Source organism: Mus musculus, chromosome 8 (genome assembly GCF_000001635.26).
Source record: "Mus musculus strain C57BL/6J chromosome 8, GRCm38.p6 C57BL/6J".
Lineage (NCBI taxonomy): Eukaryota > Metazoa > Chordata > Mammalia > Rodentia > Muridae > Mus > Mus musculus.
The window spans coordinates 6,616,606-6,688,694 of record NC_000074.6 but is presented as its reverse complement, the minus strand read 5'-3'; positions in this window follow the sequence as shown (position 1 = coordinate 6,688,694).

Here is a 72,089-nt window from a genome sequence, read left to right as displayed (position 1 = left end):
ATAAAATTTATAGTAGAGGAATGCACACTGGGTTTCCTGCCTTTTAAATGAGTCCAACCCACATTGCTCTACTACAGGAAATACTTGTAAAATGAATAGTAATTGTAATCTTGTTGTATTTGTGTCCCTTACTGTGTAAAACAATGCACTATGCTTAAAAGCAAATGAGCTCCTTTCTTTAGGAAAAGCAACTATTATATATCAAAAAGCTTTTCAGAGCCCTCACAGCAAAATTTCTGCTAATTCAGAAAACAACAATTTTCTGCCTCTTCACTTTACAATCAAATCACAAGGGGGAAAAAGGTGCCAGAAATGTGGGAAATCACCCATCCTCGGCAGAGCCTCTCTTTAATTCTCTTTATGTATTTAGAAGAAAATAAATAAAGCTGTAGCTTTTAGAAACTATCTTCTCTTTTACTCTCCCTTCTCTTTGGCAATGAATGGATGCTGATGGCCACTTGACCTTGGTGCTCCTGTGACTTTCATTAGACCTTGCAATAATTTTAAGCTTGTTCTTAGACATCTGTTAGATCTCTAGTCTAAGAACATTCTTCACTGTGCTAGATATAGTGGTATGTTATTTTGAGAATCTTGTCCTGTATAGATTTATGCAAGCAATGCTACAGACAAAATGTATTGCAATCATTCTTTAGCCAGCTTCTTTTTTCAAAGGTTCTCAGCTTCTAACTGATGTTACAGTAGTAGTTTTAGTCACCTCTGGTCAGCAGTTTTCATCTCTGTCTCTTGCATGTTAACCAAGCACATGCAGTATAGAAATGGCTCCAGTTGGTTTTGCCAACATGCCTTTTCCATCTTTTTTTTTTCCATTTCCACTGCACCCATAGGCATTTTGAAGATCTGTACCATTTTGTGAGAATATATGAAACTGTTTACAACAGTTCCTGCTGATTTCATGAGTGCAATTACCAAATTAATTTTCAAAGTTGATCTCTAGAATGCTGTTCCAAGGTAAAATAGCAAAGCATTTATAAATACTCAACATTCACAGATTTGCTAAAATGTTCTGGATTCTTCACACAGGTGTCTTATAGATAAAACTTTTACTAGTTGGCAATTAAGATTTCTGTGTCAGGCTTTGCCTTTTGAATTGATGGATGCCTTCCTGTATACTGTACAATGTGTTGAAAACCTATCCTATCTCGTTTATTCAAATAACAAGAATCTTTGAAGTAAACATATAAAAGTAGTTTCCCCTGAATAAAACTAATTTCTCATGAATAATTCTCTAGTTTATCAGACTCCCTATGACTTCTTTCTCCTTTCACATGCCTGTTTACTTCTCTTCCATTTTACACTGTGGATGGCTATACAAATAGGTGCTCTTCTCAAAGAGATTTTAAACATAATCTGTTTGAGATATAGCTTTGCTTTCTGCTCTCTCTTATGTGTACAATGCCTTTAGGATGTATTCAGTGTGCTGCGAGGGAAGGTATAGTGTTACATGAGGTTGGATTCTCAGATCATTTGTAACTCTCCACACAAAACTTAGGAACTATACATCTAGCATATTTGAGCTATATCTCACAATCCTCATTTTATATTTTGTGTTTCCATACTGACATAATTGTCATCTTTCTACTTTTAGAATTCTATAATTATTAGACTTTGTGACATGTGACTCTCCATATTAGCTCTTACCTCAGAATTAATGTATGTAGTCCTCCCTAGTTTGGGTTGCAAACTAATACATGTTCATCTAAGATCTCATATCTTTAGGTAATCTGAATATAGAGACAAACACCTGCTATAATGAAATCATTGTATTGAGAAATAGAAAGGATGCATGCAGAATTCCATTTCCGGTCTAATTGCTAGTCCTCAGGAGAACACAGCGGCTAATGTAATTTAAGTTGTTTTATTTCCCCGAACTTTAACATTTACAAGATCAAGTCCACAAATCATAATGAAGGAACAAAACCAAATTAAAGTCAATGAAGTTTCTGCTCAGTGTCTTCACCTGAAGATAGGATTATCATTATACTATTGTCCTTACACCTCCCCCAACAATCAATATACTTACATCTAACACTGCAAGTTTGTTGATTGTTTTTCATATGGAATCTTTCTTGGTAACTCAGGATGGCCAGGAACTCATCATGTAATACATTCATAGCCATTCTCCTGTTTAAGCATCAGAAATTCTGAGATTTTTTTTCCATTTGTTTCTATTTAATCAGGTTAACTTTTTCTTGGTTTCTCACTTGTAGATTTTATCATTTGAGATTTGGGAGCAGAGATCATTTCTATAAATGTGAGTCCGTTCTATTTCAACCTCTATCTGATTACATTAATATTTTAATATCAGATACTAAAATAAATAATAACCATATATATGTATATATGCTTCATCTAAATTTTTAGCAAATATGAATATTAATTCTATGAGTATTTTAGGTACTCCAACACAAACATACCCTTCTTCTAGGCATATGACTAGATGTGGAATCCTGTGGTATACATATCAGTTATTATCAGTACCTACAGCATAACAAAGGGATAAACTCGATTTAATTGGTATTTTATAGCATAATTTCTTTTTTTTCCATTTTTTATTAGGTATTTGGCTCATTTACATTTCCAATGCTATACCAAAAGTCCCCCATACCCACCCCCCCACACTCCCCTACCCACCCACTCCCCCTTTTTGACCCTGGCATTCCCCTGTACTGGGGCATATAAAGTTTGCAAGTCCAGTGGGCCTCTCTTTTCAGGGATGGCCAACTACGCCATCTTTTGATACATATGCAGCTAGAGACAAGAGCTCCAGGGTACTGCTTAGTTCATATTGTTGTTCCACCTATAGGGTTGCAGTTCCCTTTAGTTCCTTGGGTGCTTTCTCTAGTTCCTCCATTGGGGGCCCTGTGGTCCATTCAATAGCTGACTGTGAGCATCCACTTCTGTGTTTGCTAGGCCCTGGCATAGTCTCACAAGAGACAGCTATATCTGGGTCCTTTCAGCAAAATCTTGCTAGTGTATGCAATGGTATCAGCGTTTGGAAGCTGATCATGGGATGGATTTCTGGATATGTCAATCACTAGATGGTCCATCCTTTCGTCACACTTCCAAATTTTGTCTCTGTAACTCCTTTCATGGGTGTTTTGTTTCCTATTCTAAGAAGGGGCAAAGTGTCCACACTTTGGTCTTCATTCTCTTGAGTTTAATGTGTTTAGCAAATTGTATCTTATATCTTGGGTATCCTAAGTTTCTGGGCTAATATCCACTTATCAGTGAGTACATATTGTGCGAGTTTTTTTGTGATTGGATTACCTCACTCAGGATGATGCCCTCCAGGTCCATCCATTTGCCTAGGAATTTCATAAATTCATTGTTTTTAATAGCTGAGTAGTAATCCATTGTGTAAATTTACCACATTTTCTGTATCCATTCCTCTGTTGAGGGGCATCTGGGTTCTTTCCAGCTTCTGGCTATTATAAATGAGGCTGCTATGAACATAGTGGAGCATGTGCCCTTCTTACCGGTTGGGGCATCTTCTGGATATATGCCCAGAAGAGGTATTGCTTGATATTCCGGTAGTACTATGTCCAAATATCTGAGGAACCGCCAGACTGATTTCCAGACTGGTTGTACAAGCTTGCAATCCCACCAACAATGGAGGAGCGTTCCTCTTTCTCCACATCCTCACCAGCATCTGCTGTCACCTGAATTTTTCAACTTAGCCATTCTGACTGGTGTGAGGTGGAATCTCAGGGTTGTTTTGATTTGCATTTTCCTGATGATTAAGGATGTTGAACATCTTTTCAGGTGCTTCTCTGCCATTCGGTATTCCTCAGGTGAGAAATCTTTGTTCAATTCTGAGCCCCATTATTTAATGGGGTTATTTGATTTTATGGAGTCTACCTTCTTGACTTCTTTATACATATTGGATATTAGTCCCCTGTCCGATTTGGGATAGGTAAAGATCCTTTCCCAATCTGTTGGTGGTCTTTTTGTCTTATTGACTATGTCTTTTGCCTTGCAGAAGCTTTGCAATTTTATGAGGTCCCATTTATCGAATCTCGATCTTACAGCACAAGCCATTGCTGTCCTGTTCAGGAATTTTTCCCCTGTGCCCATATCTTCAAGGCTTTTCCCCACTTTCTCCTCTATAAGTTTCAGTATCTCTGGTTTAAATGTGAAGTACCTTGATCCACTTAGATTTGAGCTTAGTACAAGGAGATAGTAATGGATCAATTCGCAATCTTCTACATGAGAACAGCCAGTTGTGCCAGCACCATTTGTTGAAAATGCTGTCTTTTTTCTACTGGATGCTTTTAGCTCCCTTGTCAAAGATCAAGTGACCATAGGTGTGTGGTTTCATCTCTGGGTCTTCAATTCTGTTCCATTGTTCTACTTTTCTGTTGCTATACCAGTACCATGCAGTTTTTATCACAATTGCTCTATAGTACAGCTTTAGGTCAGGCATGGTGATTCCACCAGAGGTTCTTTTATCCTTGAGAAGAGTTTTTGCTACCCTAGGTTTTTTGTTATTCCAGATGAATCTGCCGATTGCCCTTTCTAATTCGTTGAAGAATTGAGTTGGAATTTTGATGGGGATTACATTGAATCTGTAGATTGCTTTTGGCAAGATAGCCATTTTTACAATGTTGATCCTGCCAATCCATGAGCATGGGAGATCTTTCCATCTTCTGAGATCTTCTTTAATTTCTTTCTTCAGAGACTTGAAGTTCTTGTCATAGAGATCTTTCACTTCCTTAGTTAGAGTCACGCCTAGGTATTTTATATTATTTGTGGCTATTGAGAAGGGTGTTGTTTCCCTAATTTCTTTCTCAGCCTGTTTGTCCTTTGTGTAGAGAAAGGCCATTGACTTGTTTGAGTTAATTTTATATCCAGCTACTTCACTGAAGCTGTTTATCAGGTTTTGGAGTTCTCTGGTGGAATTTTTAGGGTCACTTATATATACTATCATATCATCTGCAAAAAGTGATAATTTGACTTCTTCCTTTCCAATTTATAACCCCTTGATCTCCTTTTGTTGTCTAATTGCTCTGGCTAGGACTTCAAGTACAATGTTGAATAGGTAGGGAGAGAGTAGACAGCCTTGTCTAGTCCCTGATTTTAGTGGGATTGCTTCCAGCTTCTCTCCATTTACTTTGATGTTGGCTATTAGTTTGATGTAGATTGCTTTTATCATGTTTAGGTATGGGCCTTGAATTCCTGATCTTTCCAAGACTTTTATCAAGAATGGGTGTTGGATTTTGTCAAATGCTTTCCCAGCATCTAACGAGATGATCATGTGGTTTTTGTCTTTGAGTTTGTTTATATACTGGATTACGTTGATGGATTTCCGTATATTGAACCATCCCTGCATCCCTGGGATGAAACCTACTTGGTCAGGATGGATGATTGTTTTGATGTGTTCTTGGATTCAGTTAGCAAGAACTTTATTGAGGATTTTTGCATCAATATTCATAAGGGATATTGGTCTGAAGTTCTCTATCTTTGTAGGGTCTTTTTGTGGTTTAGGTATCAGAGTAATTGTGGCTTTATAGAATGAGTTAGGTAGAGTACCTTCCATTTCTAATTTGTGGAATAGTTTGTGAAGAACTGGGATTAGATCTTCTTTGAAGGTCTGATAGAACTCTGCACTAAACCCATCTGGTCCTGGGCATTTTTTGGTTGGGAGACTATTAATGACTCCTTCTATTTCTTTGGGGGATATCGGGCTGTTTAGATCATTAACCTGATCTTGATACAACTTTGGAACCTGGTATCTGTCTAGAAACTTCTCCATTTCATCTAGGTTCTCCAGTTTTGTTGAGTATAGCCTTTTGTAGAAGGATCTGATGGTGTTTTTGATTTCTTCAGGATCTGTTGTTATGTCTCCCTTTTCATTTCTGATTTTGTTAACTAGAATGCTTTCCCTGTGCCCTCTAGTGAGTCTGGCTAATGGTTTGTCTATCTTGTTGATTTTCTCAAAGAACCAGCTCCTCAATTGGTTGATTCTCTGAATAGTTCTTCTTGTTTCCACTTGGTTGATTTCGCCCCTTAGTTTGATTATTTCCTGCCATCTACTCCTCTTGGGTGAATTTGCTTCCTTTTCTTCTAGAGCTTTTAGGTGTGTTGTCAAGCTGCTAATTTATGCTTTCTCTAATTTCGTTTTGGAGGCATTCAGAGCTATGAGTTTTCCTCTTAGAAATGCTTTCATTGTGTCCCATAAGTTTGGGTATGTTGTAGATTCATTTTCATTGAACTCTAAGAAGTCCTTAATTTCTTTCTTTATTCCTTCCTTGACCAAGGTATCATTGAGAAGAGTATTGTTCAGTTTCCACGTGAATGTTGGCTTTCTATTATTTATTTTGTTATTGAAGATCAGCCTTAGTGCATGGTGTTCTGATAGGATGCATGGGACAATTTCAATATTTTTGTATCTATTGAGGCCTGTTTTGTGACCTATTATGTGGTCAATTTTGGAGAAGGTCCCATGAGGTGCTGAGAAGAAGGTATATCCTTTTGTTTTAGGATAAAATGTTCTGTAGATATCTATCAGATCCATTTGTTTCATAACTTCTGTTAGTTTCACTGTGTCCCTGTTTAGTTACTGTTTCCATGATCTGTCCATTGGTGAAAGTGGTGTGTTGAAGTCTCCCACTATTATTGTGTGAGGTGCAATATGTGCTTTGAGTTTACTAAAGTTTCTTTAATGAATGTGGCTGCCCTTGTATTTGGAGCATAGATATTCAGAATTGAGAGTTCCTCTTGGAGGATTTTACATTTGATGAGAATGAAGTGCCCCTCCTTGTCTTTTTTGATGACTTTGGGTTGGAAGTCAATCTTATCAGATATTAGGATGGCTACTCCAGCTTGTTTCTTCATACCATTTGCTTGGAAAATTGTTTTCCAGCCTTTCATTCTGAGGTAGTGTCTACCTTTTTCTCTGAGATGTGTTTCCTGTAAGCAGCAAAATGTTGGGTCTTGCTTGTGTAGCCAGTTTGTTAGTCTATGTCTTTTTATTGGGCAGTTGAGACCATTGATATTAAGAGATATTAAGGAAAAGTAATTGTTGGTTCCTCTTATTTTTGTTGTTAAAGTTGGCATTCTGTTCTTGTGGCTGTCTTCTTTTAGGTTTGTTGAGGGATTACCTTCCTGTTTTTTCTAGGGCGTTGTTCCCGTTCTTGTATTGGTTTTTTTTCTGTTATTATCCTTTGAAGGGCTGGATTCGTGGAAAGGTAATGTGTGAATTTGGTTTTGTCGTGGAATACTTTGGTTTCTCCATCTATGGTAATCGAGAGTTTGGGTGGGTATAGTAGCCTTGGCTGGAATTTGTGTTCTCTTAGTGTCTGTATAACATCTGTCTAGGCTCTTCTGGCTTTCATAGTCTCTGGTGAAAAGTCTGGTGTAATTCTGATTGCCTTGCCTTTATAAGTTTCTTGACCTTTTTCCCTTACTGCTTTTAATATTCTATCTTTATTTAGTGCATTTGTTGTTCTGATAATTATGTGTCGGGAGGAATTTCTTTTCAGGTCCAGTCTATTTGGAGTTCTGTATGCTTCTTGTATGTTCATGGGCATCTCTTTCTTTAGATTTGGGAAGTTTTCTTCTATAATTTTGTTGAAGATATTTGCTGGTCCTTTGAGTTGAAAATCTTCATTCTCATCCACCCCTATTATCCGTAGGTTTGGTCTTCTCATTGTGTCCTGGATTTCCTGGATATTTTGAGTTAGGATCTTTTTCCATTTTCTTTGATTGTTGTGCTGACGTTCTCTATGGAATCTTCTGCACCTGAGATTCTCTCTTCCATCTCTTGTATTCTGTTGCTGATTCTTGAATCTATGGTTCCAGATTTCTTTCCTAGGGTTTATATCTCCAGTGTTGCCTCACTTTGAGTTTTCTTTATTGTGTCTACTTCCCTTTTTAGGTCTAGTATGGTTTTGTTCATTTCCATCACCTGTTTGGATGTGTTTTCCTCTTTTTCTGTAAGGACTTTTACCTGTTTGATTGTGTTTTCCTGTTTTTCTTTAAGGACTTGTAACTCTTTAGCAGTGTTCTCCTGTATTTCTTTAAGTGAGTTATTAAAGTCCTTCTTGATGTCCTCTACCATCATCATGAGGTATGCTTTCAAATCTGGGTCTAGGTTTTTGGGTGTGGTGGGTTGCCCTGGACTGGGCGAAGTGGGAGTGCTGGGTTCTGATGATGGTGAGTGGTCTTGGTTCCTGTTAGTAAGATTCCTACGTTTACCTTTCGCCATCTGGTAATCTCTGGAGTTAGTTGTTATAGTTGACTCTGTTTAGAGATTGTTCTTCTGGTGATTCTGTTACTGTCTATCAGCAGACCTAGGAGACAGACTCTCTCCTCTGATTTTCAGTGCTCAGAGCACTCTCTGCTGGCAAGCTCTCCTCTTACCGGGAACGTGCGCAGATATCTTGTGTTTGGACCTCCTCCTGGCTGAAGAAGTAGGCCCAAAACAGGACCTTTCCCAGAAGCTGTGTTGCTTTGGCAGGCCCCAGAAGCTGTCAGCTTCTTTGGTGCATACTCTCACCTGTGCAGACTAAGTTCCTAAGTTCTGTGGAGTCCTGGAACCAAGGTGGAGCCCGCTGCTTCTGAGGCTGAGTCCTTCTGAGCCAGGCGGACACCTGTCCTCTGGTCGGGACGGTGATGTGAGGGCGGCTCCTCACACTAGACCTTTTTTCTTCTCGCATAATTTCTTTATCAGAGACTTAAAATACTTCAAGAAAGAAAATACTGAACCCATAATTCATCTTTACTCTTTTCTTTATTCATGGACATGACAGCCTATGAATTTCTGAAAGACTTTATACATTCATAAAACAGGTCCCTACTTTCTAGTCATCTTCAATGATTAAAAACTCTATTTACATCTCTGAATTTTTGTTTCAACCTCACATCCAATATCTAGCTACTCATCCAGAGAAAAGAATCTTGAAAACTGTTACCCTCACAAGAGATGTTTCGCCTGGCTGAACTATAGGATGGAATAGGTGTTCTGGAAGATACTTCTGTCAGAAGGGTTGTATATGCTGAGCTTCTGCTGCTGTGTGAGTATAGCAACTGTGTTGTCTGTTCATCTAAGCATTTGAGACAAGCTGATTGTCAAGCTCCTCCATTTCCCTGTCATTCCTGATGGCTTCTGAATCACTTCTATTCCCATGGCTGACAACTCTCACAGTTTTGGAATTAGACCTAAGCATTGATGTAAAATATTGTGGACAAAAATCTTCACCTTAACTTCCAAGTTTGTGTTGTTGCTTCATCATTTACAATGTGAGCTTACAAATATAAGTGTTTACTCAATTCCCATATAGCTATTAAATCCTAGCAAGATGGTATAAGACCATCAAGCATAAATAAAGGAAGTTGAATAAAGGAAAGCATATTTTTTTAACTAAAAAAAAATACTTACAAAATATTTTCTTTCCCACATATCAGCATAGAGTTTATTTACAATAGGGGACTGCTTCTAATTACAGAGTACATATATTTAAACCTTCATTTATCTATTAGAAAAATAAATAGTGAGCAAAAGTCTGTATGCAATGTCTTTAAAATCATCAAGTAGATTTGATGACAAATGAAGTTTGCTAAATCCATATTTTGTTAAGATATATATTGCATTGATTTCTTTTATGTTAATGAATCTATTTTGTGAATATTAATTGAAAAATGTAGGACTTTCATTATGATATTTGAATACAAAAAATTATCCTAGATTTAATTGTGTAGCATCCAAAAGAACAGTTAAAGGCATGATCCAATTATCAACATGCAAAATATCCAAGTGTGTGAGGTTGAATGAGTCTTATGCCTCCAGCTGCGTGAGTTTACCATTTGGCTAGCAGTTATGATAAGTGATCCCCAACACTGTTGTTGAGAAAAGAAGCTGCTGCAGCCACCACTTCCATGGTGAATGTTGCTATTTTATCCAATCTACTCCTGTAAATAAAAAACCTTAAATACCCATTTCATAAAGCACTTCTCAAAAGCGAAGTACCCACTCATCCTGCCTTCTCAGAATTTGATGTTTCAGCTGTCGAAATTTCCCAAAGATAAAACAAACCTGCAGAGAAAATAGAAAATACAAAAAACCAAGCCTAGCATTCAGACATATTCAAATAGGATTGTTTATGTTCTTGCTGAATGCTGGTGGCATACATTTTTAATTAATAGACACTTGAATGACATAAATGTGCTAAGAGAATGCAAATAATTAAGCATAAATAAATAACATATGTATCTATGATTACAATAATTTATGATAATGGTGTTGACCAATAGTATTTTAACTTTTGAAGTCTACGCAGAATCATATCACTTTTGCTTGCTGTTTTGGAGAACATGTTATATATCAGGAGCAGGATTAAGCTGAGTACATTTTAAATCATTCTACTTCCACTGAAAACATGGGAATTATCTAGGCCTAAACATCCACATCCCTATTACTTCAGCTCTGACACTAATTGCTGTTCCCTGATTGGGCCCTATCATAATTTCCAGCAGTAAGAAATGGCATGGGAAACTATGATGGACTAAAACGCCTTTCGGAACTAACATTCATCTACCTATAAACAGCCAACTTTACAGTGACTCTTCCCAAGCACTGCCAACTGGACCTTTAACATTAGAATTCCAGAGCACCTATCATTCTTCATATAATTTTACACATTCTTAACTCTCCACTACCCTCCCAAGTCCTATAAAGCTACTCAAATCATTGACCACCAAACATTAGCTTCTGTATCTATGTCACCCATCTCATAAAGCCACACTGATTGGTTTGACTATATGTAATGTAATTCAAGCCTGCAATGATGCTGTCTTCCATGGTACCCATGTTTCAGGCTTTCATTGCTTTCCTCTGCTTTTCTTCCTCTTTCTCACTATCCTTACTTTAATCCTGTCTATACGTTTATTTTTGAATCTATTTGTAAATAAGGTACATAATCCTGTTCCTCCATTTACCACCAGTTTAAGAATGTGATCTTTCTGTGTCTACACAAATCACTTTGTGTCATGTTTTAATTTTTAATTCCTATATAATATAGCAATTTTCATCTGAATTTGTCTTTGCAAGCACTTTGAAATCTGAAATCGTGTACTGTGTGTGTGTGTGTGTGTGTGTGTGTGGCCACACTGGAATCTGAATGCCTTTTGAACCCCCTAAGACATATGCATAAAAGCAGATATCCTACTTAGGAATAAGAAAATATAATTCTTTTTTTTTTCTGTTTTTTTAAAAAATTAGGTATTTTCTTCATTTACATTTCAAATGCTATCCCAAATGTCCCCCATACACTCCCCCCTCCACTCCCCTACCTACCCACTCCCACCTCATGGCCCTAGCGTTCCCCTGTACTGGGGCATATAAAGTTTGCAAGACCAAGGGGCCTCTCTTCCCAATGATGGCTGACTAGGTCATCTTCTGCTACATATGCAGCTAGAGACATGAGCTCCGGGGGTACTGGTTAGTTCATATTGTTGTTCCACCTATAGGGTTGCAGATCCCTCCAGCTCCTTGGGTACTTTCTCTAGCTCCTCCATTACGGGCCCTTTGTTCCATCCAATAGCTGACTGTGAGCATCCACTTCTGTGTTTGCCAGGCCCCAGCATAGCCTCACAAGAGACAGTAATATCAGGGTCCTTTCAGCAAAATCTTGCTGGTGTATGCAATGGTGTCAGCGTTTGGAGGTTTATTATGGGATGGATCCCCAGGTATGGCAATCTCTTGATAGTCCATCCAGTAGCTGGTTTTCCACCCAGGTAAAATTCCCAGCACGCATGTGACTACTCACTCCTGTTTGTAAGTCCAATTCCAGGGTAACTGACACCATCTCTCTCTCTCCCTCTCTCTCTCTCTCTCTCTCTCTCTCTCTCTCTCTCACACACACACACACACACACACACACACACACACAGAGGGAAAACTGATAAATACCAATGCATATTAAATAAAAGCAAATAGATTTACTTTTTTGATATGCTATAAGGTACAGTTGTTTTTATTAGATATTTTCTTTATTTGCATTTCAAATGCTATCCCGAAAGTTCCCTATACCCTTCCCCTGCCCTGCTCCCCTACCCACCCACTCCCACTTCTTGGCCCTGGTGTTCCCATGTACTCCCATGTACATATAAAGTTTGCAAGACCTAGGGAACTCTCTTCCCAATGATGGCCGACTAGGCGATCTTCTGCTACATATGCAGCTAGAGACACACGCTCTGGGGGTACTCTTTTTTTCTTAAGTGTGGCTTTTAATTTAGCATTTGTCACTGATACCTCTCAGACACAACCAGAAGGAAACTTCAAGCTATGTACAGGGTCTATTTCTGTATACATTGCAAACAAGTTATGAATTGTCTTCAGCCATAAGGACTTGTGATCTAGTTCTGGCAAGCAAGTAGGAATGGCAGGCACCTGTATTGTTTTCAGTCTCTGGAACCTCTTTGACCAACAACTCATATGAAGGTATCTACTTTTGGCAACAGTTTATTGCTTAGCATTACATATGTTTTGGGCGCATTACTGTCTGGCCATGCCAGTATCTCATATCAGTATAGAGTATCTCATCTATATACAAGATGGTAAGTGCCCATGTGACTTTTTCATACCTTTAGTTTCCTTTGACTTTATCATCCAATGATTAATCACATGTACAAAATGAGTTCACCAGTCCTCACAATAGTCTTACTGACTAGCCAGTTACTACTGCTTAGAAAGGATGGAGCCTCAAACTCACTGATGGCGGAGCTGTCTGTAGGTTAAGGAAATGAGGATTAAGGAATTGTCTGTGGTGACTCCCAGCATCACAACATACAGAAGGGATGGATGTAGTTCACCTCATATTGCTCCAGCCCACCACAGTTTACTAGTATGTAGATAAGTTGCTCTGGTCTATAGGAAACAAGACCAGAATTTGTTCATTTTAAATTTTACCTCTGTTCTGATGTCAGAGTTATAGATGGGGCTATAGAACCTCTGGAGACAGAAAATGGTGAAAATAACCAGCCCAGGATTCATCAGACTCCCTTAATGCAGTCTTGGGGATGAGAGTAAGATTGTCAGAATACTTCCAAATGTTGCTTTAGAAGAGGGATCTATGTTCATTGTCTGCTAAGATAGAATTAAATATCAATATACAATAGTTTATTTCCTAAGGTAAGATTTGCTTCCCCATATGTGTTCTTTCCTAATATTATGTAAATTGTAAGTAATTAAAATAAAGTCCAGAAGGGCCTAAGAGATGGCTCAGTGGTTAGAAGCATTTGTTTTTGCAGAAGGCCTAGAATAATTTCCCAGTATACATAGGATGGCACACAGTTATCTATTACTCCAGTTGCAAGGGACCTGACCCACTCTTCTGACATCCACTAGTACTAAGCTCACATGTGGTACACAAATAAACATGCAGGCAAAACACACACATAAAACAAAATAAATACGAGTAAAGCTCAGTCAGTGAGAGAGGCGGAGAACGCATGTGATGAAGGAAAATCTTCCTCCCCTCCAGACTGTGGCTCAGCCAGTAGAGCTGTAGAACACCCTTACCTTTGGAAATAAAACTATCACCACTATTTTAAGAGAATTGACAATGAAGGAACATTTTTAAATTTTCTTAATGTGATTAAAGTACATTAAGGCATTTTTTAACAAATTCTCATCCAGGGGCATAAGAACTTTCCACAATAAGTTTCAAAAGAACAATGAAAGACAGACTTGGCTTTTTTTTTTTTTTTCTTTTGTGACTCAACCTTGTTTAAAATGTCTATTGAAATATTCTAGGGGTGATATGTTAGAACATGTGGTATCAGAAATATGTCATGCAGAATGTTACACGTAAGCACTTCAGATATTAGGGATTGAATTGATTGAAACATTTATTTCTTTACATAAGAGGGAAACAACCAGTAAGTAAGCATGGAATGCTGGAAGACTGGGGAAAGGACCGTGCCAGGAGCACAGATTTCTAAAGTAAGGTCAGTAGATTGGAGATTCGAACTGATAGCAAGTGTACTTTAAATTCACAAGCAAACAAAAAGCTTCATTTAATTGAAAGGCATACTATTATGGGTTAGCCTTTGCTGGACTTGAAGATCCCTGAGGTAATTAAACACACACACACACACACACACACATGAACACACATGCACATAAATGTCTACAAACATCTCTCTATGCTACCCACAATACTGATATACATGTGCATTTAATATTTGGTGCTTTCCTAGTACTTAATGTAAATTAGGCATCCTATATATTTTCAGCTTCATATTTTAAGTCATCTTGCAAATTACAAGCACTTTGCTTCCTTCCCTTAAAGGGAAAACACTGTGAAGAGAACAATTCCTTTCAATGTAGATTGACATTTCCCCGATCACATCCTTCACAGCAGAAACACATGCACACAATCCCAATAGAAGAATATAGATGCATTCAGAAAATGCTAATGCAGTAAATGAAAGAAAAACAAAGACATTTATAGGACGGATGGAGCCATGACAACTTCTGAATGTATTGGATATCTACTTCACATTTTAGTCTGTTGAGAAAGAACTACTGCACACAGAGGCAATAAACACTTCAAGGATACATACGTATTCTATTTGTTCCATTCATAGTACTCTCCTGCTCCTCTTTCTTGTTGTTACAAAACTTTTCTCTCTTCCAAGCTGAACATCGCTTATGTGCTCTCTCCTGTTGGCTGTGAGTCACACATTTCTCTCAATTTCTTCATAGTTACACTGATGATTTTGAAATTGCAAACAAAGCACTGAGCATATGATTTCTTTCTTAAATTTCCTTTGGCCATACATATCAGCACATGGGAGTACAACACCATAGCAGTCCAAAGTATAATCAGATCATTAATATCACTGCTTTTGTTGAAGCCAACTAAAAGAATAAAAAGACAGACATATTAACAGGCTGATAACTGAAAGTACACTTCTATATATTACCTTGAATTTGATTAAAGTATTTTATTTCCTGGTTTTTACAAATAAGCCTCATTCTAGTTATTTTTTCCTGGTCTTTTTCTTTTATTTGGGTATTTATTTCATTTACATTTCCAATGCTATCCCAAAAGTCCCCCACACGCTCCCCCACCCACTGCCCCACCTATCCACTCCCAATTCTTGGCCCTGTCTTTCCCCTGTACTGGGGCATATAAAGTTTGCACAACCACTAGGCCATCTTCTGATTCATATGCAGCTAGAGACACGAGCTCCGGTTTACTGGTTAGTTCATATTGTTGTTCCACCTATAGGATTGCAGATCCCTTTAACTCCTTGGGTACTTTCTCTAGCTCCTCCATTGGGAGCCCTGTGATCCATCCAATAGCTGACTGTGAGCATTCACTTCTGTGTTTTCTAGCCCCCGGCATAGTCTCACAAGAGACAGCTGTATCTGGGTCCTTTCACCAAAATCTTGCTAGTATATGCAGCGGTGTCAGCGTTTGGAAGCTGATTATGGGATGGATCCCGGATATGGCAGTCTCTAGATGGTCCATCCTTTTGTCAAAGCTCCAAACTTGGTCTCTGTAACTCTTCCATAGGTGTTTTGTTCCCAATTCTAAGAAGGGGCAAAGTGTCCACACTTGGTCTTCATTCTTCTTAAATTTCATGCATTTAGCAAATTGTATCCTATATCTTGGGTCTCCTAAGTTTTTGGGATAATATCCACATATCAGTGAGCACATATTGTGTGAGTTCCTTTGTGATTGGGTTACCTCTCTCAGGATGATGCCCTCCAGGTCCATCCATTTGCCTAGGAATTTCATAAATCCATTCTTTTTAATAGCTGAGTAGCAGTCCACTGTGTAAATGTAAAACATTTTCTGTATCCATTCCTCTGTTGAGGGGCATCTGGGTTCTTTCCAGCTTCTGGCTATTATAAATAAGGCTACTATGAACATAGTGGAGCATGTGTCCTTCTTTCCGGTTGTAACATCTTCTGGATATATGCCCAGAAGAGATATTGCCGGATCCTCCGGTAGTACTATGTAAAAATTTCTGAGGAACCGCCAGACTGATTTCCAGAGTGGTTGTACAAGCTTGCAATCCCACCAACAATGGAGGAGCGTTCCCCTTTCTCCACATCCTCGCCAGCATCTGCTGTCACCTGAGTTTTTGATCTTAGCCATTCTGACTGGTGTGAGATGGAATCTCAGGGTTGTTTTGACATGCATTTCCCTGATGAATAAGGATGTTGAACATTTTTTCAGGTACTTCTCTGCCATTCGGTATTCCTCAGGTGAGAATTCTTTGTTCAGCTTTGAGTCCCATTTTTAATGGGGTTATTTGATTTTCTGGAGTCCACCTTCTTGAGTTCTTTATATATATTGGATATTGTCCCCTATCTGATTTAGGATAGGTAAAGACCCTTTCCCAATCTGTTGGTGGTCTTTTTGTCTTATTGACGGTGTCTTTTGCCTTGCAGAAGCTTTGCAACTTTATGAGGTCCTATTTATCGATTCTTGATCTTACAGCACAACCCATTGCTGTTCTATTCAGGAATTTTTCCCCTGTACCCATATCTTTGAGTCTTTTCCCTACTTTCTCCTCTATAAGTTTCATTGTCTCTAGTTTTATATGGAGTTCCTTAATCCACTTAGATTTGACCTTAGTAAAAGGAGATAGGAATGGATTAATTCACATTCTTCTACATGATGACTGCCAGTTGTGCCAGCACCATTTGTTGAAAATGCTGTCTTTTTTCCACTGGATGGTTTAACTCCCTTGTCAAAGATCAAGTGACCATAGGTGTGTGGGTTCATCTATGACTCTTCAATTCTGTTCCATTGGTCTACTTGTCTGTCGCTGTACCATTACCATGCAGTTTTTATCACAATTGCTCTGTAGTACAGCTTTAAGTCAGGCATGGTGATTCCACCAGAGGTTCTTTTATCCTTGAGAAGAGTTTTTCCTATCTAAGGTCTTTTGTTATTCCAGATGAATCTGCCGATTGCCCTTTCTAATTTGTTGAAGAATTGAGGTGGAATTTTGATGGGGATTGCATTGAATCTGTAGATTGCTTTTGGCATGATAGCCATTTTTACTATATAGATCCTGCCAATCTATGAGCATGGGAGATCTTTCCATCTTCTGAGATCTTATTTAATTTCTTTCTTAGAGACTTGAAATTCTTTTCATACAGATCTTTCACTTCCTCAGTTAGAGTCAGGCCAAGGTATTTTATATTATTAGTGACTATTGAGAAGTGTGTTGTTTCCCTAATTTCATTCTCAGCCTGTTTATCCTTTGTGTACAGAAAGGCCATTGACTTGTTTGAGTTAATTTTATATCCAGCTACTTCACTGAAGCTTTTTATCAGGCTTAGGATTTTTCTGGTGGATTTTTTAGGGTCACTTTTATATACTATCATATCATCTGCAAAAATTGATATTTTGACATCTTCCTTTACAATTTGTATCTCCTTGAACTCCTTTTGTTGTCTAATTGCTGTGGCTAGGACTTCAAGTACTATGTTGAATAGGTAGGGAGAGAGTGGACAGCCTTGTCTAGTCCCTGATTTTAGTGGAATTGCATCCAGCTGCTCACCATTTACTTTGATGTTGGCTAATGGTTTGCTGTAGATTGTTTTTATCATCTACGTATGGGCCTTGAATTCCTGATTTTTCCAAGACTTTTATCATGAATGGGTGTTGGATTTTGTCAAATGCTTTCTCTGCATTTAACGTGATGATCATGTGGTTTTTGTCTTTGAGTTTGTTTATATAATGGATTGCAGTGATGGATTTCCTTATATTGAACCATTCCTGCATCTCTGGGATGAAACCTACTTGGTCAGGATGGATGTTTCTTTTGATGTGTTCTTGGATATGATTAGCAAAAACTTTATTGAGTATTTTTGCATCACAATTCATAAGGTTAATTGGTCTGAATTCCTCTATCTTTGTTGCTTCTGTTTGTAGTTTAGGTATCAGAGAAATTGTGGCTTCATAGAATGAGTTGGGTAGAGTACCTTCTGTTTCTATTTTGTGGAATAGTTTGTGAAGAACTGAGATTAGATCTTCTTTGAAGGTCTGATAGAACTCTGCACTAAAACCATCTTGTCCTGGGCTTTTTTTGTTTGGGAGACTATTAATGACTGCTTTTTTCTATTTTTTTAGGGGATATAGGACTGTTTAGGTCATTAACCTGAGCTTGATTTAACTTTGGTACCTGGTATCTGTCTAGAAACTTTTCCATTTCGACCAGGTTCTCCACTTTTGTTGAGTATAGCATTTTGTAGAAGGATCTGGGGTGTTTTGGATTTCTTCAGGATCTGTTGTTATGGCTCCCTTTTCATTTCTGATTTTGTTAATTAGGATGTTGTCCCTGTGCCCTCTAGTGAGTCTGTCTAAGGGTTTATCTATCTTGTTGATTTTCTCAAAGAACCAGCTCCTCCTTTGTTTGATTCTTTGAATAGTTATTCTTTTTTCCACTTGGTTGATTTCACCCCTGAGTTTGATTATTTCCTGCTGTCTACTCCTCTTGGGTGAATTTGCTTCCTTTTGTTCTAGAGCTTTTAGGTGTGTTGTCAAGCTGCTAATGTGTGCTCTCTCTAGTTTCTTTTTGTAGGCACTCAGAGCTATGAGTTTTCCTCTTAGAAATGCTTTCATTGTGTCCCATAAATTTGGGTATGTTGTGGCTTCATTTTCATTAAACTCCAAAAAGTCCTTAATTTCCTTCTTTATTCCTTCCTTGACCAAGGTATCATTGAGAAGAGTGTTGTTCAGTTCCCACGTGAATGTTGGCTTTCTATTATTTATTTTGTTATTGAAGATCATCCCTAGTCCATGGTGATCTGATAGGATGCATGGGACAATTTCAATATTTTTGTATCTGTTGAGGCCTGTTTTGTGAACAATAATATGGTCAATTTTGGAGAAGGTTCCATGAGGTGCTGAGAAGAAGGTATATCCTTTTGTTTTAGGATAAAATGTTCTGTAGATATCTGTCAGATCCATTTGTTTCATAACTTCTGTTAGTTTCACTGTGTCCCTGTTTAGTTTCTGTTTCCATGATCTGTCCATTGGTGAAAGTGGTGTGTTGAAGTCTCCCACTAATATTGTGTGGTGCAATGTGTGCTTTGAGCTTTACTAAAGTGCTTTTATGAATGTGGCTGCCCTTGTATTTGGAGCATAGATATTCAGAATTGATAGTTCCTCTTGGAGGATTTTACCTTTGATGAGTATGAAGTGCCCCTCGTCTTTTTTGATGACTTTGGGGTGGAAGTCGATTTTATTAGATATTAGAATCGCTACTCCAGCTTGTTTCTTCAGACAATTTGCTTGGAAAATTGTTTTCCAGCCTTTCACTCTGACGTAGTGTCTGTCTTTTTCTCTGAGATGAGTTTTTTTTTAATTAGGTATTTTCCTTGTTTACATTTTCAATGCTATCCCAAAGGTCCCCCATACCCACCCCCCCAATCCCCGACACTCCCACTCCCCCTTTTTTGCCCTGGCGTTCCCCTGAACTGGGGCATATAAAGTTTGCAAGTCCAATGGGCCTCTCTTTGCAGTGATGGCCTACTAGGCCATCTTTTGTTACATATGCAGCTAGAGTCAAGAGCTCCGGGGTACTGGTTAGTTCATATGGTTGTTCCACCTATAGGGTTGCAGATCCCTTTAGCTCCTTGGGTAATTTCTCTAGCTCCTCCATTGGGGGCCGTGTGACCCATCCAATAGCTGACTGTGATCATCCACTTCTGTGTTTGCTAGGCCCCGGCATAGTCTCACAAGAGAGAGCTATATCTGGGTCCTTTCACCAAAATCTTACTAGTGTATGCCATGGTGTCAGCATTTGGAAGCTGATTATGTGATGGATCCCTGCATATGGCAATCACTAGAGGGTCCATCCTTTAGTCACATCTCCAAATTTTGTCTTTGTAACTCCTTCCATGGGTGTTTTGTTCCCATTTCTAAGAAAGGGTAAAGTGTCCACACTTTGGTCTTCGTTCTTCTTGAATTTCATGCGTTTGGCAATTTGTATCTTATATCTTGGGTATTCTAAGTTTCTGGGCTAATATCCACTTATCAGTGAGTACATATTGTGCGAGTTCCTTTGTGATTGGGTTACTTCACTGAGGATGATGCCCTCCAGGTCCATCCATTTGCCTAGGAATTTCATAAATTCATTTTTTAAATAGCTGAGTTGTATTCCATTGTGTAAATGTACCACATTTTCTGTATCCATTCCTCTGTTGAGGGGCATCTGGGTTCTTTCCAGCTTCTGGCTATTATAAACAAGACTGCTATGAACATAGTAGAGCATGTGTCCTTCTTACCGGTTGGGATATCTTCTGGATATATGCCCAGGAGAGGTATTTCAGGATCCTCCAATAGTACTATGTCCAATTTTCTGAGGAACTGCCAGACTGATTTCCAGAGTGTTTGTAAAAGCCTGCAATCCCACCAACAATGGAGGAGCGTTCCCCTTTCTCCACATCCTCACCAGCATATGCTGTCACCTGAGTTTTTGATCTTAGCCATTCTGACTGGAGTGAAGTGGAATCTCAGGGTTGTTTTGATTTGCATTTCCCTGATGATTAAGGATGTTGAACATTTTTTCAGCTGTTTCTCTGCTATTCGGTATTCCTCAGGTGAGAATTCTTTGTTCAGCTCTGAGCCCCTTTTTTTTTATGGAGTTATTTGATTTTCTGGAGTCCACCTTCTTGAGTTCTTTATATATATATTGGATATTAGTCCCCTATCAGATTTGGGATAGATAAAGATCCTTTCCCAATCTGTTGGTGGCCTTTTTGTCTTATTGACGGTGTCTTTTGCTTTGCAGAAGCTTTGCAATTTTATGAGGTCCCATTTATTGATTCTTGATCTTACAGCACAACCCATTGCTGTTCTATTCAGGAATTTTTCCGCTGTACCCATATCTTCGATGCTTTTCCCTACTTTCTCCTCTATAAGTTTCAGTGTCACTGGTTTTATGTGGAGTTCCTTAATCCACTTAGATTTGACCTTGGTACAAGGAGATAGAAATAGATCAATTCGCATTCTTCTACATGATAACCGCCAGTTGTGCCAGCACCATTTGTTGAAAATGCTGTCTTTTTGAGATGAGTTTCTTATAAGCAGCAAAATTTTGGGTCCTGTTTGTTTAGCCAGTCTCTTAGTCTATGTCTTTTTATTGGGGAGTTGAGTCCATTGATATCAAGAGATATTAAGGAAAATTAATTTTTGCTTCCTGTTATTTTTATTGTTAACGTTGGCATTCTGTTCTTGTGGCTGTCTTCTTTTAGATTTGTTGAGGGATTACCTTCTTGCTTTTTCTAGGACGTGGTTTCTGTCCTTGTATTTTTTTCTTTTATTATCCTTTGAAAGGCTGGATTCATGGAAAGATAATATCTGAATTTGGTTTTGTCATGGAATACTTTGGTTTCTCCATCTATGGTAATTGAGGGTTTGGCTGGGTATAGTAGCCTGGGTTGGCATTTGTGTTCTCTTAGTGTCTGTATAACATCTGTCCAGGATCTTCTGGCTTTCATAGTCTCTGATGAAAAATCTGGTGTAATTCTGATAGGCTTGCATTTATATGTTACTTGATCTTTTTCCCTTACTGATTTTAATATTCTATCTTTATTTAGTTCATTTGTTGTCTTGATTATTATGTGTAGGGAGGAATTTCTTTTTTGGTCCAGTCTATTTGGAGTTCCGTATGCTTCTTGTATGTTCATGGCATCTCTTTCTTTAGATTTGGGAAGTTTTCTTCTATAATTTTGTTGAAGATATTTGCTGGTCCTTTGAGTTGAAAATCTTCATTCTCATCTACTCCTAGTTTTTGTAGGTTTGGTCTTCTCATTGTGTCCTGAATTTCCTGGATGTTTTGAGTTAGGATCTTTTTGCATTTTCCGTTTTCTTTGATTGTTGTGTAGATGTTCTTTATGGAATCTTTGCACCTGAGATTCTCTCTTCCATCTCTTGTATTCTGTTCCTGATGCTTGCATCTATGGTTCCAGATTTCTTCCCTATGGTTTCTGTCTCCAGCTTTGCCTCACTTTGGGTTTTCTTTTTTGTGTCTACTTCCCTTTTTAGGTCTTGGATGGTTTTATTCAATTCCATCACCTGTTTTGTTGTGTTTTCCTGCAATTCTTTAAGGGATTTTTGTGCTTCCTCTTTTAGGTCTTCTACATGTTTAGCAGTGTTCTCCTGTATTTCTTTAAGTGAGTTATTAAAGTCTTTCTTGATGTCCTCTACCATCATCATGAGATATGCTTTTAAATCTGGGTCTATCTTTTCGGGTGTGTTGGGGTGCCCTGGACTGGGCGAAGTGGGGTTGCTGGGTTCTGATGATGGTGAGTTGTCTTGGTTTCTGTTAGTAAGATTCTTATGTTTACCTTTCGCCATCTGGTAATCTCTGGAGTTAGTTGTTTTAGTTGTTTCTGTTTAGAGATTGTTCCTCTGGTGATTCTATTAGCCTCTATCAGTACACCTTGGAGACTCTCTCTTCTTTGTTTCAGTGGTCAGAGAAATCTCTGCAGGCAAGCTTTCCTCTTACAGGGAAGGTGCACAGATATCTGGAGTTTGGATCTCCCTCCTGGCCGAAGATGAAGGCCCAAAATAGGACCTTTCCCAGAAGCTGTGTTGCTTTGGCCTGTCACAGATGCTCTTAGCTTCTGTAGTCCACACTCTCACCTGTGCAGAGTATTTTAGGTGGAGTCTGAGAACCAAGATATCTTCTGTAGATGGTGAGACAAAGCCCTCCAGGGCTGGGTGGACACCTATCTTCTTGCCAGGAAGGGGGCCGGATGTCTGGAGCCGGAAAAGGGGGCTGCCTCAGAAGCTCTGTGGCTCCCGCCTGTCCCAGAATCTGTTAGCTTCTGTAGTGCACACTCTCACCTGTGCAGACGACTTTCTGTGGAATCCCGGAACCCATTCTAGTTATTCTAATGACATTGCAAATATAACATTAAATCCTTTATGCATGTCCTCTGTTGAGTGTTGGTCCAGTATTCATACTTGCAAAATGTTTATGAAGCAAATACTTTAAACAATATTTGGAAAGTAGTATTTTACATGTTATAAGTTTGTAAAAAGTTGTAAGTATATTTTTAATTGTTTACCCAAAATATCTACAAGATAAATTGATATAAAATTATATGCTATGTGTTTGTGTTTTTATCTAACACTAATATTAAAGACCTACCTTAGCTATTTTATCAAACCTAGACATGTTATTTATAAATTTTGTTTTAGTAATTTTTTCAAACAAGATTTAAACATTACTCTGTGCCAAGTTCTGTTGATAAAATTTTCAAGATGTTCCCTGTGAACTTCAGAGGAGGAGTTTAGATTTTAATGAAATGAGAGACTAAGTATTTTTTGTCACCTTTAAAGTAGAAAACACAATAGGTCAAAGGGAAATTGGAAGGAAATTTGGTGAAGGGAAGGAGAGAAAATGAAGAAGGGAGTGAGAAAAGTAAGCAAAAAAGAAGGCAAAGAGGGAGAGTTGGAAGGGTATAAAGAAGGAAACAGAGAAGGAGAAAGAGAAAGAGGAAGGAAAAAAAGAAGGAAGGAAGGAAGAAGAGAGGGAAGGAAGGGAGGGAGGGAGAGATGGAGGGAGGGAGGGAGGGAAGGGGGAGGAAGGAAGAAGAAAGGAAGGAAGGAAGGGAGGAGGGAGGGAGTGACAGAAGGAAGGGAGAAGATAAACAGAAGGAGGGAGGGAGGGAGGGATGGAGGAAATTTCTTTTGGAGAGAAGGAAGGAAGTAAAGAAGGAAGGGAGAAAGGAATTGCAGACAGAAGAAAAGCATAAAGAACGGGATTGAAAAAGGGAATGAGGGAAGGAAGGAAGGAAGGAAGGGAAAGAAAGAAAGAAAGAAAGAAAGAAAGAAAGAAAGAAAGAAGTGGGAAGACAGGAAGGAATGAAATAAAAGGAAAGGATGAAGGGAGGGAAAGGGGAATGATAGGGGGAAGGAAAAGAGATGGTGAGAATAATGGAAAAGGATGGGAGCGGGTAGGAGACAGGAAGAGAGAGATAGGGAGGAAACTGAAACACGCAAGAAAAAAAAAAAAACAATGGCATGTCTTCATCAAACCCCTTTCCTCAAGGCTCAGGGATCTATGCAGAGGAGGAGGCAGGAAAACTATGAGAACCAGCAAAGGTGTCAGAAGTCTCCAAGGAAACAACATCATGCAGTCACAAATGGTCTGATGCACAATTGTTGCATTTGGGTGCATTCACAGAGACTATTAGAGCACACACAACACCTGCACAAGGTTACACCAGGCATGTGCCCAGCAATAAGAAAGGGACGAGGACACAAAACCCCATCCCACCAAGAAGCTATGTATGATTTATACCTGCTGGGAAAGAGAAGGTCCATTTTTTTTCCAAGTAAGTGTCACTACATGTATCAACCACACTTTAGGGAGGCACCAGCCTAGGAATACTTGACCAACACAAATGGATCCCATGGTTTAGTGGGGTGCTCATAGGTGCACTTTCTGTTTTTTGGTATTTTGTTTGTTCTATTTGGGGATTTTCTTTTGCTTGTTTGTTTTGACCTTTATTTTTTTGTTTGTTTGTTTTTGTTTTATATTGTTTTTTGAGAGACAGGGTGACCATGAAGTTGGGTGGACCAGAAGGTAGGGAGAGAATATAAGAAGAGATTGGAGACGTGAAAGACATGATAAAAATACATTATTGGTATAATAAAATAAAATAAAATAAAATAATGGGATGCTCTATGTGATAACGGCTGTTGTCAATTGTGATCTATTATTAATTCCAAATCTGTCTCATTAGGAGCTCATAAACAAGTTTTTAAGGCATATAATTAGCAAAGTGAGGACAGAGGTAAACAAAGACAGAATTTATGCTTCTCCAAAGGACTAGCAAGTAATGACTTGAAACTCATAACTATAACATTAAAATAAAGGTAAAATATCAACAAATTAAAGGGACATTCAAGACTTTCATTGGACTAAATTTTAATGTCTAAAATGAAAGGAGTTCATCCCTATGGACCCATATCTTATCTTGCATCTTATCTTTCTATATTTGGGTGAACTTACTGTAAACGCAGTTCCCAATGTACCAGGCAGGCACTTTAGCCCTCAGATCAGAATGGCAATGCAGACTTAAACCCATGAGGAAGTTACTTGGGGGAAAACTGACTTCATTGCTATTTAAAAAGAAGTATGATCACATCGCTAAGTGTATTTTCCACAAACCAGAGAAAAGAAACCTCATAGAGAACACCTGTCTTCATAATTGTCTGTGAAAGGGTCTTGGCTTCTGCTAATTAGGATGACAGAACACATTCCAAATAGCTCTGTTTGTTACTGTATTCACAAATGATTACTGAGCATAAGACAATTCAAAGGGACTTCCAAATGCAAATGTCTCAATTAAGGAAGACAGGATTCCAAGAAAGATAATAAGCCTACGATTGATAAATCAGTTACTAAAAATATTCATTTTCAATACTGTGCTTTGAAAGCGCTAAGGAGTATTATCATTGTTCCCTTTGATGACAAGCAGTCCAGATTGCACTAGGGATGCTTCTACCAAGGGGTGCATTTTAATCTTGATTTTGGGTTTAGTTTATTGTAATTGCCAATTTTCCAATAGCTATGATGTTCCAATTTGAGGCATGCTGCAGAATTACATTGGAGAAACTTTCTACAAAGTAACATTTTTGAAAATTAATTAGGCATTGAGATAATGACCCCTTTCTTCTTTGGTGTTCTGAGTTGCTCATAAGTAATGTGTACTACATTCCTTCTAATGGAGCTATGGCTTGTATGAAACAATGAAAAAGCTAAGTGTAGGCATCTTTTGTTTTTAAAGTACTGTCTTAGATTTGGAATTAAATTAAGAAGGCTGTGTTCAACATTAACAATATTTCCGACTTCTTATATGGTTCATATTCACAGCAATATGAGAAATCTCAGGTTTTGACTGGTCAGTGAGATGATCCTCTTACATAAAAGTGTGATTATAAATCTGTTCTTCAGGATCAAATGTCAGGAAACCAGCACGAACCAGTTGTATGAATCTTCCCTTTGTTGGTGAGTGGGTAGCTGCAAGGAGAGACTTCAACATCATTACACACCCTTCTTCTGCAACTTCAGTTGTCTAGTAGAACTCTTATACCAAAAAGCTTGGAGCTCACTAGTCAGAGCTGATAGTTAGGCATTTATTTTATTAAAGTTCTTTAGATAAGACATATAAGCAACATTTACCAGGCAGGTTAAGAGGATGGTGTTCCAGTGTGAAACATTCATCAGTCAATTAGGCCCTCTGTTCTATCACAGTATATTACAAACTAAGGTCTGAACATAAAGAGGTGACTCAAGAGTTAAGAGTTCTGGCCACTTTTCTCGAAGAACCTCTTTCAATTTCCAGAACCCAAATGGTGGCTCCCACGTATCTATAATCCAGTTCGAGGGTATCTTTTGCTTTCTTAGGGACTCTGTTACCACTTGGAACATTGGAACATGGATGGATACATATGCACATAAGCACCCATACATATAAAAATGTGTGTGTGTTCTTATTAAGGCCTTTACAACCTTTCCCCAATAAAGAAAATAAAAAACAAACAAAAATAAGTACCTAAGCAAATCAAAACAAGGCATAAAAACATCTAGTTGTAGAAGCTATAGTGTGTCACCATGTGTCCCACAGTATACTCCCCTGTCCAAACATCTTCACTTACAAACGTTCATTGCAAAGAGTCATTGGTCTTCTTTAAAGCTTCTGCCAGACCATCAATACTGAATCTTCAAGGGGACTCTTCCTGCTAATTCGGTTGTTGTCCTGTGTCATGGAAATACTACAGCTTTGAGTCAGCTGGACCAGCCCTTTCACATGCTCCAACAGTTCAGAAATGATATAAAATTTAATATTTAACAAAACTTATTTCAATGGCTTTTTATATTGAGTTAATAGATCTAATTACTTTAAAAAGTTTGCATGGTATCATAAACAAGTTATATTTTATAAATAATTGCAATAGATGAGTATAGTTTATCAATATTTTTAGTATTCATAGAGTTCTCTGCATACCCATGTACACATATATGTATCTGTGTGTGGAGTTTATTCATTCCTTTTCCTCTTCCAAAAGACAGGATTTAACAGGTAGGCTAGACTGACCTCAAACGTATGATCGTCGTGAATCAAAAATCTGAAATATTGGCATGTACCAATGACCAATGATACCTGACCTATTTTTCTTGTATTTGGTCTTGATGATTTTAAGAATCGAAAGTGTGTGTGTGTCATGTGTGTGTGTGTGTGTGTGTGTGTGTGTGTGTGTGTGTGTGTGTGTGTAATAATGAGGATTAAAGAAAAAGAGGCCAGTAATTTTAGAGGCAGCAAAAGGTGAGACTTGAGAGGGATTCTAAGGAGGAAATGGAAGAGAAAAATGTAATTATATTTTAATTTTAAAAAATTAAAAGAAAATAATAGGAGTCATGTTCTATTAATTTTATAAGCTGGTAAAACTATCACTGCAGTAAAATTGTAAATGCTAATTGGTGAATGTTAACATTACTTTCCAAATAAATTCACAGCTTATTTCTAAGATAGTCTGGCTCATTATTATTATAGTCAACAAACTTCTGAAAAGAAGGGTGGGAAGTATTTGTACTTAAGCATAAAATGTGTAAGTATAGCTAATGAAAGTCTCAATATTATCCAAAGTGTTCGACACATGGAATTAAAGCTGTCTGGAGGCACAAAATGCAGACTTTAACTGAAAAATTAGGGTTTGAATTTGTATCTTAACAATAGTCTTTAACATAAGTTAATGCTGCTCATGGTCACATGACTTAGGGTTTTTTTGTTTGTTTTTGTTTTGTTTTGTTTTTTTAATTTTTAAATAACCAAGATCTTGTGGTTTTCCCTGAGGGTGGGAGAAGACAAGTGTGAAAAGGAGGAGAGAGGGAGAGTATTAGAAGGTAGGAGAATGGATAAGGGAGAGGAGAGGGGAGGCAGGGGGAGGAAGAAAGAAGATAAAAGAGGGAGGGTAGAAAGGAAAAGGGAGAGAGTAAAAAGGAAAAGGGGGGGAAGAAGGTCCCTTCTAAAGGCAAAGGGAAACATGGCCCTGCCATGGAAAAGAGGTGAAATATTACTGACAACCTAGGAGAATCTTTTCTATTAAAGTGTATGTATAGATTTTGGGCTTGGTATTTTTTGATAGGACTTTATGAAGTCTAGGCTGGCCTCAAACTCACTATGCAGACATGAATCTAAGGCTTACTTGAAATGTTAATTCCCCCTTCCTATACTTCTTCAGAGCTCCCATAACAGGCACTCACCACTCCAGTATTTACTGCAAATACTTATTTTCTATATTTCATCATTGTGATATATTTCATCATTGTGATATATTTCATCATTGTGATATATTTCATCATTGTGATATATTTCATCATTGTGATATATTTCATCATTGTGATGCATATTTTAAAATCATTTCAGTTAATGTTTCCGTGCCTTGGTTTACCATAGAGCATACGAGCATATGTTGAGCATTCATACAATTTACTTTGTGAGCCAGAAACCTACATGGCTAAGTGATTCCCATGTCAAGGCAGCCACTTGCCAATTCCATGGGGCTTGGATTGACTGGCTGGCCTTTTCTCAGCACAGCCTGTTCATTAAAACCATCCCTGCCTTTTTCTTTTTCCTTTTTTTCCTGAAAATGTTTAGATTAAAAATAAAGCAACAAGCTGTACTTATTCTCTAAGTCTGATCATACTCTTTTAAATATGTAACATTTTAAGCAATAAAAAAAAGAGCTTAAAACAAGATCTGATTGTATATTATCCAATTCTTAAATGATATATTCAGGGAATGGCCTTCTCTGTACATGATATGATATATGGTGGTGTCTAGAAAGCAAATAAGTATATTTAAAATGTTGAATCCTTATGAGATCATGCCTTAGATATTATTGTAAAATGCGTCCAATAATGTATGAGCGATATAACTCATGTATTTAAAGAAACTAAAGTTTTTTATTTTTTTCTCCTTTCCTCATTATGACTGCATAAAGGCAGCAAAGGTGGTTAATGCAGTACAAATATTATATCATAAGTTTAGCAAATGCATACCAATAAACCAACTCAACTATATTTGTAACATGCATTTTTGGACAAGCTGATTTATGTTCACAATAAGGCTGTGCTTTGTAGGAGAATTATGTGAACCATACTGGTAAATCTATATGAAGCCCTGGAGTCAGGATTTTCTTAATTTACCTGTAAATTTCAGCAGGTTAATTCCACGGACTGAGGTGGAGCATAGCAGGAAAAAAAAATGTTGTCTGGAATTATGGCATTTCGGGTAATAAAAGTAAATGGAGAAATTCAGAAATGCCACGTAGCACCAGCACAAAGAACCTACACTCATCTTCAGTTTCTGCACCTTTATACAGCTTTCTTGCTTTTTATATTTAATGTGATTTTTTTCCAGGTGAAAAGTTACTTCAAGCTAGTTGGATTTATTGTTTACTCAAAGAGAACAACCTCATGGTAACAGTCAGTACCAGCTCTCTTGTCCCTCCCTCTGGAGAGTGAACCTTACTGCATGTAGGTACTTCAGCATAAAGTTCTTGCTGATGGCAAATAAGAGAAGAGAAGCAGGTGAGGAGCACAGATCACACTGTGTGGTTATTAGGGATCAACGCTCCCTCCAAATGCCTGCAAGCCTTTACAAAAGGCTTAGCCTGGCATCTACCAGATGTTGTAATGGGATCACAGGTGATGTGCAGCCTTTCAAGTAGACAGCCAAGTAGGCACATTTCAAAACACTGTATGAAAAACACTATGGTTTTACTGGCATTTGGAAAGGACTCACAGAAGCAAACATTTCTTAAAATGGCCTTCATATAATTTCAAATATAACTGACCAATTACTATTAATTAAAGAGACAACCCAGGATCATGCAGTATAAATGAGACATCCACAGCAATACCTTCTTTTAGTTCAATTTTGGGATGTTAAGGTAAAGGGAGGAGCCTTTGCACATATTAAAAGTAGTGGATGCTTTATAGAGGGAACTATTATAAAATACAATAGATTTGATTTCTTCTGTCCTTGCTATCTTTGCAAAGCCAAATGATGCCTGAGTTAGTGGAATGGATATCATCACTTGATGTTTGCATTAGCTAGGAGGGTCTGTATTGATTACTGCCTACTAATTAAAGAAACTAAAACAAAATAAGCGTTTTACTTGAACCTCATTCACACAGCATACCTAAGCAACTGATAATAAACCTTTCCATTGCTCTGAATTGTTTTCTAGATTTAAATTCTTTATATTTCCCAGTAAGTGAACAGTTACAGGTAAATATTTAATATCTTAAAATCAATCTTTTGCCTGGTCAGGAAATAATATTGACTGTAACAGAAATTGTAACATACAAGTTCCTGCTTAGGTTAAAATATGACATGTTAAAGGGTAAGATCTCTGGAAGTGTTTCAATCAGTTGACAAGACAGCTTTCCTTTTCTAATTTTGTTCTTTTATTATACTTCAAGTTTATCATTCGATAAGAAGATAACGTAAGTACACAGAAAAGCCCGTGTTTACAGGCTGAAACACATCAATCTCCATGTGCTTCTCATGGGAAAACACTATGGATCTTCCTAAGCATATTTATTAAGATAAAAATAAGTTACCACCGATGTTTTTTGATGTTCCTCATTTTAAATATGAGTCAATCTGTAGATGCTTTCCACGGATCACCATAAAGTAGGAAAAGCCTTCCTTACTGGATAATTCTCCATCCCTTGGTCCCAGGAGCCTACTACACTGTTTTATGATGAAAATATGTCTACATGGCAAGGTGCCATGAGACAATTGGGACTTCAAAGCATTCCAAACATTGTGCTACCAGGCTGTCGTTTGCATGGGAAGGCAGCACACTCCTTAATCTGGGGTGATAGCTTGAGCAACATGGAGGCCTTCCAGGAATATGGATGAAATCTTCATGGTATTTCATCTTCTCCTGGCTGCTTTGAAATGTGTGTAAACACATCAGATGGGGGAAAGGATGTGAATCCATAGTGCTTCCTTTCCTTACCAGAGTCTCATTATTGAGCAAGGTCCAAGTTGAGAACACAGTTATTACTGAACGCAAAGCATACACCATCTTTTGTAAGTTACTCATGCATTTATTGTTATTGGAACACTTACTGAATGGTGAGGCCTGGTTTTGCCACATAATAGCAACTGTGGGTGGAAAACAGCCTGCCCCCAGCTTGGCACCACATCACTGCCTTTAGGGTGTGCTGCAATAACCCACTTTGATGTCCAGCACCAAACTTAGGTAACTCCAAATGGAATATTCAGCTGTGGATTGTTCTTTCTCCTAGTGTTTCTACAAAAATTTTACTTTCCCTCAAAATTTAAAAATTGACATGCCTAGAAAGTGTACATGTGCAACAATTATAAATATGTACCTGTATACAAATATATATGTATATATATATATACATACAACATGCTGTAGTCATTACTAGCCTTTCATACACACACATTCACACATGTACAAATATTTGGATATATATGTGTGTGAAAGAGAGACTATACATGATATATGTATGTACATGCACTTATAGATATATATGTATATATGTAAATATATGTACACAGATAGGTATGCATGTATATGTGTATTTATGTGCATGTGTATTGTGTTTGTACTTGATAGAGTCAGCTGTGTATTAAACAAATTTTCTTCTTTACAACATTCAAATAAGTTATTAGACATTGTTATTCTAATTTACCAATCATTATTCTTCTCCTTCTAATTTGTAAGCTCTCAGAATTGTGGTAACTGCAAGAGAACTGCAAAAGCAGACATGGTGGCCTTCCTGAAAGGATAATGCAGTTTGCTGCTTTTGTTTTGTGCTTTTGAGACTTTTATCCATTTCCAAAGAGCATTATTGAGGACTTCTCCTTTCCAACTCAAGTACGAAAGTCTTAAATGCACTCTTTTAACAAATTACAAGTAGTAATTCAGTTTGAGTCATAGCAGAAAGCATCCAGTGGATGATTAAGTTATGTAAACATTATGTAGAGTACTATATAGTCTCACAGGCCAATATTTCTTCCCTAAGACTTTGTTGTTACCTACATCTGACTTTTTGCAAACTGTAATGTAAGAGACACTATCCCATCTGGGATTCTGGGCTCTATGTGTTTTACCCTTCATTCTCTGTAATTTTCTCTGGATGTTTTTGTTTTGTGTTCCATTACCTTATTCCCCAACATGTGAGGTGCACATGCAATACTGTTGGGCAGGGACAAGATAGAGATATGGAGAGCCTCAGAAAACTGTGCCCAATCCTAGGATTGCTGGGTAGCAAAGATCAGTAGGGTTCGCATGATGACTACTGTGGGCTCAGAACACATCTGGATGTTTGATATTCATTATTAAATTGAACTCTATGCTTCAAGATACCAAATGGTATCTTCATTTGTTATTTGTCGAGGACAGGAGTTTGTGTGTGCATATATATTCTTTTCCTCAAAACAAACAAACAAACAAACAAACAAACAAACAACAATCAATTAAATACTACAGAAACTTAAGAATAAAATATTTGAGGTAAGTAAGAGGGCATGGGAACCTCCTGTCTCTGGAGTTAGATAATGTTTCAGGCTTTGTGCAATGTTCAGGCTTGATTATTATTTCTTATAAAAATAGTTCTACTGAATATCCATTTAAGCCAGATGTATTAGACCTGCCTGGCCACAAAAAACAAAAAAAGAAAGAAAGAAAGAAAGAAAGAAAGAAAGAAAGAAAGAAAGAAAGAAAGAAAGAAAGAAAGAAAGAAAGAAAAAGAAAAAAACTGTCTCCAAAACGAAACAAAACAATACAATACAAAATAAAACCACAAATGAATCCTATAATCTGACTCTATCACAAGACAACATCAAAACAACAACAAACACAAATACAACCCAAAGAAAAACCAGAAACTACACCATGAGTAGAGTTCATTGTCTTCAATATATGATAAATTTATGGCCACATTTTATAATTTTCCCACATAAAGTACATATTCATGATGAAAGATTTTTACATTTACATACTAAGCATACAGAGTTAGGACTTTACTATGACAATCTCTGGCATCTATTTCATGTATTTCATCACTAAACTCCTCTATTAAAACTTAGCCTCCTTCCTCTACTCCAGTACTATTGACTCTGCTTTCATGCCTGGCTTATTTCACTTAACATTATGATCTTTGTCTTCATTTATTGTCTTGTAACTAACTATTGTAGTTCTGTTTTCTCTACAGCTGTATAATATCCAGTACTTCATTGTCTATGTTTAACAACTGACAGGCACCTGGGCTGAGTCCATTACTCATGTGTTTTGAGCACAATGAGCACTTGTACGTAGGCATCTCTATTGTTTCCTGACTTTTCACTATTGTTTCACTTGGTAATATATTAAAACAGACTACAACTAAATCACATTATAGCCCTCTTTTTGATTTTGAGGGAAACTTCTATTTTGGCTTCCATTGTCACTGTACTGGCTTATATTCAGTGTATATCGATTCCATTTCTTTCTTTCTCTCTTTCTTTTTTTCACTTTTCTTCCTTCCTTCCTTCCTTTCTCTTTCTTTCTATCTTTCTTTCTTATTTTCTTTCTTTTATTTAATTAATTAATTAATTAATTTAATTATTTACATTTCAAACACTGCCCCCTCTCCAGTCCTCTCTCCCAAGGTCCCTCTATCCATCCCCCTACACAATCTCGCCAATTTTTTTCTAGATTATAATCATTCCACTTTAAGGATTATTTTTGTTGCTTTTTTTATTTTTATTTTTTATTTTTTTATTTTTTATTTACAAAATGTGTGCTTTGTGCATGGCAAATTTGTGAAGCTATAGATCACAGTAGACTTAGACAATTGTAAAGTAGATGATATAGGTATTGGGAACTGAATTCTGGTTCTCTACAAGATTAGTTCAGATTTTAAGTCCTGGCCATTCATGAGAGGATTTGATAGGATCTCGGTATGCTTCTAATTTGTAAGTTTCCTGAAATAAATACCATGGGCCATTTATTCTTGAGATGTTCCAATTCAATTTGCCCACAAAGATTTTTTGGTATTTTCTTTTGGTGTTAGGTATTTTTGAGCTCTTCATATATTCCAGATAGTTATTCCTTTTAAAATGAATAGCTGAAAAAATATTTTCTTTCATTCTAAAGGATATATATCCTTTCAATTAACTACATCCTTTACTGAGCAGAACCTTTGATGTGGTAAAATGCCATTATCAGTTCTTGCTACCATGTACTGAACTATCGGGGCCTGTGTCCTAGTCAAGAAATCTTTGCCTATTTTTATATCATAAAGTTTGCTAATTGTTTCCATCTAATAGAAAAAATGGCATGTTTTACACTAAGATATAATGATATTTTTAAAAAATATTACCTTTAAAATGTCATGGCTAGATGAATTATTTCATAAAGCTATTTTGTGAGATAAATTAGCATTTCAATAAGTATTCTTATCAACAATTACTACATTGTACTGCTGGTATAGTTAATAGAATTATATATAACTAGGAAAAGAAGACAAGGACTTAAATTCAAGAGTTAATTTGTGTATGGACTTGGAAGTTTAGCTCAGTGGTATGTCATTTGCCTAACAAGCACAAGGCTATGTGGGTTGAGTCCCAAACAAAAGGAAAAAAATTAATTAATTTAAATAAAACATTATATATTATAAATGTTCTGATGTCAATCATAATTGTGATAGAGGGAATCATTTTAATGATTATTTACATTAGTCAGTACCTATGATTTTATCAAAAGAAATTATAATGCCCAGGGTTATTTGATTAGTTTCTTAGTGTAAACCTAGGATTTTAAAAATATTTACAGTTTCTACAAGGTAGATTGAATTCACATACATATATAATTAATTATTTAGTGATAAGGACTTTTCCAAGATAGATGGCCTTAGAGCCAACATTATTAAAAATACAGAATACTTTTCAAAAGAAAAAAAATGTGTCAGCTACAATTCCTGAGTCAAAATTAGTATATCATTAGTATATCATTAGTATATCAAAGATATACTATATATATGTCAAATGAAATGGTCTCATGTGTGAGGACTATTTCCACTAGAAATGCCAGAATGAATGCTAAATCAATTTTATGACTAAATCAGGCAAATGTGAAAATTAGAGTATTTTATTTAATATGAGTAGTACTGTTTAACTCTACATACCTCTTGTCCTTTATTTAATCCTAAACTCATGTCAGTACCACAAGATAGATATAGTGACCACTGGGCATACATAAATACATACACACACACACATGTATATTCTAACTCTCTTTCACTCCCAGTTATTAACATGTGTGTCTTTGATCAGCATATTAGGACTAGATGAAAGTTTACATGCAGGGGCCATTGAAGCCCAGGCTTTGACATCTAAAACTCTGTAGATTATTTGGATCCATTTTATCGATCAAATAAATTCTGTAGCTTCTATCTTGATAGACATGTGGCAGTCATTACAGGAAGAATGGATTTGGAAGCCAGCACACTAGGTTTTATCCTATACACTCTGGTAAACATTCTGTCCCTTGAGATTAAGGACTTGATCACAGGAGCCATCATATCTAAAAGAGAAACATTTGGACAGTATTTGGTGATGGATTTTTGTGCTATATAAAGGAATCAACAAATGTGGAACCCTTAGTATATTGTCTAGTACCTAGACAGTTTCCAAATAAGGCAGATAATACTGGTATAACTTAAAATACGAAGGCAAAGCTTTTCTGTTGATATTACAAATTATCTCCATTATAACTAATGATACTAAATTAAACAATTAGAATATTTTCTTTGTGATTCTTTCATAAATGTTAAAAATCATAATTAGTGGGTAGAGGGAAAAGGCTAACATTCTTTCTCATTTAAAAGTTCCTGGCTATTGTTTCAGTTTTCAACTCTAGAGGGATTTAGTGTTTGTGTCCATAGCCTTTCTTCTATTGTATCCTAAGTAATGTTCATTAGAGCTAAAGTCTCTGCTCTGTTCTTTTCACAGCCCCAAGTCAGTATGTTTTGCACTTCTACAGATTTCTTGCCCCACTCTGTGATGTATTTTGCCTTGTTCCTTGTCTTGCTTTTCCCTGTATTCTCCTACTTGTGTGAACTGTTTTGGTATAAGTCTTCCTAGCTCTGACATTTGCCTTTATCCAAGAGACTCCACTAACACATTCCAGAGACCTCTGACTTACATTGGATCTCAGTTCCTATCCCAATTTTACCTCAGAGCCATCACCCAGGGCCAGGTGGTTATCATCTCCACAAGGACTGCTTCAATTACTTGCCAAGGGCTTTCCCCAGATAAAATCTATTGCTTTTTATACCCTACATACAACTGCCAGAACTTTCTTAATAAAATACAGATTCTATCCAGCTGGCTATCTGTATAATGATCTCCCTGACTCAAAGGGATGATATCTAAAGGTCATATGTTGTTTAGTGCTCAACTCCTAACACCATCGCTTCTTCATATCAGATCCTAGTTCTTTAGTTACTACTTCTGAAAATATGGTGGCATTCTATAGTCAAACTCTTGCTCAAGTTCTCTCACTAAAAAATCATACATTTATGTCTTTTTCCAGATGTCAATGTCAAATAAGTCCACCTGGTAACAGTAAGCAAGGCCCCCTTTTCTTTCCTCAAAACATTAAGAAAATAAGTTCATTAAAATGCTTAGGGTTGTTTGACTCCTAGATCAGCATGGAGAAAATGAGTTTAAAACACATGTAAAGGGATATTTATAAAAATGAATGAAGAAATTGCATGTGTGTTTTTAAAAGATATAAAATCAAAACCACAAGTTGGGTATTCTTTATTTATGTGCTATCTGCTTGATGCTCATATGATCAGTAACTGCATGAACTTAATGCAGTGTACTTGACATCGGCACTATCAAAAGATGAAGGGGGTAAAAAGGTAGGTCAGAGTAAATGGAAAGTCTCAGTAGTGTGCAAGGTCTGCTGCTGCAGGATCATGTCCTCATCACTTTCTAGCCCTTGTCTATAAAGATGAACATAAACTGTCTTCGTGTATGTGGTAGAAACTAAAGAAAGTGCTTCAATTACAATGTTTATTACTTGTGGCTTTCTATTGTACTTCCTTCATGTATCAACTGCATGTACTTTTTAAAAGTATTCCTACACCATATCATCTAAGTACCCATCCACCCACCTGTACAATCCACAGTGTCTATATGCTGTGGACAATCAAAGATCACTTGCTGATTTAATGAGGTTAGTTTGAACTATCCAAGAGTATTCCTTACAATTGTACCTTTTTTCATTCTTCTTTATTGATATTGAGGTCAGAAATATAGCAACAGTTGCAGAGATTAATTTAGATGATTCTATATTTAACAACTAATTAACTTTCATCAGAATTAGTTGAGGAAACACTAAGATTATACTAAGATAATTATAGCTTTTTATAAAATTTCTATAAAATAAGGGTAATGAAGCAAAGTGGCTATTGAAATGAATGGATAATTAATAGACCACTATTCCTTGTAATAATAGTAATACAATAAGAGTATCTGATGTAAATATTTCCTTTGGAGAAATGACATACTAACCATGTTTAAAGTGAGTAATTTGAATTTGCCATTATTTTCACATTTCTAATATAAGTATGATATATTGTGAAAATCAAGTCTTTAATTTCTTTTTGGATAAAGGATTGCCTGAACCTTAGTATGGCTTCAAATTGACAATATACATGGGCATGACCTTGAACTCTTACTGTGATTATAGACATGGACCACCAAACTAATATTTTTGGCCTATTTTTTTCCTCCAGGTCTATTCCTAAAAGACAGTGTGAGTGTAACCTCATCTTCTGCATACTCCATCATCCAGCTACTTCTAGCAGTATAAGATAATTAGAAGTTATGACTCAGATACAGGGGTGCAGTTTCACCAAGCTACAATGTTTGTTAAAGGAGATTAAGGATAAGCAAAATCAAACATATCAGGACAATTACTTATAAAACAGATGCTAAATTTTTCATATAATGTGAAATGTCAGTGTAGTTTTTGACAAATGCTGAAATGAAATATCTAGGTCTGGGCTTATGTAGTGATAAAGAAAGGCATACAAACTGTCAAAGGGGGCACAAAAACAGGCAGACGAAACCTCACTAGCCAAGTTGCCTAGATAAAGTGGCAATATGTAGGTTCAGTGAGAGACTCGATCTCAAAAACTAGGTGAAGAGGAAGACATCGGATATTCACCTATGGGTTCCCTATATATGGATGAGTTTCTGCACGTACACAGATCTACATAGACAGCAATATTAATCATATACTCATTTATTCTGATGAAGAAAGCACCATATGAACAATAGAAAGCCTGGAAGCCCACTCTGAAAACATCATATAGGTTAGAAAGAAACTGCTATTGTGCTCCTCAGACAATGCTACATTCATGTTTTCATTTCATATGTGCCAAGAATTTTTCTATACATGCAAATAGGTGTTGTATGTTTTAATTGCAAGTGTTTCGTTATTAATATACTTACATAGCAAATGGACAAACCATTTAAGTAGATTAACTCAATGGATTTTTAAGCAATTTTATAGATATCAACAACTATCAATCATAGTTGGTTTTAGAATACATTTTATTACTTTATCCTCAGCTGATTGCGGTCCTTTCCCTCTGCTATACCTATACAAGCACTTTATACCCTTTAGTCATCATAGGAATTGAATCCTATTCTTCGTCAGGCTTCAAATGTTTATTCTCACTGCAGCATTTAGCAGGACTCCATTCCTTCTTATGTGCAAATAGTATTCCCTTGGAGACACATGACTTAGTTTATCTATGCATCATGGAGGATATCTGAGTTTATATCTTCTGGATTCAGTAAAGACCACTGATTAGCATCCTTATCCATGTTTCTGTATGATGTGTTCATGACTCTTGGGTATATGACTCAGAGTAAAGTTATTGGGTTATATGGGGGTGCTTTCATTTTGATACACAGTTACAAAGGACATCATCACTACATGCATCACTAGAAGTCTCACTGACCCTCTGATACATGATAAAGTAACATATCAGAAATATCTTCGCTTTTTTAAGTAATGCAATTTGATTGGGAAGACAGTTTTCCTCTCAGCTCAATGCTGTGCTTTCTTCTTTACATCTTGCTCCACACCACAGCTCTAGTTTCTCAAGCTTATCAATTTTACAGTGCATGTATATGATGATGATGTTACTTAGCCAAGTAAAGATAAAAGAGCAGGATTATAAATTCAGGAAAAAATTATTCAGAAAGCTTTATTGATGAACCAGTCATAGCTATGTTATATTAGAATATCCTGGGAGACCTAAAGGAAGGTACAAGGTAAACTATGCCCAATTACTTCATAATCAATTAGAAAAATATGATAATTCACAGGATAAGCACTGAGATTTTCTTCAGAGATAACCTTCTGCCTATAGATACTGCTTTGTTGCATGCTAGCCTTCCATAATTACTCACTGCAGGGAGGCTGGGATGATGCGCTTAGTACAGAGCATATTTGCTCCCACCACAACAGTTCTGTAGGGTCTTCGAAATATGTTGAATCTCCTATCTTCCCAAATATGTTGATCCCATTAATTGCATGGACATTCAACCTCATTTTCAGGAGGTTACTCTTTCAGCCTTCTCTAAAGTTTCCTTCCTCTCATGTACCAAGCAGCTAGATAAGTTAATCTCAAAATTGAAAATCTCAGAATACATTCTGGGAAAGTCACTGTGGCCTGGAAGATCAGGTTAAATTCAGGCTACATAGAATCCTCCAGTGCACTAAGGGTTGGAATATAGTAGCAGTAGAGTCCTTACTGTAGAACCCGTGGATAGGTTATAATCTTCGTCAAGAGAGATTTAAATGTATAGATAAAAGTAGGAAATTATTAACAATTTTGTAATAGAAAGGTTGTTATGACATGTAAAGCTGTGCCCACATAATCACAGAAAGTAGTAAATTAACGAAGAAAATGACGAGGAGAGGATCAAAGAGGGTAGTTTGAAGAAAAAAAAATGACCATGTCTTTCTTACTTCAAATATAGATAAGAGACCAGGAGGTACTACATAACAACGGCTTCTAAAATCTGGAAGAGAAGAAGCCATAATGCTCTGATGGAACTTCCAGAAGAGGATTTGTCATACAAACCTCATTGTACTCCAAGGAAACCACTTTCAGCACTGTTATCTCCATAAGCTAATGGTAAGGACACTCTTTTGGTATAGTAGCAAGGGAAGCTGGCCCATGTGTTTCTTTTCTTTGTCTTTTCAGTATACTCTGTTTTAGCACAGGCTTACTACTTATACACTATGCCAAGAGTGCATGCCTTTCTTATAAAACAAAAATCATGTGTCACATTTGATTTCAGTGCTACAACACAGCACAAACTTCTGGGGCAGGCAGCCAAAACTAGAATGTTTATATAAAGAGGATTAGAAGAAATAATCTCTGATTTAGCACCAAACAAAGGTAGTTCTGAGCAATGTGGGAAGCTGTAGAACCAGTCTATACTCACCATCAGCTGCCTGCAAATCAATTTCTCTATTCTCTGCACACGCAACTATTTCTCTTACTTTCTAACGTTGAAGAAAGTCATCTCATCGCTTATTTCTCATTTCTATCTCCAAAAGATCACACAAATGAAAACAAACACAACAACAAACAACTTTGTCTTGATATAACTTTAGCCTTTTCCTGAGCCTCTTGGTTTATGCTTTTGAAATATACTGTGGCTAATATCAGAGTTGATATTACAACCATCTTTTCTTGGTTAAGAATAATTTAAAAGCTGGGAATGTGGCTCAGTGGTTAAAAATATACATCACTATGGCAGAGGACCTGAGTTCAATTCCCAGCGTCCACACTAAGCTGCTTACAATCAATCACCTATAACTCTACATCAGAAATATCCTATACTGCTGGCATCATGTCACTCACCTGACCTCACTCCATACATACCAACCCATAAACAACATAAACTAAGTAAACATTTTAAAAAACATCAAGTCCATTTGGTTTGCCAGCTTTCAGTTCCTGAATTATTTTAAGCACCTTGTGTATGCAAAAGTTGTACTCTTCTGGAATATGGCTAATGTTCTCACCTGTTTAATTTGTTTGTTTGCTTGTTTTGCTTTGTTTTATTTTTCTAATGCTGTATTCCATATTGGGAAAATAATTGTAAAATTAGCTAAAATTATATAAAATAAGGTTTAAAAGTGGTAACATTACAATTATATAAGAGAGTACTACCTGGCAATAAGCAATTGTAAATTGATTTTATCATCAAAAATCTTATCATTAAAAAAATAAAAATCATGTTGTATGCAAATTGTCATTAATTTAAGTAATATTTTTCACTTAAAAACATTAAATTTCTGATGTATTCAACAAATAAAGCAGAAAGTAAATATTCCTGCAACAACCATTGACAGTTTTCAAAGCAGACATAACAGAAAGTGTTGAAATAGTAAATATTCTGGGAAAGTTTCAAAGCTTCCATTAAAGTCTGCTGTAAATGTTGCTTTTTTTTTCTCAGATGATGGGTTGAGCTGTGAGAAGTATCTAAGCTTTGTGAATACCCTACAAAGGCTGAGCCCAGAATGTTCCTTTCTCTGTTCTAACCATCCTTATGCCTAGGAATCAAGACTTCTAGCTTCCTTACAATCTTACATTTCAAGACTATTGATTCAATTTTGCTTCACTTGGCTTCTAACTAAATTGCTCTCCTTGGTTTCATAGTAACTTTGGCAATATGATCGAGTCTTCTGGCTTCTTCTCATCTCTGGCTCATTCTGTCTACTTCTATGCTTAGCTTGTCCTCTCAGTAACATGTCTATATAAAATTGTCCTGGTAAAACTGCCACACACACACACACACACACACACACACACACACACACACACTACATTTTCTGTCTCTCAATGCTCTTAAGTAGCCTTTTCCTTGTCTTGTTCTCATGTGAGTTGGTCATATCCTATCTTTGACTTTTCCTGTAAATCTCTCTAATTTGTCACTTTGTCAATTAGAATTAATTCTCAAACATGGCTGCTTCTTTTGACAAATTAATCATACCTTCATTGATAGGGATTAAAGTTGTTCACTTAGGGCATGTCTGCATTTCAGCCAGATCATATAAACACAGAAGGTCTTTGGATATGATCACTTGCTTAGAGTAGCCATGTTGCAGGATTAAAATGTCTCTACTGCCTGCTTTGTATCAGAGTATGAAAATGGTAAGACTGGTCTTTTATATGTCAAAGGAAGGACATATTTATGTCCATTTGTAAAATATGATATCAACATGCAGGAGATTCATTCGCCATCCATCACATCATTCGAAATTTGCTTCTGAGTCTGGCTCTGGCACAGATTCCTGCTGTTTTGTTTAAGTTAAAACAAATGTATGCAAGCATAAGTGGTAAAAGTAATACAAGCTAGCTTTGTGCTGGTAGTCTGTACAAGCATGCATTTTGTATGCTTGAAACAGTTGACATGTAAGAGTGAACACTGTGAGTAAGGAAGTTATAATATGTTACTTCTGAAAGCCTTACAGAAGACAAGTTTTAACAGTAAAAGAGTGGAATGAAACAGTATCACAAAATATGATGTGTACCAGGTAATGCTTCTTGTCAATTATTATAGAGCTTCTATGAAACAAAAATATAAATACAGTATTCCCCAATACAATGCCCCCTTGTGAAACTGATATGCTGAAGGGAAGGGGACCTTCTGTGGACCACTATAGCATCCTCTCTTTTGTATTGTGGGTCTTGTGGGGTTTGTATTGTGACTCTTAGTCAGTCTTGGTCTTGGCTTCTGGCATCATGCATGCCTGTTTCCTGTCTGACTAGCCATCTGTGCAAATGGGATGCAGTGTGATTTTAAATCTGTCTGGGAGTGAAATTCGGTTACAAGATAGGAACTGCTAATAGAAGTGAGCAAATGGAAGAAAAGGGTGTTGAAAAGAGAAACCGAAAGCGAGCGTTACTTAACAACCTTGTTTCAACATGAAATTAACCTACTGCTGCTATAATTTTTTTTTTTTACATTTTAATTGTAAGGACTATGCATGCATGCATGTGCATGTGACTTTATGTGCATCACATGCATGGGGGTGCCTATGGGAGCTAGATAAAGAACTGGAGTTACAGCAGTTGTGAGCCACACAGTGGTGTTAAGGGGAAAAGAACCTGGGTGTTCTATAAGAAAACAAGTGTTCTTGAGCCCTACTTTCAGTTCCAGTGGCTAAAACGAAATCAGTTTTTCCTGTTGCTAGTCTACTTGTAAGTCAGACCACTGCCTAGGTTTGATGCCTAAATACCCTAGGTCCACAATCAAGTGATGGGTGTGCATATTTGCTTTTTCCAAATCATAGAACACTCTATTGAGAATCTTTTCTCCTCTCTAAGAAAACTACATCTGTTTAAAGCGCATAACAATTATGATTCTATTTGTTGAACTGTAGTTGAAACTGGTTTCATAGCATTGCTAATGAGTCATCTAAGAAAGTCTTTTAAGAAAATCACTGGTTTCTTACTTTATCATCCTAACACAAAACTGAGGACTCATCCATTCCACAACTGTTTATGAAGAAAGAAAATTAATAGAGAAATATTTACAGACAATACTGGCTGCTGAAATAAAATTTGCATCAGCATATACAATGAGGCAATTTAGAAATGATTTGTGAGAGGAGAGGGAAGAGTCACACAGCTTAGTAGGCATCAACATTGATAGATACTAACATAACAACCTCTCTGGCATCATAAACATTTTAATCAACCTGACTAATTCTGTCTTTCAAGAAGTATACTTTGATTTGGGGATTCTTATATATAAAACTATTATTAATTCTGAAAATAGCAGCAGGAATTGATTCTGATTGCACAGAGAAGTACCAAAATGAATATTTAATGTGCTGTCCACTTAAGATACTCTAAATATAATTACTGGCATTTGTCCAGCTAAAGAAAAAAGAGTGGGAGAGGAAACTGCATAATGCTTATTTTAATTAGGTAAAATTATGTGGTTCAATGACGCATGATAGTCTGCATAATGAGAGGACAGACCCATGTTTATAGGAGAATTATTGGTGATGAAGCTGTGGGCTCTATGCTTACCTGATAGCCACTATTTTATCTTTCATTCATAATTCCTCGCAGTGTTTTTTTTTTTTTTTTTTTTTTTTTTTTTTTTTTTTTTTTATGGGTCTCAGCTTTACATGAAATTTATTGTAATGGTCTATTATATACAAAGAGGTGAGTCATAAAATTGCCAACATATAGTGTAATGATGCCATTATATAAAGTTGAATGACAAGGTAACATTCTACATTTACTGTGTATATGTAGCTTTACATACAAGTACAATTGCAGCCAATATGTTCACTTGCTCTTAATGTATACATGAAGATTTTTTTTTCCATTTTTTATTAGGTATTTAGCTCATTTACATTTCCAATGCTATACCAAAAGACCCCCTTACCCACCCACCCCCACTCCCCTACCCACCCACTCCCCCCCTTTGGCCCTGGCGTTCCCCTGTACCGGGGCACACAAAGTCTGCGTGTCCAATGGGCCTCTCTTTCCAGTGATGGCCGACTAGGCCATCTTTTGATACATATGCAGCTAGAGTCAAGAGCTCAGGGGTACTGGTTAGTTCATAATGTTGTTCCACCTATAGGGTTGAAGATCCCTTTAGCTCCTTGGGTACTTTCTCTAGCTCCTCCATTGGGAGCCCTGTGATCCATCCATTAGCTGACTGTGAGCATCCACTTCTGTGTTTGCTAGGCCCCGGCATAGTCTCACAAGAGACAGCTACATCTGGGTCCTTTCAGTAAAATCTTGCTAGTGTATGCAATGGTGTCAGCATTTGGAAGCTGATTATGGGGTGGATCCCTGGATATGGCAGTCTCTACATGGTCCATCCTTTCATCTCAGCTCCATACTTTGTTTCTGTAACTCCTTCCATGGGTGTTTTGTTCCCACTTCTAAGGAGGGGCATAGTGTCCACACTTCAGTCTTCATTTTTCTTGAGTTTCATGTGTTTAGGAAATTGTATCTTATATCGTGGGTATCCTAGGTTTTGGGCTAGTATCCACTTATCAGTGAGTACATATTGTGTGAGTTCCTTTGTGATTGTGTTACCTCACTCAGGATGATGCTCTCCAGGTCCATCCATTTGGCTAGGAATTTCATAAATTCATTCTTTTTAATAGCTGAGTAGTACTCCATTGTGTAGATGTACCACATTTTCTGTATCCATTCCTCTGTTGAGGGGCATCTGGGTTCTTTCCAGTTTCTGGCTATTATAAATAAGGCTGCTATGAACATAGTGGAGCATGTGTCCTTCTTACCAGTTGGGGCTTCTTCTGGATATATGCCCAGGAGAGGTATTGCTGGATCCTCCGGTAGTACTATGTCCAATTTTCTGAGGAACCGCCAGACTGATTTCCAGAGTGGTTGTACAAGCCTGCAATCCCACCAACAATGGAGGAGTGTTCCTCTTTCTCCACATCCTCGCCAGCATCTGCTGTCACCTGAATTTTTGATCTTAGCCATTCTCACTGGTGTGAGGTGGAATCTCAGGGTTGTTTTGATTTGCATTTCCCTGATGATTAAGGATGTTGAACATTTTTTCAGGTGCTTCTCTGCCATTCGGTATTCCTCAGGTGAGAATTCTTTGTTCAGTTCTGAGCCCCATTTTTTAAGGGGGTTATTTGATTTTCTGAGGTCCACCTTCTTGAGTTCTTTATATATGTTGGATATTAGTCCCCTATCTGATTTAGGATAGGTAAAGATCCTTTCCCAGTCTGTTGGTGGTCTTTTTGTCTTATAGACAGTGTCTTTTGCCTTGCAGAAACTTTGGAGTTTCATTAGGTCCCATTTGTCAATTCTCGATCTTACAGCACAAGCCATTGCTGTTCTGTTCAGGAATTTTTCCCCTGTGCCCATATCTTCAAGGCTTTTCCCCACTTTCTCCTCTATAAGTTTCAGTGTCTCTGGTTTTATGTGAAGTTCCTTGATCCACTTAGATTTGACCTTAGTACAAGGAGATAAGTATGGATCGATTCGCATTCTTCTACATGATAACAACCAGTTGTGCCAGCACCAATTGTTGAAAATGCTGTCTTTCTTCCACTGGATGGTTTTGGCTCCCTTGTCGAAGATCAAGTGACCATAGGTGTGTGGGTTCATTTCTGGGTCTTCAATTCTATTCCATTGGTCCACTTGTCTGTCTCTATACCAGTACCATGCAGTTTTTATCACAATTGCTCTGTAGTAAAGCTTTAGGTCAGGCATGGTGATTCCACCAGAGGTTCTTTTATCCTTGAGAAGAGTTTTTGCTATCCTCGGTTTTTTGTTATTCCAGATGAATTTGCAAATTGCTCCTTCTAGTTCGTTGAAGAATTGAGTTGGAATTTTAATGGGGATTGCATTGAATCTGTAGATTGCTTTTGGCAAGATAGCCATTTTTACAATGTTGGTCCTGCCAATCCATGAGCATGGGAGATCTTTCCATCTTCTGAGATCTTCTTTAATTTCTTTCTTCAGGGACTTGAAGTTTTTATCGTACAGATCTTTCACTTCCTTCGTTAGAGTCACGCCGAGATATTTTATATTATTTGTGGTTATTGAGAAGGGTGTTGTTTCCCTAATTTCTTTCTCAGCCTGTTTATTCTTTGTGTAGAGAAAGGCCATTGACTTGTTTGAGTTAATTTTATATCCAGCTACTTCACCGAAGCTGTTTATCAGGTTTAGGAGTTCTCTGTTGGAATTTTTAGGGTCACTTATATATACTATCATATCATCTGCAAAAAGTGATATTTTGACTTCCTCTTTTCCAATTTGTATCCCCTTGATCTCCTTTTGTTGTCGAATTGCTCTGGCTAATACTTCAAGTACTATGTTGAAAAGGTAGGGAGAAAGTGGGCAGCCTTGTCTAGTCCCTGATTTTAGTGGGATTGCTTCCAGCTTCTCTCCATTTACTTTGATGTTGGCTACTGGTTTGCTGTAGATTGCTTTTATCATGTTTAGGTATTGGCCTTGAATTCCTGATCTTTCCAGAACTTTTATCATGAATGGGTGTTGGATCTTGTCAAATGCTTTTTCTGCATCTAACGAGATGATCATGTGGTTTTTGTCTTTGAGTTTGTTTATATAATGGATTACATTGATGGATTTTCGTATATTAAACCATCCCTGCATCCCTGGAATAAAACCTACTTGGTCAGGATGGATGATTGCTTTAATGTGTTCTTGGATTCGGTTAGCGAGAATTTTATTAAGAATTTTTGCATCGATGTTCATAAGAGAAATTGGTCTGAAGTTCTCTATCTTTGTTGGATCTTTCTGTGGTTTAGGTATCAGAGTAATAGTGGCTTCATAAAATGAGTTGGGTAGAATACCTTCTACTTCTATCTTGTGAAAAAGTTTGTGCAGAACTGGAATTAGATCTTCTTTGAAGGTCTGATAGAACTCTGCACTAAACCCGTCTGGTCCTGGGCTTTTTTTTGGCTGGGAGACTATTAATAACTGCTTCTATTTCTTTAGGGGATATGGGACTGTTTAGAAGGTCAACTTGATCCTGATTCAACTTTGGTACCTGGTATCTGTCCAGAAATTTGTCCATTTCGTCCAGGTTTTCCAGTTTTGTTGAGTATAGCCTTTTGTAGAAGGATCTGATAGTGTTTTGGATTTCTTCAGGATCTGTTGTTATGTCTCCCTTTTCATTTCTGATTTTGTTAATTAGGATTTTGTCCCTGTGCCCTTTAGTGAGTCTAGCTAAGGGTTTATCTATCTTGTTGATTTTCTCAAAGAACCAACTCCTCGTTTGGTTAATTCTTTGAATAGTTCTTCTTGTTTCCACTTGGTTGATTTCACCCCTGAGTTTGATTATTTCCTGCCGTCTACTCCTCTTGGGTGAATTTGCTTCCTTTTTTTCTAGAGCTTTTAGATGTGTTGTCAAGCTGCTAGTATGTGCTCTCTCCCGTTTTTTCTTGAAGGCACTCATAGGTATGAGTTTCCCTCTTAGAAATGCTTTCATTGTGTCCCAAAGGTTTGGGTACGTTGTGGCTTCATTTTCATTAAACTCTAAAAAGTCTTTAATTTCTTTCTTTATTCCTTCCTTGACCAAGGTATCATTGAGAAGAGTGTTGTTCAGTTTCCATGTGAATGTTGGCTTTCTGTTATTTATTTTGTTATTGAAGATCAGCCTTAGTGCATGGTGATCTGATAGGATACATGGGACAATTTCAATATTTTTGAATCTGTTGAGGCCGGATTTGTGACCTATTATGTGGTCAATTTTGGAGAAGGTACCATGAGGTGCTGAGAAGAAGGTATATCCTTTTGTTTTAGGATAAAATGTTCTGTAGATATCTGTCAGATCCATTTGTTTCATCACTTCTGTTAGTTTCAGTGTGTCCCTGTTTAGTTTCTGTTTCCATGATCTGTCCATTGGTGAAAGTGGTGTGTTGAAGTCTCCCACTATTATTGTGTGAGGCGCAATGTGTGCTTTGAGCTTTACTAAAGTTTCTTTAGTGAATGTGGCTGCTCTTGTATTTGGAGCATAGATATTCAGAATTGAGAGTTCCTCTTGGAGGATTTTACCTTTGATGAGAATGAAGTGTCCCTCCTTGTCTTTTTTGATGACTTTGGGTTGGAAGTCAATCTTATCAGATATTAGGATGGCTACTCCTGCTTGTTTCTTCATACCATTTGCTTGGAAAATTGTTTTCCAGCCTTTCATTCTGAGGTAGTGTCTATCTTTTTCTCTGAGATGAGTTTCCTGTAAGCAGCAAAATGTTGGGTCTTGTTTGTGTAGCCAGTTTGTTAGTCTATGTCTTTTTATTGGCGAGTTGAGACCATTGATGTTAAGAGATATTAAGGAAAAGTAATTGTTGCTTCCTGTTATTTTAGTTGTTAAAGGTGGCATTCTGTTCTTGTGGCTGTCTTCTTTTAGGTTTGTTGAGGGATTACCTTCTTGTTTTTTCTAGGGCGTTGTTCCCGTTCTTGTATTGGTTTTTTTCTGTTATTATCCTTTGAAGGGCTGGATTCGTGGAGAGATAATGCGTGAATTTGGTTTTGTCGTGGAATACTTTGGTTTCTCCCTCTATGATAATTGAGAGTTTGGCTGGGTATAGTAGCCTGGGCTGCAGTTTGTGTTCTCTTAGTGTCTGTATAACATCTGTCCAGGCTCTTCTGGCTTTCATAGTCTCTGGTGAAAAATCTGGTGTAATTCTGATAGGCTTGCCTTTATATGTTACTTGACCTTTTTCCCTTACTGCTTTTAGTATTCTATCTTTATTTAGTGCATTTGATGTTCTGATTATTATGTGTCGGGAGGAATTTCTTTTCTGGTCCAGTCTATTTGGAGTTCTGTAGGCTTCTTGTATGTTCATATGCATCTCATTCTTTAGATTTGGGAAGTTTTCTTCAATAATTTTGTTGAAGATGTTTGCTGGACCTTTGAGTTGAAAATCTTCATTCTCATCCACTCCTATTATCCGTACGTTTGGTCTTCTTATTGTGTCCTGGATTTCCTGGATATTTTGAGTTAGGATCTTTTTGCATTTTCCATTTTCTTTGATTGTTGTGCCGATGTTCTCTATGGAATCTTCTGCACCTGAGATTCTCTCTTCCATCTCTTGTATTCTGTTGCTGATGCTCAAATCTATGGTTCCAGATTTCTTTCCTAGGGTTTCTATCTCTAGTGTTGCCTCGCTTTGAGTTTTCTTTATTGTGTCTACTTCCCTTTTTAGGTCTAGTATGGTTTTGTTCATTTCCATCACCTGTTTGTATGTTTTTTCCTCTTTTTCTGTAAGGACTTCTACCTGTTTGATTGTGTTTTCCTGTTTTTCTTTAAGGACTTGTAACTCTTTAGCAGTGTTCTCCTGTATTTCTTTAAGTGATTTATTAAAGTCCTTCTTGATGTCCTCTACCATCATCATGAGATATGCTTTTAAATCTAGGTCTAGGTTCTCAGGTGTGTTGGGGTTCCCTGGACTGGGCGAAGTGGGTGTGCTGGGTTCTGGTGATGGTGAGTGGTCTTGGTTCCTGTTAGTAAGATTCCTCCGTTTACCTTTCGCCATCTGGTAATCTCTGGAGTTAGTAGTTATAGTTGACTCTGTTTAGAGATTGTTCTTCTGGTGATTCTGTTACCGTCTATCAGCAGACCTGGGAGACAGATTCTCTCCTCTGAGTTTCAGTGCTCAGAGCACTCTCTGCTGGCAAGCTCTCTTACAGGGAAGGTGCGCAGATATCTTGTATTTGGACCTCCTCCTGGCCGAAGAAGAAGGCCCAAAACAGGACCTTTCTCAGACACTGTGTTGCTTTGGCAGTTCCCAGGTGGTACAGACTCTCACCTAAGCAGACTAAATTCCTAAGTTCCTTGGAGTCCCGGGACCAAGATGGCGACCGCTGCTGCTGTGGCTTAGGCCGCCTCCCCAGCCGGGCGGGCACCTGTCCTCTGGTCCGGAAGGTGGCCGGCTGTCCCCGGCCCACACAGGGTGCTGCCTCAGCGCCTCTGTGCTTCTGCCTGTTCCAGAAGCTGTCAGGTTCTCTGGCGCACCCTCTCACCTGTTCAGACTAATTTCCTAAGTTCGGCGGGTCCCGGACCAAGATGGCGACCGCTGCTGCTGTGGCTTAGGCCGCCTCCCCAGCCGGGCGGGCACCTGTCCTCCGGTTCGGAAGGTGGCCGGCTGTCCCCGGCCCACAAAGGGTGCTGCCTCAGCGCCTCTGTGCTTCCGCCTGTTCCAGAAGCTGTCAGGTTCTCTGGCGCACCCTCTCACCTGTTCAGACTAATTTCCTAAGTTCGGCGGGTCCCGGACCAAGATGGCGACCGCTGCTGCTGTGGCTTAGGCCGCCTCCCCAGCCGGGCAGGCACCTGTCCTCTGGTCCGGAAGGTGGCCGGCTGTCCCCGGCCCACACAGGGTGCTGCCTCAGCGCCTCTGTGCTTCCGCCTGTTCCAGAAGCTGTCAGGTTCTCTGGCGCACCCTCTCACCTGTTCAGACTAATTTCCTAAGTTCGGCGGGTCTCGGACCAAGATCCTCGCAGTGTTTTTAATGTGTAAATCAATACCAAGAAGGATTAAGGAGAGTAAAACAGAAGAAGTCTTCTTATATTTTATGTTCAAAAGTGATGATGGACATCAGAATATGTCTGAAGAAGGTCCAAAGCATTGGCCATAGCAGTGACTATTCCTTCCTTCCCAAATGATAACTATATGCACATAAATGTAAACACTATATACACAATGTATGTGTATGAACATGTCGATGTGTTCCTTAAGAGAGCAAGAAAGATGGTTGCTGGCAGAAGCATCTGAACTTATAAAAGGGCATTTGTGGCATAAATTTAACTTCAAAATAATAATCAGATTCATTTCTAGTGGCCCAAGGGAAGATACTTTTTGAAACACGCACTGAGGATTTATGACTTCCATTTTAAATTTGATTTGATATAATTTATATTAAGTTATCACTTGTGTATGCTTCCTTTCCACATTCAGACAGCACCATTATGAAGCATTTTAAATAGACTAAATGGAGAAAAGAAAGAGATATTAGATAATGCCCAAAGGATTATAATTTCATACTTTCCTTATTTCCCTATTTGAATGATTATGTCATAGTTTTCACTCCATGTATACTTTGGATTAAGGTAAAAATTAATCATAATCAATACTCTATAAATACAGCTGTTTGGGGATGTTATTAAAATTTAAAGAGAATGAAATATTTCCTAAATTTCTCAAAACTTACATTTTTAAAAAGTCTAAAATATATATAAATATACAACATAATAGGCTAAAAACATGAACACTGGTAAACTGTAAACAAAACAGAAATGGATCTAAAATTATGGGGGAAATGAAGGAAAATAATGAACGTAGAAAATAAATCAAATAAAAGTTGGGAAATGTCTAAAGAGCATTAGCTTTCAAGATATCATAAATCAAGATAACTTAAGTCCACTGGATCTCAAAATCAAGATAGTTAATAAAAAGATTTTTTTTAATTTATTTTAGTTTGTATGACTGTTCTGCCTGGATGCACATAAAGCAAAATGTGCATGCAGCCCCCCTACCCCAGAGACCAGGTGACGCCTGGGAAAGCTGGGGAACTACAGTTGTAGAAGGTTTGTACGTTGTTGTGTAGGTGCTAGGAATCAAACCTGGCTCCCTGTAAATGGAGCCAGTGTTTCTAACAGCTAATGAAGACATTTTAAAGTGAGAATAAAAAATAAAAATCCAAAAATATATAAATGCAATAAAGAAAAACAATTTCAATAGTTTATTGGGAAATTTTGTGGAAATAGAGTCAAATGAGAGGTGCCACATCTGCAATTTCTACTCCTGAGAAACTATTGCAAAACTAAGCAAGATAATTGATATTCAAAACTAACCAAAATAAAAATACAGAAAGAAAGAAAGAAAAAAAATCAAGAAAAAGATAAAAAAAATCTTTATCCATGCATTGGAATGGTCTCCAAGACACATGGGGAAAATATCTCAGATAGACTAAAGGTGTGCCCTTGTAAAACAATTAATTTCACTGAATGTAAAACAATTAAATATCACTGGCAAAGAACAAATACTTAAGTATTGACAAGATTATGCTTGTACTAAAACACACACACACACAAACACACAAACACACACACACACACACACACACACAAAACCACCACAAAACAGTGTACTCAATTTTCCTCTACTTATAATTCTAGGGTCATATCATATTTAGCTAACAATTCGTTTTATGATTAGGTGTACACGTCCAATTCTATTTCCTGGGGAAGCTGAAACAGGAGAATTTTCACTTCCAACCTGACCTGGGCTAAATAATAAAGACCATCTCAAAAGAAAACAAATCAAATAAAACAATTATTAATCCTGATTAAAGAATAATATGGGAAAGCTATTTTAGAATAAATAGATAACCATAAATTATTCATCTGTGAACTGTATTCTGTCTTATAAAAACAACATTAGAGATATAATGTAAAAGAAATACTGTTACTTTATATTTTAAGCATTTATAATCTTATTTAGTTTCTATATAATATTGTATTGGTGTATTATAAAATATGGACTTGAAATTAGGTTATAAGAGAAAACTAAATTTGATTGTTATGAGGGATTATTGAAGTTTCTTGTAAATAAATTTATTTTAGATTGTGATGTAATAGAAATGAGCAGTTTATCATCCATAGCTCTAGACAGTGTTAGTAATTGCAAGTCACCAGATGCCTGTCAGCCCACTGACTGAACATAATTACATTGTATTATATATGTATAATATGCATGTATTCATGGACACATACCATGATAGATACCTATAGAATGTATCAGAACTCTCTGAGAATGTTTATTTTGCTAACTTGGCACTAGAATGAAGTCTTCATCAATAAGGAAAATGAACAGCATAGAAATGTGCATCCTACATTTTTCTTTTTTGCAGTTGTTGGCTTACCTAATCCTTAGAATAACGTGGCTTTCTGTTAAAAACACCAAGTATTTAAATAGAAAATACATTAAAATATCCTGTACTATCATGAGTTCGGTTTTAATTTAGACTTAGGTAAAATATGGCAAGTTCTTATGAAATACTGTAAAAGTATTTCTTAGGTAATATCACAGTTTTCTGGGGAACCCATGAGAAACTCATGTTGTTGATTCAGTTACTGATTCTAGACCTTACAGGTAGCATGGCTCCTAGGGAAATAAGTTGGAAACAGATGGCCTTGACTATAATTTCTACCTGCTCAAATCTTTCAATTAGGAATATAATTTCTCATAATGGTAATAACATTGTACAAAAACTACATCCAAAGGAAACCTAAGAGGATTGTTTATTCCTTACAACCTAAAAGTCATTATTACAGACACTTTTCTCAGACCCTCAATCACGACAAGCTATTTTTAATAACTATTTAAAATTTATTCCAACAAAATTAAGCCATTGGGCTAGCATAGCTTTGACTACTGATGTTCTCCTAATATTGTGAATCTGCATAAAGTTAAACACCACACCAATCAGGTGAATAAACAGTAACAAAACAAAAACAAACAAACAAACAAAAATACTTTATTACTACCCACAATATCCATGGTGATGTGACACAGTTGGTACAATGCTTGCCCAGAATCCAGGTGACACTGAGTTTGATCATGAGGACTGCACATGCTGGGGTAGTCTAGCACAACTCTCAACTCTTGGCAGGTTGAGGCAGAATGACTAGAGGTCCAAGTTGATCCTCAGTTACTTAACAAGTTTTAGCACAGCCTGCCTTGGCTACATGATGCTATTGTCTAATTTGTTGATGGCTGAAAAATGTTTTATATTTATGTTGAAAATAAAATAATTGCCCTTCCAGGCGGACCCAGCACCGGGTCATCTTGGGCACAGAGTTGGCAGACACCCCTAAGGGCCACAGAGCACTCTCCACGGAATCTTAGTACCTCTGGTGAGAGGAAAAAGACTTCTGCCAGGAAGCAGGTTCAAACACCAGGTAGCTGGGCACCTTCCCTGAAAGAGGAGAGCTTGCCTGCAGAGAGTGCTCTTATCACTGAAACTCAGGAGAGAGCTAGTCTCCCAGGTCTGCTGACAGAGGCTAACAGAATCACAAGAGGAACAAGCTCTAACCAGTGACAACTATAACAACTGACTCCAGAGATTACCAGATGGCAAGAGGCAAAAGTAAGAATCTTACTGACAGAAGCCAAGACCACTCACCATCATCAGAACGCAGCACTCCCACCCCACCCAGTCCTGGGCACCACAACAAACCTGAAAAGCTAGACCCGGATTTAAAAGCATATCTCATGAGGATGGTAGTGGACATCAAGAAGGATATTAATAACTCACTTAAAGAAATACAGGAGAACACTGCTGAAGAGTTACAAGTCCTTAAAGAAAAACACGAAAACACAACCAAACAGGTAGAAGTCCTTAAAGAAAAACAGGAAAACACATCCAAACAGGTGATGGAAATGAACAAAACTATACTAGACTTAAAAAGGGAAGTAGACACAATAAAGAAAACCCAAAATGAGGCAAAACTAGAGATAGAAACTCTAGGAAAGAAATCTGGAACCATAGATGCAAGCATCAGCAACAGAATACAAGAGATGGAAGAGACAATCTCAGGTGCAGAAGATTCCATAGAGAACATTGACACAACAATAAAAGAAAATGTAAAATGCACAAAGATCCTAACTCAAAACATCCAGGAAATCCAGGGCACAATGAGAAGACCAAACCTACGGATAAAAGGAGTGGATAACAATGAAGATTTTCAACTTAAAGGGCCAGCAAATATCTTGAACAAAATTATAGAAGAAAACATCCCAAACCTAAAGAAAGAGATGCCCATGAACATATAAGAAGCCTATAGAACTCTGAATAGACTGGACCAGAAAAGAAATTCCTCCCGACACATAATAATCAGAACAGCAAATGCACTAAATAAAGATAGAATATTAAAAGCAGTAAGGTAAAAAGGTCAAGTAACATATAAAGGCAGGCCTATCAAAATTGCACCAGACTTTTCACCAGAGACTATGAAAGCCAGAAGATCCTGGACAGATGTTATACAGACACTAAGAGAAAACAAATGCCAGCCCAAGATACTATACCCAGCCAAACTCTCAATTACCATAGTTGGAGAAACCAAAGTATTCCATGACAAAACCAAATTCAAACATTATCTTTTCACAAATCCAGCCCTTCAAAGGATAATAACAGAAAAAAAACCAATACCAGGATAGAAACCATGCCCTAGAAAAAACAAGAAAGTAATCCTTCAACAAACCCAAAAGAAGACAGCCACAAGAACAGCATGCCAACTCTATCAACAAAAATAATAGGAAGCAACAATTACTTATCTTTAATATCTCTTAATATCAATGGGCTCAATTCCCCAATAAAAAGACTAACAGACTGGCTACACAAACAGGACCCCACATTTTGGCTGCTTACAGGAAACCCATCTCAGAGAAAAAGACAGACACTACATCAGAGTGAAAGGCTGGAAAAAATTTTGCAAGCAAATAGTCTGAAGAAACAAGCTGGAGTAGCCATGATAATATAGAATAAAATCGACATCCAACCCAAAGTTATCAAAAAAGACAAAGAGGGACACTGCATAGTCATCAAAGTTAAAATCCTTCAAAAGGAACTCTCAATTCTGAATATCTACGCTCCAAATGCAAGGGTAGCCACATTCATTAAAGAATCTCTAGTAAAGCCCAAAGCACACATTGCACCTCACACAATAATAGTGGGAGACTTCAACATACCACTTTTATCAATTAAAAGATCATGGAAACAGAAACTAAACAGGGATACAGTTAAACAAACAGAAGTTATGAAACAAATGAATTTAACAGGTATCTCCAGAACATTTTATCCTAAAACAAAAGGATATACCTTCTTCTCAACATCTCATAGTACCTTCTCCAAATTTGACCATATAATTGGTCACAAACCAGGCCTCAACAGATACAAAAATATTGAAATTGTCCCGTGCATCATATCAGATACTAAGGCTGATCTTCAATAACAACATAAATAATAGAAAGCCAACATTCATGTGAAAACTGAACAACACTCTTCTCAATGATACCTAGGTCAAGGAAGGAATAAAGAAAGAAATTAAATACTTTTTAGAGTTTGATGAAAATGAAGACACAACACACCCAAACTTATGGAACACAATGAAAGCATTTCTAAGAGGGAAACTCATAGCTCTGAGTGCCTCCAAAGAGAAACTAGAGAGAGCACACACTAGCAGCTTGACAATACATCTAAAAGCTCTAGAAGAAAAAGAAGCAAATTCACCCAAGAGGAGTACACAGCAGGAAATAATCAAACTCAGGGGCAAAATCAACCAAATGGAAACTAAGAAGAACTATTCAAAAAATCAAACAAAAGAGGAGCTGTTTCTTTAAGAAAATCAACAACATAGATTAAACCCTTAGCCAGACACACTAGAGGGCACAGGGACAACATCCTAATTAACAAAATCAGAAATGAAAAGGGAAACATAACAACAGATCCTGAAGAAATCCAAAACACCATCAGATTCTTCCACAAAAGCCTATACTCAACAAAACTGGAAAACATGGATGAAATGGACACATTTCTAGACACTTACCAGGTACCAAAGTTAAATCAGGATCAAGTTAATGATCTAAACAGTCCCATATTCCCTAAAGAAATAGAAGCAGTCATTAATAGTCTACCAACCAGAAATAGCCTAGGACCAGATGGGTTTAGTGCAGAGTTCTATCAGAACTTCAAAGAAGATCTAATTCCAGTTCTGCACAAACTATTCCACAAAATAGAAGCAGACAGTACTCTACCCAGTTCATTCTATGAAGCCACAATTACTCTGATACCTAAACCACAGAAAGATCCAACAAAGATAGAGGACTTCAGATCAATTTCCCTTATGAATAACGATGCAAAAATACTCAATAAAATTCTTGCTAACCGAATCCAAGAACACATTAAAACAAACATCCATCCTGACCAAGTAGGTTTCATTCCAGGGATGCAGGGATGGTTCAATATACGGAAATCCATCAACGTAATCCATTATATAAACAAACTCAAAACAAAAAACACATGATCATCATGTTAAATGCAGAGAAAGCATTTGACAAAATCCAATTCATGATAAAAGTCTTGGAAAAATCAGGAATTCAAGGCCCATACCTAAACATGATAAAAACAATCTACAGGAAACCATTAGCCAACATCAAATAAATGGTGAGCAGCTGGATACAATTCCACTAAAATCAGGGACTAGACAAGGCTGCCCACTTTCTCACTACCTATTTAACATTGTATTTGAAGTCCTAGCCAGAGCAATTCGACAACAAAAGGAGATCAAGGGGATACAAATTGGAAAAGAGGAAGTGAAAATATCAATTTTTGCAGATGATATAAAAGTATATATAAGTGACCCTAAAAATTCCACCAGAGAACTCCTAAAACTGATAAACTGCTTTGGTGAGGTAGCAGGATATAAAATTAACTCAAACAAGTCAATGGCCATTCTCTATACAAAGAATAAACAGGCTGAGAAAGAAATTAGGGATATAACACCCTTCTCAATAGTCACAAATAATATAAAATACCTTGGCGTGACTCTAATTAAGGAAGTGAATGATCTGTATAATAAGAATTTCAAGTCTCTGAAGAAAGAAATTAAAGAAGATCTCAGAAGATGGAAAGATCCCCCATACTCATGGATTGGCTGGATCAATAGAGTAAAAATGGCTATCCTGCCAAAAGCAATCTACAGATTCAATTCAATCCCCATCAAAATTCCAACTCAATTCTTCAACAAATTAGAAAGAGCAAACTGCAAATTCATCTGGAATAACAAAAAACCTAGGATAGCAAAAACTCTTCTCAAGGATAAAAGAACCTCTGGTGGAATCACCATGCCCAACCTAAAGCTGTACTACAGAGCAATTGTGATAAAAACTGCATGGTACTGGTATATTGACAGACAAGTAGACCAGTGGAATAGAATTGAAAACCCCGAAATGAACCTACACACCTGTGGTCACTTGTCTTTGACAACAGAGCTAAAACCATCCAGGTGAAAAAAGACAGCATTTTCAACAAATGGTGCTGGCACAACTGGTTGTTATCATGTAGAAGAATGCAAATTGATCCATTCCTATCTCCTTGTATTAAGGTCAAATCTAAGTGGATCAAGGAACTTCACATAAAACCAGAGACAGTGAAACTTATAAAGGAGAAAGTGGGGAAAAGCCTCGAAGATATGGGCACAGGAGAAAAATTCCTGAATAGAACAGCAATGGCTTGTGTTGTAAGATCAAGAATTGAAAATGGGACCTTATAAAATTACAAAGCTTCTGTAAGGCAAATGACACTGTCAATAAGACAAAAAGGCCACCAAGTGACTGAGAAATTATCTTTATCTATCCTAAATCTGATAGGGGACTAATATCTAATATATATATAAGGAATTGAAGAAGGTAGACTCCAGAAAATTAGATAACTCCATTAAAAAATCAGCTCAGAGCTAAACATAAAATTCTCACCTTAGGAATACTGAATGGCTGACAAGCACCTGAAAAAATGTTCAGCATCCTTAATCATCACAGAAATGCAAATCAAAACAACCTTGAGATTCCATCTCACACCAGTCAGAACGGCTAAGATAAAAAATTCAGGTGACAGCAGATGCTGGGTAGGATGTGGAGAAAGAGGAACACTCCTCCACTGTTGGTGGGATTGCAAGCTTGTACAACCACTCTGGAAATCAGTATGGCGGTTTCTCAGAAAATTGGACATGGTAGTACTGGAGGATCCTGCAATACCTCTCCTGGGCATATATCCAGAAGATGTTCCAACTGGTAAGAAAGACACCTGCTCCACTATGTTCATAGCAGCCTTGATTATAATAGCCAGAAGCTGGAAAGAACCCAGATGCCCCTCAACAGAGGAATGGATACAGAAAATGTGGTATATTTATACAATGGAGTAGTGCTCAGCCATTAAAAAGAGTGAATTTATGAAATTCCTAGGCAAATGGATTGACCTGGAGTGCATAATCCTGAGTGAGGTAACCCAATCACAAAAGAACCCACATGATATTTACTCACTGATAAGTGGACATTAGCCCAGAAACGTAGAATACCCAAGATACAAGATACAAAGCACATGAAACTCAAGAAGAAGGAAGACCAAAGTTTGGACACTTTACCCCTTCTTAGAATTGGGAACAAAACACTCATGGAAGGAGTTACAGAGACAAAGTTTGGACCTGAAACAAAAGGATGGACCATCTAGAGACTACCATATCTTGGGATCCATCCCATAATCAGCTGCCAAACGCAGACACCATTGCATACACTAGCAAGATTTTGCTGAAAGGACCCTGATATAGCTTTCTCTTGTGAGACTATGCCGGGGCCTAACAAACACAGGAGTGGATGCTCATAGTCAGCTATTGGATGGATCACAGGGCCCCCAATGGAGGAGCTAGAGAAAGTATCCAAGGATCTAAAGGGATCTGCATCCCTATAGGTGGATCAACAATATGAACTAACCAGTACCTCCTGGAGCTCGTGTCTCTAGCTGCGTATGTATCAGAAGTTGGTCTAGCAGGCCATCAGTGGAAAGAGAGGCCCATTTTTCATGCAAACATTATATGCCTCAGTACAGGGGAACGCCAAGTCCAAGAAGTGGGAGTGTGTGGGTAGGGGACTGTGGGGGGAGGGTATGGGAGATTTTTGGGATAGCATTGGAAATGTAAATGAGGAAAATACCCAACAAAAAAATTAAAAAAAAAATAATCAAAATAATCTTTTCTTTTTTCTGTGCACATTTTGTGGCATCTTTAAAGCTAAGTATATCGTATTTATTTGATCTTGACCTTTTATTTATTTATTTATTTTAGAAGATATGCTATTTTTTATTAGGTATTTTCTTCATTTACATTTCAAATGCTATCCCAAAAGTCCCCCATACCCTCGCTATCCCACTACCCTACCCACCCACTCCCACTTCTTGGCCCTGGCGTTCCCTGGTACTGAGGCATATAAAATTTGCACGACCAAGGGGCCTCTCGTCCCAATGATGGCAGAGTAGGCCATCTTCTGCTACATACACATTAAGCTACTAATAACTTTCATTTCTGTTCATTTTTACTAATTTTAAAAATAATTTAAAGCCTCGCTTCTGGGCATCAACACAAATGGATGACAGTAGGGAAGGTGCTTTTCTAAAAATATTGTCAAGTGATCTTTTGAAGTACACTCTGCTTGCTAGTTTTTCCTGCTTGGCTCCTTTTGTGTGACTCCTCTCCTGAATCTGAGGATGGGTCTTGTGAGCGAGGAACAATTTAGCGGTGGTCTTTCTGAGTGAGATTCCCTAACAAAACGCCAGTATTTTCAGGAGACGGATCAGCCAGGTGCTCCAGTCAGTGCAGGAACCATGAAGTGGATTTCAATGAGATTCCAACATATAGGAAAAGAATATTTGAATATTTCAGTAAGGCACTGAGAAAGGAGTAACTGACTTCCATTCCACAGCTTTGCTTCTCTTAATGGAGAGGAGAAATAACACCCAGCTAGCGAATCGAAGGAGCCCGGACTTAAGTTCAGCCTACCCCTCCTGCCATTCCTGTGTAGGGTCCTTAACAGTGTCCTCTTTTTGACCTGACCTGGGGCAGTCCCTGAATGGAAGCGCTGGGCAGTTCAGCAGTTTAGCAGGTCTACCCTGCTCCAGGATTCCTCCGGGAAAAGCCTGCATTCACCAGCTCTAAGAGCAAGACCCTTTTCATAACCTCAATTATCACAAGGTCAATATATCACCGTGTGTTTGCTAGTGGCACTTGGACTGCCTCACAGCAGCTAGGACTGAGAGAGGCTCTGAGTCTCATTGAATCAGCCAAGAGTGTCTGTCCCTTACTGAGCGTGGACACAGGGCAAATTTTCTGATAATTGACTTTTTGAGCCACTAGTCCCAGGCCTGATTTCAACAAATTAAGCGTGATTTAGATTAAACTATATTAGTGACAGGAATCTCTGTCCAAGATTATGTGTGTATGTAGTTTTTACAAAATGAAAGAAAAATTAATTTTTGACCAAAGACCTCATTTGCCTTATCTTTATCTGTGCATTTTACTTTTAAAGAGCATTATTATATTTTCAGTGCATGCATTTAAGTTTGCTCTGAGATTGAGATTCATGCATAAGAATTAAAAATCACCTTTAACCTGTCTACATTGTCAATGGATTAAGGATATCTCAATATTTTCAGTGTTTTCTAGTGTCCTGAGATTTCCCAGCAGGTCAAAACACGGTATAAAGGGAGTATTAAGAGAAAATGATTTTTTTGGGGGGGGGATAAGGAAGTAATCCAGGTAGATTAAAAACCATGCCTAGGTCAGTATACACCACCGTAGAAAGCTTCAAATCAGCAGAGAAAACAAAACCAAGTGATTAAGTTAAAGTCTCATGGAAACATTGCAGAGACAAATGCGCTGTGGTCACATCCACTTGAACATTTATAATGTATTATAAACAGACACGATTTATGCGTTAGGGAAGTCCCGTTTGATCTCCCTTGAGAATGGCAAGACCTTCCTGGCAATGGCTTTAGTTTGACAGAGTCTTTGGAGAAAATCCATTTAAGCACACAGAGAATCAGGAGCTATCATTTTGAAATAATTTATTCTGAAAAGAAAGAAGAAAGCTTACCAAGGATGGCTTAAGGATTTAAACAGAGGCATTTTCTAATGCTGATGTGACTCGTGATTCTGTTCATGCCTAGAAGCTCTACAAACCCTTGGCAAATTTTCATTGTTGAATGCAGAATTTTTGCTTAGGGCATACACAAATCAAATACAGGTATCCCTTGATGTTAGCATGTCAGTCTTCATACAAAACAATATGATGATGTTACTTGGTTTACAGAAATCTTAGTCTTCTCTACATATTATCTTGTTCTCTTAGGTCTCTCTTCTGGTAGACAGAGAGAAACTGGTACACAACCAGCACAGGGTCATGTCAGATTATACCTCGCATACTTTGAAATATGTCTATCTAGCATAGAACAGCAGTTGCCATTTGTAATACAAATGAATACTTAAAGTTTGGGAAAGTGACAAAAGAAAGAAAAGACATTGACAGCTAATGTACAGAGTATAAGGCAATAAAAAGCTGATGTGTTCTTGAAATTTTGATATTTGTTTTTGTGATTCCAGAGAATTGTCAGTGTAGCATTTGATAGTTTGTCATTCTAAGATTATAGTGATCAAATTAAATATTTAAAGAAACAGTACTGATAATACAAGCTTGTTTGTGTAACAGAAAAATCAGTTTTGAATTTTATCAAGCTTTTTGGTATTCTACTTATGTGAATACGTTTTGGAAAAAACACATGCGAAAATTAATATGTTTTCAATTTTCGTCATATAAATGAACTTTAGTTTCAAGGGTAGACCATGAAAATAATTCCCTATATCAAAATCACATTAATTCTATTTTCACAAATTGATTCCCCTAGGTACCATAACATGCATGACAGTGTTTAGGTTAGGCTATCTTAAAATTTATAATCTTAGAAGCTAGGCTTGCATAAATATTCCACCAAGCCTTTTAAAAAAACATATATCATTTAGATGTTTAAGAAAAACGTTATTGATAGTTTTATGTTCAGGAGTTACTGACATATAGATTACTTGATTTAACTCTCACAACTGTAAATGGAACACGATCTGAGAAAAGAAAACTTATTATTAAAAGATAACTATGCTACTAGAGATGATAGATAGATAGATAGATAGATAGATAGATATAGATAGATAGATGTGCTTCAAAAGTATGGTAGAGAGTATATATAGAAAGAAGATTACAGTACAGAAGCAACAAAATTATGGGAGAGGAATTGAGATAGATAATAGGAACACACTTTCATTTATGCATTATGAGAAAATCCATGCATGCCTATATGCATACAAATAAAATTATTGAGAGGGATCAAAAGAGAGGGGATGTAAACTAAAACAGATACATACAGAAAGATAACAGAAGTGAAAGTTAAAAGATGAAGGATGAGTGGAAGAAAGAAAATGGATAAGAGTAGTTACAGATGATAAGTGATTAGATAGATAGATGATCTATGATATAGATTAATAGATATCATTCGACCTTTGAGTAAGCTGATCAACAGCAAGTATAGACAGAAAGAGAAACAGAGGCACAGGCATCTTTCAGGTGCCTTCAGGCAGATGTGATTAAGATTTCAAAAGGACTTGGAAAGTTTTGCCAGAGATTACATTTCCAAATTAACAGCTAAGTGAGAATTATTCAATGTCACATATGTATAAGAGAATGTGTGAACACAACATGATTTTCCCAGTAGGTTCTCAGACACTGAGAAGCACACAAGTCTCCTAGTCTTAAAAAACAAACGGCAAGTTAGGATGAAATACTTGAAGACTTCCAGCAGCCTGCACTTGACAGACATCACTACAGCTGTATGTCTTCTGTGATAGACCATATTGAAATTATTTTGAATCATGTTTCCATTTTTGGGGCTAAGAAATTTCTCAAATAGATTAAAAACTCACACTTTATGATAAGCACATAAAAGACTAAATCCTTGATCTTAAAAACCATTAAGAGCAATTTTAAAATTTTAACAATAGGATATAGAGTGATAACATTTAAAATAGTTCTGTCTGTATTTGAGTTTATCAAAGAGATGATTTTGCTGTAATATTTATTATCAGATATAAACCCATATTTACTATCATAAAGAAGCTCACTGTGGCATTTTTAATTTTCTGAAAAGCTTAATGTATTCAAAATTAACTATGCCCATGTGCTCCTAAAACTACCTTGATATCTTCAGTTACTGCTTACTTGCTGGCTTTCTTTGAAGCTAATGCACACTAATGCCTTGAAATAGAAGCTCCACCCAGAGTTTAGCTGTTTCCTTGAACAAATTATCTAAACACTTGTTTCAAAATCATAGGGCAAAACACTACTAAATTCTTGCTTAGTTGTAATGATAAAATTTTTTATGCAAAGTCATTAATGCAAATTCTAATATATATATATAAATGCTTTACGAAGGGTTCTTATTATCATTGCTATGGGCTGATTAACGCTTGTCATAAACACATTATATTTGGAATGGAGTGATGTCTTATTTTAGAAAATAATGTTCATTTGTAATGTAAGCATGAACCTGAGTTTGATCCCCAAGAATCCTCCATAAAATACTTGGTACAGCAGTCCTATACCTAAAATCCTAGTGCCAGGGGCTGGGGACAGAGACAGAGGATCCTTGAAGCATGGAGGTCACCCAATATAGCAGAATTAGTGAACTCCAGACTCTAAAAAAAAATGTGCTTCAAAAACTAATTTGAAAGCATGTAATATTGATCTCTTGTCTCTACATATGTACATATACACATACATACAAATACACATATCACATTGCCTTCAGTTGCTGTTAGCTTGACTAATGCGTTATCAGGAATAGCTATAACCCTTCCCTCTCACAAACAGCTGGGATAATAACACATCTGTAAGGTCTTGACACCAAGAGCAGTTAGAACAGCTCATTCCTACTTTCATGTGCTCTTGTTGACAAAAATTTAAAATATGTACTGTCATTATTTTACTTAAGAATACTACCATTCATCTAGTTTATCGTATCAAAACATGTAAAATCATCAAAAATATAATAAAAACAGTAAGAAATCACATTCATTTGTTGGGAAAAATCTTTGTCATGAATAAGTTAGGGAAACTAAACACAAATTACAAATGATATTTATCAACATATCTCCAGAACATGTACACACCAACTCAGTTTCTTTGGGTTATTGTGATCTGCCTTTGGCAAATTTTTTGTCTGCATCAAGTGATTTTGCAGGATCTGTGTACTACAATAAACTCTAAGTACGTGTTATTGAAGCTGCCATCACTTTTTCATGATGTATGTAACAAGCAATGTAGAAAATCAAAATACCACACATTAGAAAACACACAATGTTCTTCCCAAATATTTGCTTGTGGAAGACTTCCTTTCCTATTGTGGATCTAGTCATTGAGAAGTGATGGGCTCCTGATGCTCTGACCTAGTGGGTTAATAGACTGATAGATTTATAACTGAATGGCTTTTTGAAAGGTGATAGAAATTTTAATAGGGACTTCTAGGGGGGAAAGTGAATGACTGGGGGACATGTTTTTTGCACCTATTAGTCATCTGGCTTTCTCCCTCTCCCTTTCTCCCTCTCCCTTCCTCCCTCTCCCTTTCTCCCTCTCCCTTGGTGTCTCCCCCCTTTCCCTCTCTTTACTTTCATCTCATAACTCCTCTCCCCAATCACTCCTGTGCTCCTTCACTTCTTCACAGCCTTTCTTTCCCCCCCCCCTCCTTCACCTGCTCTTTCCTCCATGAATACTGTGTGGCAAGCAAATTTATTCTCCCACCTCTTTCCTCCATTATGATGTACCCTATCCCATGACATGGAAGAAACAAAGCCAGCCAACCATGGAATGAAACCTTTGTAAACATCCACTAATAAGATTATGTCTTTTTTCACGGTGTTTCTGTCAAGTACTTTTGTAATAGTGTTAAGATGTCTGCTTCCTCTATTTATAAGATACTAAAGGCAATCATTCTCAAGAACCAGAACATTGTCAAATTTTAAATGATATGCAGAAATGCTTGTATTAAAAAAAGAGGAGGGTGATCTTATGTTGTCCAGTTTGTTCAGTTATTTTCTCAGTTGAGTCAATAGATGCATAGCAAGTCTGACACAGATAGAAAGACCCTTCCATGTACAGAAGTACGTTACAGAAGAAGAGGTGGCTTGTCATTTAATATTTTTGCATTGTGAATATTCATACCTTTCTTCTTTATTATAATGGAAACACTACTGAGGAAAGAAAGGTAGGTACTGGAAAATGGTGTTGGATAATCAATGTTGACTTAATTGCTTACCCAATATTATAGAAACTCTAACAAAGGCTCCATGGGAAGCTAACATCACTTTCCTGCTATCTCCCCTACTCTACATCTCAAAGTAATTCTACTGGAGATATATGTTAAGCTCAACTGAGCTAGACCTTTGTAAAGAGTCACAAACACTGTGGTTCATAGCTGTGGATTTCTGACTTTACTGAATCAAGATCAATACATACACTGTCTGTACCAAGCAGGAGGAGGAGTTTCAACAGAGAGTAGAGGAGACAACAAACTGCCTGAAGTAAAGTTGCAGCTGGGTGCCATTCCTATTAAACAGGCTACTTTTCTATCTTGGGGTGATATTACAGTGTGAAGAGAGTTGTTCTGCTTACATTATACTTGCGTTTTCCTAAGTGGGTTCTATTTTCATATATATATAATGAGAAATCTTGACTGGCACAAATATACAAGAGGAAATCAATGCACATGGACTCATGAAAGCCAGACACATAATGAATTAAATACAATAAGGATTGTCATCATCAGAGCTTCAAATGCAATCCAAAGTTATCAACTAGCTTTAAAAATATGGAATCTGGCAGCAGTATTCAGGATTGATTAGTAGAAGACTTTAAAACGATGTAAGTTGATGCAGAGCTTTATTAAGTTTCTGAAGAACTGGATGTGTTAAAGAATTTATACTTAGCATACAAGAAAAAAATCAGCCACATAGATCTCATTGCAACATAGCAGATAATTTCCACTATATCATAGACAATAGTATATTACATTTGCTCAATATTTAAAAATAGTCAGACTTGCCAATTTACCTTAGAACAATTTCATGGATGTTATTAAGAACCAACTCTGCATTATCTACTCAGCCAAGATTTACACTCAGCTCTCCGTTTCTAAGCATTATGTTACACTCTTTTTCAGTATTTTGGAATAACATATTATTTGATTATATATCTGTCCTATATGACAAAAATCAACAATCCTTGTTCTCTCAGAAGTCCATTCTGAGCACAGCATAATTTATACAGAACATTTTTCAAAACAATTTTGGCATATTTTTCAGTCTTTCAAATCATAGAGCTACTCAATATAATTATTTCAAAGAATTTTCAAGTACAATTATCGCTCATAATTATCACATTTTTCCAAGCAGGATAACATTTATAAAGAGAAACACTTAAAAAGACTTATTTCAACAAGGTTTCTTGAAAGATCATCAAGACCCCAAAGTGAGACCAATAATATAGAGCAACAGGTGTTTCAGCTAGTAAAACAAAGAGTCTGGAAAAACAACAGAATCAATGAAATTGAACTGGTTCTAGGAGAGTCATCTGGAAAAAAAGAGAAAGATTGATGTGTAAGTCTCAGAATTGTATATGGGTCTATGAAAAGACTTAAGAAATTTGGTATCAAAGGGGTCTAGAGTATACTGTTGGATGCATGTGAATATATGGGTGAAGATGCACTGAAAGACTGACAAAAGGAACAAGTAGAATTTTAGCCTGGGCTAGCCTATTATGCCTTCTGCATTGAACTAAGAGTAAATCTCCCAACAATGCAAGAATGTTAGTAGTTAAGACACAGTATCAGAAGGATACATCAGATAAATCAATTTGAAAGGCACTTTGGATTGGGAATGGAGAGGAAGAAAGCAAAACACAATATACACTGTTCGTTTCTGAACCATCATAATCATTTTACAATCAAGAGCAGAAATCTCCTTAGAAATTTGACATGGCTTGTAGTATTCTGTGACCCTCCACACATATTCATGTAGTGTTACCAGGAGATGTATTTCAAAAAGACATTCCCAGGCAACTTTAAGTCTAGTCAGATCATGCATGTATTTTTTTTTTATCACAAACTAAGGGTATTCATACAGCAGAGTATTTAAAATAATAAGAGCTACCTCAAGACATGGTGGTACATACTCACAATTCCAGTCATTGGAAGTAGTGGCAGATTGACCACCAGATCAATTCCAGTCTCATAAACAAAGCCAGTACAGAAACAGGTTGAAAGATATCAATACATTGAAAGGAGCATTGACTCAGAAATCATGAAGCAAGAATTTAATTGTAAACCTACAATAAAAATTAGTGCTAAATCACTGGAGTATGTAACATAGAAGGAAACCATAGATAGACATGGTTTGACAGAGTAAATAGAATTGGTAGACCAAACAAATTACATGTTTAAAGGGAGATGATTGTAAATATTTTTAATTAATAGCAATTGAACTGGAAATATAATACAAAAATATTCTTAAAGAATCAATGAAACATTTTATGTATGACAAATATCTTGTTTGAAGTAAAAGGCCCAATGGATCAGACAAACAAGAAAGTCGACCAAATTATCAAGTAAGTAAGATGCTGAAAACATGAGATGAGAATGATTCCCAGAAAACAAAAAAGGAAATATATTAAATTCGAATGAGACGGAGAGGACAAGAGCTGCTTTGACATTAACAATATTGAAATCCCATGAGTTCAGACACTAAGACTTGTGGAAAAACTAACTCATTTTGAAACGCAAATTATTGAAACTTCCCTAGTATCTGAATATTCAGTTGGAAACTCACAGCAAATGATCCCATAGCATTACATATGGAAGACAAAATGAAAACACATTTCACCACAGTTGAATGAATTTTAAGATATCAGAAACAAGGAAATAATCTATCATAAGTAAAAGCAGATTGTCAAAGTACAAGTAGTAAAATTTGCACTAGCCATGTTAACATAACATAAGAGTCTCAAATACAGAGAGAAAGGAAGTTTACTGTATAAAACATTCTATCTACCAAGTTCCTCTCAAGGACAGGTGAAAAAAAGGTGTGTTTCAGTACAAAAGACTCAGATAATTTTAGAGAAAGAACTTCAAAACTTCAATGCAAGCTTCAGCTAAACAGGTAGAATCTGTTTCAAAAAATGATGAACCAAAAGAAAAACAACTAACATACATCTATGATATGTAAAATAAATACTTTTAGCTGTGAAATAATTTAAGAAAAACCCACACATAGTAAAATGTCAGTTTAGAGAGAATTGTGTCGGCTTGTGTTTCAGAAATTTCTACTCAGGGTCATCGGGATCCTTTGCTTTGAATCTGAGGCAGCATGAGTCTACACTGAGGAGGGCATGAGTCTACACTGAGGAGGCTGCTTACTCAATGTTGTCCAGGAAGGAGAAGTAGATAAGGGGCTAGGAACAAGAGAGATCTTCCCAGAATTTTTACCCAATGATTGGCTTCTTCCAACCAGATTCAACTTCCCAGGTACCAGCACCTCCCAATAGCTAATGATGTAGAATGTGCAAGGATTCATGCATCACTAGATCAGAATAATAGTAATGGTTTGACCTAGTATTTTTCCAGAAGCCCATCACTAACAACTAATCCCTGAGACATGAGCATATGTGGGATGTTTCAGATTCACACAACAGCATTTCCTCTCTAAAATTCTGATCACACAATCTTCCTGGCAGTAACTTCTGCCCCATCCACCTCTCTGACTAGCTAGCTTATAGCATGATCATTACCTTTGGAAACAGTATTGTTTCCTTATCTTCTGCCACCCAGTCCTGCAACTTAGTAAATCTTGATGACTTACATCTGTGGTCCAAGTCAGGCAGTTGGTTTATCTTGGTACTTTTAAAACTATTTCGTATAATTTCTACCTAATTGGTTTTGGTAGATGAAAGGTTTCTTCCTTGTACTTAATATTAGAATTTTAAGATCAAGAAAGGGTGAAAATAGATAATGAGGAAGAGTGGAGCTTAGCCAAAAAGACAGACATAAAAGAGGGAAAAAGAAAATTGAGAGGAACATAGGAATAAGCATTGGTGAGTTGTGGCAAAGACAGTCACTAGAGTAAACTTAACCTAAAGTGCTATAACATCTAATACTTCTTATGTTAATTAAAATAAGATTTCTTCAAAGGTAAAAACACACTCACTGAAGAATGATCACTTTCAGGCTGGCAAGATGGCTCAGTGGTTAAGAGCACCGACTGCTCTTCTGAAGGTCCTGAGTTCAAAACACATGTTGGCTCACAACCATCTATAATGAGATGTGATGTCCTCTTCTGGTGTGTCTGAAGAAAGCTACAGTGTACTTACATATAACAATAAATGATTCTTTAAAAAAATAAATAAAAAGAATGTTCACTTTCAGGCCTTCAGTGCTGCTTCTATGTACCCCTCTAAATCTTAGGGTAAATTCACAAATCTTCCTCTAAGACTCCACCTCTTTTATAATACATTTCACTTTCTACCAAGACTCTTTATAAGTCATAGTTACAGTGTTCCCTAATGATGGAAAAAGACTCTCTTCATTCCTTAAATTCCCAAAAAGATTCCCCACAACTTGAATGTAAGACTCATGTTCTTGTCCACCATTTATAATTTTTTTTCAAGAATCAACACAACAGGCAACAAAATAAAAGCTATTCTTCTATTCCACCAGCTGTGATTTAAAATGCCACCTTCATCTTTAAACAGGCCAGCTTATACATGTGATACTCTTTGATTAAACAGGTCAAGTCAATTTCATTTTAGTTTAGTTGGAAATACACAACCAATAACACATCTTGATACCAGAGCTCTATATAGTCCCATTACTTGGTCTTCACTCCCATTCATTATAGATGTGACCCATAGTAATGATTGAAAAATAAGGATGGACAGAATATGCAAAGTGACATTATTGGCACTTGATTTCATATCCATCATCATTGTGAGGTGGAGAGAGTCATATATGCTTTAAGATATGAAGTCACATCATTGTCCTCTAGTGTATGATGCCACTTTCACTCCACCCCTGCCCATGGGTGATACAGGTGACAATGTCTTTATCTAAAGTTTCCTATTACATCACCCTCACTTAACCAGCATAGGAATGAAAGATGACTTCCTGTCTACTGAGCATTTCCTTTCTATATTGACATTTCATCTTCTTTGAAATAACAGCTTCTGTCCTCCTAAAGTTATAACCATACCCTTGATTATCTAAACTCCAAAATATGGCCACGTGCTCACACCACAGACAGCACCATCAAGAAGAGCTGGAAAGGGGACCTAGAAAGTAAGACACACTACAACATAGCTGGTGACTTGCATCTACAGTGAGAGCTGCTCTCCATTCTGCCAAAGGATTGCCACAAAGCATGCTCCCCAAGGTGTGGGCTATTTCTCCTGGCTCCAGATGCTTTCAGCACCACTTTCACTGCGTTCCTGAACTGAGAACAGAATAAGGAAATGATTTGAGTGATTATTTTCTCTATTCTCCAAAGGAAGACTCTTAGGAGTGCCATATTATGTACGCAGGAGGGGTGCTCACTCATCACTGACAATGGGCACCTCAGAGCGCTAGGACTGAATTGTCACATGGAAAAATGAGTTGAGGAAGAATAAACCCTCTTCTGTTAAGCTATTTATTGTGAATCTGCTATTTTGGTATTGAAAGTGCTTCTTGCTAACAGCCTTCAATTGCAGGCACATGAACAACTTTATAATGGCG